Genomic DNA, 60948 nt, shown 5'->3' with positions numbered 1-60948 from the left:
TGGAAAATGCTCTGTTGACTAAGACATTTCCACAGAACTCCTCGTGGCCTCGTTCCAAACATTTCTTTTGAACAGAAATTGATCATAAAAAAACACCATACATATTTGTGGTTCATTATGAGGGCACACAATGAAAACATATCCAGAGAAAACCCAAAGGTGTGACAGGTATTTCCACTTTACAGTCCAACATTATGTGATGTTTGTCAAACCTTTACAACAATGCCTTTGTTTCTCCCTGTTGAGCTAAGACCTCTAACAAAATTATGCCATCTAGAAGTTGGTCAAATGTGAAAAGTAGGAGTGGAGCTGAACCCGAATACGGTATTCGGAAAGGCACAAATAGCGTGTTTTTTTTACAAATACTTATTTAAAAAAAAATACGTTAAAAAATATTTGTATTTACAAGCGCGAGCCACTTCACAAGCACATGGCACAACATAGAAGAGCCACCTCCACGGGACAAGACTCAGCAGTCCATCTGCATCTAAAGGTCAAAGGTCACTCTTTGAGGATGCCAATGTTCACATTTTAGACAGAGAGGACAGATGGTTTGAAAGAGGAGTGAAAGAAGCATCTATGTCCACTGTGAGCGACCATCTTTGAACAGAGGCGCTGGTTTACGACACCAACTCTCTGCCATCTATAATCCAGTTTTGAGTTCCCTCCCCAGACACCTCAACGCCGACTCACATCCTGGGCCATCTGACCTCAGGAAATCACATGATAGGTTGGGTGCAGGTTTCACAATGAGCTCACCCGAAACCCTGGCTGATTGTGACCCACACCCGTTTTCACACCTTGGCTCATATGATTAGGTAGAGGATCATCAGGGGGTCCTTTGTCCCTCTTTGGGGGGAAACTCCCACTGGGTTTAAATCTGCTCCCTTCTCTTGTTTGCCAAAATTCCCACATCTGGGGTCCGTTCTTCGTACCTCGCTAAGTAGGTTAGCCGGATTAGATTGTTGACGATTTCGCGTGATCCTGGATCATTCGGTTCCCCGAAGCTCATCCGGGACTTGCTGCCATAGCAACAGAGCCGTAAGCGTAAACCTGCTCGGGAGCAGGCTTACTTTATGTAAACAGGATTAGATCGCGGCCACGCAGGTATGTCCGCTTCATTCATACGAAAGCAACAGCGATATTTTACCACTGTTTCACCATAAATAAATATTATCAATGTAACTGAAGATAATGCAGCACTTGATCCTTTTATTGATTTCACACAGATACATACAGGTCATTTCCTAAAAAAGGGAAATGTACTATTAACATTCTATTACATGTATGTGATTATTTCAGATGTCATTCATATTTTAGAGTAGTAATAGTAAATTACTTCATGTAATGAAGATGGGAGACCACGGCTATAAAAGCGAAGGTGGATTTGGGAAGTCTGTCGCAGCCATGTCCTGTCCGTATACGCGAGCAGCCCATTGAGGAAGGTGCAAGATTGATAAGGAGAGTCCTCAGAATTCAGCGTATATTGCGGGACAGACAGGATCCTTTAGCTCAGCGCGACAGTGTGCTCATAGAGAGATATCGATATTCCCGTGAGGGTATTATTTACTTAACCAACTTGTTGACGAGGGGGTGCAGGACCACCACCTGTCTTTTTGTGCTCTGCCCTTTTCTTGGTTGCTGTTATGAACAAACAAACAGATTATTTCAGGGTCTCTTTCCAAGAGACGAAAAGCAATATAAGTGATAAATATTACCATTCTGTAGAATATTCTTATATTTCCCTTCTACTTGTTCCCATGTTCTAGTGGGTCCTGTTGTGGCTCTAATGTGAAAGAGGATATAATGTAATATAATATAATAAATTTACCCTACCGCCTACTGGTGTTGGCCAGAGGGGCCGATGGCGCGATATGGCAGCCTGGCTTCTGTCAGTCTGCCCCAGGGCAGCTGTGGCTACAACCGTAGCTGCCTCCACCAGTGTGTGAATGTGAGAGTGACTGAATAGTGGCATTGTAAAGCGCTTTGGGTGCCTTGAAAAGCGCTATATAAATCCAATCCATTATTATTGTTATTATTAAATTACTTACGAGTTTAATTTGTCAGCAACTTTCTGCCAGCCCTCTCTCCTTGCTTTTGCAGCCTTTGCAGTGTTCCCTTGCGTTCTGATTAAACTCTGAAACTCCTGAAATCCCTCACTCAAGAGTTCTTGCTCTGCTACCGAAAAATACCGAGCGCGCTCCTTCGACATTTTTGCCGACCAATCAGAGGGTTGCCGATCAATGTTTCTACTATCGATGCGTAGCCCCTTTTACGACACCCAGTGATCTCACATTACTTCATCCAGCTGTACTAATCGTCAACAGCAGGTGTGTTCGGGGAACCGGATTAGCGAGCTCACGGTTAGCGCGATGGTTTGGTCTTGGATGTTTCATTTGATCTTGGATGTAGTAAGCGACGTACGAAGAACGGGCCCCAGGGCTGAACTAATTTAGCCCAAAGGTCAGCTAATCAAAGTGTTATGGAACGGCTGTGTGCAGGCAGGAGAAGGACTCAAAGTGCAGACTCCGGAGACAGAAAGTAACTCAAAACAGCTTTAATGCTGAACTCAAAAGGGGTAACAAAACTAAGACTACAAAATACACCTACACAGACAGACCACAAAGCTAGATAAGGGTAGATCACAACAATGACAAACTGAAACACAGGGCTTAAATACATAGAGGGAGCAATCAGGGAATGGACAACAGGAGGGAAACACAGCTGGGGCAAATCAGAACTGACGAGACCAGGAAGCGTAAACTGAACACACTGAGATAAGACAGAGACCTTCAAAGTAAAACAGGAAACACATAACACAGACTGAACAAAGACACAGACTCACATGCAGGCACTACAGAGGGAACAGAGACGTGGGACCAGGGCAGACACAGACACTGACTGGACACGGGGATATAGCGGACAGGAGAGACAGCAACTAAGGATTACACAGAGACAAACCATAAGACATGACTCTAACAAAAACCCAAAGACTAGAAATTATAAATAATATAATAAACTCAAAAACCCTTGGTCAACGACCCAGGCATCACACAAAGGGTTACACCCCTTTGTGTCCCTTTGTGTCTCTTTGGATTAGTTGGCGTTGTTGCTGCACTTGGTCACATTACCATGTAAGAATCTGTTCTAAGATGACTTTAAATGTATACATACAGTATAAATATATATATTTATTTTTTATTAAAAAGGATAGGGAGGGCTCAGCCCTGTCAGTCCATTCATACCAGCCGTCCCTGATAGACACACCAGGGATCCTAAATGCTGGCAAATGCACAGAATTTGTAAAAAACAGAAAGGATCACATATATTGAACTCTACCGGGTCCTCATCTTTTTACATTTATTCTTCAAGTTGGTTGATCAGGTATCAGGTGAGTATGGTTAGTTTAAAAGAAAAATAGCAGATCTATGTTTAACCATAGTGAAACATATTGAAGTATCGTACTTTGATCACAAATAGATCTGCTATTTAAAAAAAGAACATATGTAGTAAAGATGCTCATTCTATTTACCACGGTATACAAGGACTGCACTCCCTTTCATTGACTGAGCTTGAATTGTTCTTCTGAGCTTATATCCTTTTGTTTAAGTTAATGATTCAAAATCCTACCTTGTTTTCGCTTTCAGAGTTTAGCAGTCTATGTTGGTCTTCTTTTAAATTACCATTGATTAAAGTGAAAGAAACCCAGATAATTGGCAAATAATTGAGACTGTTTTCTTTTCATTCTGACAAGATGAGACCCATGGTGAAAATAACTTTACCTTACCTTTGAACCTCCTATTTATCGTGGTCCTGAGAGCCAGATTTTGTTTTTATCATAAATTCAAAACCACCAACTAAAACCCTTTAATAATCTAGTTGTGAAAGTCGACCTTATTCTTACCTCCAACATAATGTTCAGTATACTGGAACTAGAGGTGCTAGATGTGAAACAGAAAGCCAAACAGGATGCCAGTACAATGACACAGACACACATAGGATAATGACCAAGAGGTAATGGCTAACTAAGATAAGATAAAATAAGATGACCTTTATTAGTCCCACAGGTGGGAAATTGTTTTGTTTAAAGTTATGTAGCAGAAATTAGAAAACACTGGAATGGAATAAAATAAAATAGTATATACAATAGAATAAAATAGAATAATATATACAATAGAATAAAATAGAATAGAAATGCTATATACAACTAAGTAAGAAAATACAAAACTTTGTCAAAAAAAAGAATTGCACATATAGCAGTCTTATTGCACATGTGTGAGTTTGTGTGTGTTTGATCAGACACACACCTTGATCCTCTACCCACAAACCAAGAGAAGGCTATGACAAAAGTTCTGATGACACTGAGGGAGATTTGGCAAATTATAGTTAACTCATCCTCTCCCTGCTCTCGGTGTTCCTCCAGATACTTACTTAAAATGGTATCATCTGCTGAAATCAAACACTCTGTGTGGAATTTCCCAGCAGTTTCCTAAATGCAACAGCAGCTTGAGCAGCAAGGGCAGTGTTGCCCTTTAACCCTTGTATGGTGTTCGGGTCTGTGAGACCCGTGTTCAGTTTTTTTCAAAAGAAAAATTAAACAATTAATTATTTTTTCACGTGTAAATGTGTTGTGTCTTTCCACTCACTCCACTTGATTATAACTGATTTATTTATAACATTTCATATAAAAGAAAAACGAGAAGCACATTAATTCATAAATGTGATCTAACAAAGGTAAAGGGAAAAAATTAACCATGTTTGCTGTTCATATGTCTTGTAATTGGGATGAAGTAAACGTCTGTTGAGTAATTTAACATAAAATTGTTTGATAGTGTTAATTTGGAAAGCCAAAACTCTAGCGGGTCCACCAGACCCATGAACACTGGCTGAGTAACAAAAATACGAACACCACACAAGGGTTAAAGTCACAATTGGCTACATCTCATGGCCTACCTGTCACGGCCCAGCGGTACGAGGTAACTGAGATGGACACAAGTGCAGAAACCAAACTGGAAGCGAGACAGTAAGTGAACAAAAGGTTTATTTCCCCCCACAATTAAACACAAGCAAAAACAAAACGTTGCCACCACACTAGAGGCGCGCAGTAAAAACTAAGTTAACTAAGAGTGACCTAGACCAGCGGTCCCCAACCCCCGGGCCTCGGACCGGTACTGGTCCGTGAGTCGTTTAGTACCGGGCCGTGAGTCGTTTGGTACCGGGCCGCGAGAGTTGAGGCTCAGGTGTGAAATGTATAGTTTTCAGGGTTTTTATCGGTTTTCAGCGATATTTTGTTTGTTTTTATCGTTTACTCGGTTTTCCTGGGTCTTTTCACGTGTGTTATGAATAACTTTTCTTTTTTTCGGTACCGGTACTAGTTTTATTTTGTTGTATTTATCCGCGACACCTTAAAGGCCGGTCCGTGAAAATATTGTCAGGCATAAACCAGTCCGTGGCGCAAAAAAGGTTGGGGACCGCTGACCTAGACAACTCTAGGATGCAGCTGAACAGCAGAGGCAGTGGGGAGGTTAAAACAGGTAGGACAGAAGGCCTGGATGTGGTTAAGACGTGGGGAGGCAGGCAAGTGAGTGGTGGGTCAGTTGGCAACGTCGTACCAGCAGCAGGTGGCCCAGGTCCAGGAAAGCGGGGACGAGGGAGGCGAGACCTCCACTCCAGGAGCTACCTCTGAGGACAAGAAAAACAGGTAAGTCGTCACACGGGTTCTGGACAGAGCAATCACACTCCACTTGACTAACATGGGATATCAGATACTCAGGCGATGAACGGTTGAGTGCGCAGATCTTATATGCTGCCAGAATAATTGCCCACAGGTGGACAGCCAGGGAGGAGCAACCGATCTCCGCCTAAAGGAGGAGGAGCCGCTTTTGGAGACCTGCAGGCACCCACCCAGACCATGACACCACCAGAACAGAAAGCTTTAGTATCAACTCTATCTACCCGTCTATCAATAGAACGCATGCATACAGTATCTCATAAAGGTGCACTTTGTCTATTTTTGTAAATATTTTATTGTATCTTTTCATGGAACAACACTGAAAATATGACACTTTGATGTAAAGCAGTGTACAGGTTGTATAACACTGTAAATTTGCTGTCACCTCTAAATAACTCAACATACTGTCATGGGCTGGGTCTGTGACGCAGTGTTTGAGTTCTTATATGTATCTTTTGTATTCATTTGTGCGCTAGTTTAGCTCACCTAGTTAATTTCTAGATTGCTGTTTAGCCTTAGTTGTTTATGTCATCTCCCCCTGTACTAAGTCTCCCTGGTTCATGCGTCATGTCTGCGTGGTTATGTTTAGTTCATGTCATGTCTAATCTCCATGTTTCCTGTTTTACTTTGAAAGTCTGTATTCAATGTCAGTGTATTTAGTTTCACCTCTCCTGTCGTTAGGTTCATGTGTGTCAGCTGTGCTCCCATGTGTGGCCACTTCCCTTGATCATCCCTCATGTGTATTTAGTCTCTGTGTTTCATGTAGTCTGTGTCACGTTGTTTGTGTTCCCACCCTCCATGTTGTCACAGCCAGTCTTAGTAGTCATAGTTATGGTTTCCTGTGTCTTCATAGTTTTTCTTTCCCAGTTTAGTTTAGTCATAGTTTAGTTTGTCACTGCGTTTCTGCCTTGTCTGCACTCCTTGTCACCAGCCACAATAAAGGCTCGCTTTCAGTTAAGTTTACTCCAGTCTACTCTCGTGTGTTCGCACCTGGGTCCACCACACGCACCACCGCACGGTCTGCCTCCACAAACCGTGACACATACAGCCATTAATGTCTAATTTCTTTTGGCAACAAAAGTCACTGATTACGCGTTTATCAATACCAAGGGCTTAATCACAGCATATTTTCTTCATTTTACAAAGTATTTCAATCTGCAACTTACAGCTGTTTTTTTAAAAAAAATTTATTTATCCATGATACTCAGGAAATTAGACTGAAACTGAATTTGTGATGTAACTGTCCAAAGAAGTGTTATTTTATTGCTCTGTTCATTATTTAGTATATATCTGCATCTTAATGTATTGTTGTTTTAAGTGAACGGTAATTTTAAGGTTTGGTTATCCCAGACTGGTCTGCATGAGGTTAGTGGATCAGCCCATCTTAAATCAGTACATTTTTAGAACATTGTTTGCTCAACTATTTCTGAATTGCTTGAGAATGTTATGATCCAGTGTTTGAACATACATAAATAGATGCTGTGAAATTTTAATTCCGTTGATCAAATGCTTCTCATTACATTTTTTTTTTTTTGTAAATGGTTTGTCAATCGCCTTTCAGGCCATTTGTTTGCAGATTGAAATATGAGTGAATGTTGGAACATGGATATCTCAAATCTATTACAGATAAAAGCCTGAAATTTTCACTGGTCTTTCTTATCCCCAAAAGTTGATTCTGTTCACCTGGCTGTAGTGTTTTCAGTGGGAGAAATGTTTCGTCACTCATCCAAGTGACTTCTTCAGTCTAGGCTGACTGCAGGTTTCCTCAATCTTATAAACAGTACATTTGCATAATCACTGAAACCAGCCCACTGAGGGATCAATGGGCTGGGACCTCCCAGCCCATTGATCCTGGATGAAGAGAATTAACTTTTGTGGGATTTACTTACCTGGATGATTGAGCATGCATCAAGAGGTCTTTCTTATCATCAGAATGAAATGGGATATGTGATTTGTGACAGATTAGTTAAGCTCCACTCACTCACTACTTATTTAATAATAAGGAATTTAAACAGTTTTATCCTTGTTAATAATGCTTAAATGTTTACTGACTACATTTTCAAACTTTATAAATGATGGATTCACCGTCTGTAAATAAAGTGCTGTCTTAATTACAAACCATGTTTGTGTTTAGAAGATGTTAATGGTTCAAACTATAATTTAGGAAATGTTAGTATATTAATAACAAAGTATTTAGATGCACATGTATTCAATTCAGTTTTTATACAGTGCCAAATTGCAACAGCTGTATCAAGGTGCACTACATGATTTATATGACATGTTGCAAGATAGTGGCACACACTGTTGCAGTGGCTTACGGCTCCCATTAGCACGATGTCAGACGTGTGTTCCTAGCAGTGAACCCCAGGAAAGCCAGTACCTGGCAAGGTGCTAAGAGCATGTCCCCACCAGCTCACCCTCATCTTCACCAGAATCTTCAACCTATCACTGGATCAGGCAGTCATACCATCCTGTCTAAAACCAGCCACAATCATCCCAGTGCCAAAGTGTGTGAATGTGTGTGTGAATGGGTGGATGACTGGATGTGTAAAGCGCTTTGGGGTCCTTAGGGACTAGTAAAGCGCTATACAAATACAGGCCATTTACCATTTACCATTATCAGCCTGAATGATTACCACCCTGTACTGCAAGATGACGGCGCACGCTGTTGCAGTGGCTTACGGCTCCCATTCAGCTGCACTAAGGCGGATAGAGCGAGGCTTCAGAGTGTAGTCAAGACAGCACAAAAGATCATCGCTGGCCTCTACCGCCCTGTTGCCCTCACGCCGGTAATCATAAAATGCTTTGAGAGACTAGTTCTTCAGCACCTCAAGGATTACCGCCGCCCAGAATTTGATCCCCACCAGTTTGCATACCGTACAAACAGATCCACAGAAGATGTCATCACCATAGCCCTCCACTCTGTGTTGAGTCACCTAGAGCAGTGACAGAGCTACGTCCAAATGCTCTTCATGGACTACAGCTCAGCCTTTAATACAATCATCTTGGACATCCTCATCACCAAACTGGTGAGTCTTGGCCTCTGCCCTCTCACACGTTCCTGGATAAAGGACTTTCTCACAAACCGGCCCCATACTGTACGACTCGACCCTCATCTCTCCTCCACTCTCACACTGAGCCATGCTCCCCAAAGGGCTGTGTGGTGAGCCCCCTCCTGTATTCTCTCTACACCCACGACTGCAGTTCGACCTACAACAACAATCTCATCATCAAGTTTGCTGATGACACCACGGTAGTTGGACTCATCTCAAAGAGAGACAGGGCAGACTACAGAGGAAGACCTGAAGTTGGCAGCCTGGTGCCAAAATACCAAAGAGGTCATTGTCGACTTCAGGAGACACAGCACTGACCTAGCCCACCTTTACATCAACAGGGAGTGTGTGGAGAGGGTCCACACCTTCCGGTTCCTTGGTGTCCTCATCTCTGCTGACATCTCCTCGACAGACAACATCTGAGTGGTTGTCAAGAAGGCCCAACAGCGACTGCACTTCCTGAGGGTCCTCAGGAAGTACAAGCTGAACTCCAACCTGCTGCTGACCTTCTACCACTCATCCATTGAGAGCCTGCTAACCTACTGCATCACAGTATGGTACGGCAGCTGCACAAAGGTGGATAGAGCGAGGCTTCAGAGTGTAGTCATGACAGCACAAAAGATCATTGGCTGCCCTCTCACCTTGCTTGATGGACATGTATTTCTTCCACTGCCTCAGCAGAGCAGCAAACATCATCAAGGACACCTCGCAGCCTGGTTTCAACATGTTACCATATTCCCTATTTAGTTACTTCCAAAAGCAGTAACTATGCTGTGTGCCCTGCCCCAAAACAACTAAACAAAAAAACAACAAACCAAACAAACTGATGAAGAAATTCACTGATCCAACAGGACAGAATCAGCGTGGCAAGGTCCAAACACCAAAGAGAAATAAGGCACACTGAACTTTGTTTTATTGTAAATCTTTCACACCAATTAAAATTCAGTACAGTAAAAATTTTGCATCAATTACACACACATTACAAATTCGAAGTTAATACTAATAACTAACGAATCTCACACACAGACACACTTTTATAAAGATCCATACTATTTTACTCAAAAAATATCCAAGCCTCTTATTTATTGTATCTTTGCTGTGTTCTTTAACACCACGCTCACTGTGTTCATTAGCTTTTCCACCTGGTCTGAACTTGAGCTGCGGTTCTCAAAAAGAACACACCTGTTGTTGCACTTTTCAATGATTTCCTTCAGACCAGGTTGGCAGGAATGAAGAAAATCCTCCAGGGTCATGTCTGCCTCCTCCAGGTCGTCTCCTCGGGTGAACAGGATGACAGTTTGTTCTTTCACTTTGGTCCCAAAAGTGTTTTCTAGCTTTTTCAGTATGTCTCTCTCACCATCTGTAAATCTGCTCACATGCATCACAAGTACAAACACACAGAGTTCTGACCCACAGAGCTCTTTGCACCTTTTTACATGTTTGTCCCGAACTGATGGTTCAGTGTCATCATCAAACATGTCTGGAGTATCAATCACACGCACATGTACACTATTCATGTCAGTTTCTTCCACCTGACACTCTGTGGTGACTGGATTTGAACTGGGTTTAGAAACAAAGTGCTTCCTTCCAAGGATGGTGTTTCCACTGGCACTCTTTCCAGTCCCAGCCAATCCCAGAAGAACGACGTTCACTGTGGTGCTGGTGAGCTTTGCTGAAGTAAAGAACAAGCTGAAGTTGAGTTAAATATAAAATAAGTCATTTCTTTAAATCAAATCAGCTACTTTTTCAGAGTGTCTGTGGGTCCCAAAAAGTTTTAAAATGCCTTAGATAAATATTTCATGATAATAGGGCTCTAAAACAGGATGAAATTATGTCCAAAGTTTGGGTGTGTTTGTATTTTTACTCATGCAACAATGCCATCACCATGTTTGAGTGATAAATATTTAAATCAAACAATGCAAATGCATCCTTAAGACAATACCTTTATTGAACTAACCCTTCATTTTCATATGTTTCACAACAGTTAACTGTCACAAAAGGCTGAGAAGTTTGTTCACTGACATTTCATTTCCTGTTAAAGTCAACTTTTCTTGCTAGGTGTAGGTAGCTTTCTACCTAGCATCTTCACCTTTCCCACAGCCTTCTCCTTCTCTGTAATCAAAAAGCTGTACAACAGTTGAAATACACTGATGGACCATCTAAAGATGATAATAAAGAGAAGTCCTTGCCAGACAGCCTTCTAGATGGTCTATAAAAACAGGAAGATGCAAGATTAATCTCACATCTTTATGAAAACCTAAAACTGGCAGTCAAGCTAGGATAAAGTTTTGGTATATCAGTGGTTAGAAATTGCTGTGAGTCACAGTGCGCAGCATAAAGGTCCTTTCACAGCAGACCCAGCATGTGCTGCTAATACTAACTAAGAGCAAGGATCCAGAATTTGTTGCGCTGGCTGCTGAGCTCTGTGGGTTTTTGCAGTAGCTCTATGTGAACTAGCTCCTAGCTACTTGTCGTTTGTATCGCTGACTCTATATCCTCTACAAGAGTTTGCGTTGTTTTATCTTCAAATGTTCAATAAAAACATGTATCGCGTAACGAAGAAAGCTTTGTAACTATCCCCAGTAGTGAAGTGTGTGTCATTTCCACAACACTGCTTTTCCCAGAAGGTCCACAGAGCCGTTGAAAAGGCTCTGGAGGTCCCAGTATAAGCACGTAAACCCGGACACGCACAGACTGTTTTCCTTCGTGGTGATGAAGGAAAACGCTGGGCTGGCACATGAAAGGGAATTTATTCTTCCAGGATCTGAAGCTCCGTAAAGCACCCCTCCAATAGCCAAACCCATCTGTTCTCTAGTTGAATCCCAGACTACGCGCTCAAGCTGGAGGGCTTCCATCTGCTGCGCGCGGACCGGCAGGCCGCTCTCTCCGGTAAGTCCAAAGGTGGAGGTCTCTGCTTCTACATCAATAGTGGCTGGTGCACAGATGTGACAGTGATTGCTCAGCACTGCTCTTCCTCTCTGGAATATCTTTTTATCCACTGCAAACTGTTTTACTCTCCGCGGGAGTTTGCTTCATTCATCCTGGCCGCTGTTTACATCCCGCCAGACGCAGATGCGCAGGCAGCTCAGTGCGCACTCGCGGAGCAGATTCTCCACACGGAGCGGACATTCCCGGACTCTCTCATCATTGCTCTTGGGGACTTTAACAAAGCCAATCTGAGCCATGAGCTTCCGAAATATAAGCAGTATATTAAATGCCCGACCAGAGAGGAGAGGACATTAGACCACTGTTACAGCACGATCAGCGGGGCCTATCGCGCGGTGCCCCGCGCTTTACTCGGACTTTCTGACCACGTCATGATCCACCTGATCCCCGCGTACAGACAGAGGCTGAAGCTCTCCAAACCTGTCGTGAGGACTAAAAAACTGTGGAGCAACGAGGCTGTGGAGGAGCTTCGCACGTGTTTGGAGTCTACAGACTGGGACACAATGAAGGCTGCTTCTAACAGCTTGGACGAGTTTACGGACACTGTCACCTCCTATATCCACTTCTGTGAGGACAGCATTGTGCCATCACGCACCAGGGTGAGTTATAACAATGACAAACCCTGGTTTACTCCTAAACTCAAAAAGCTGTGGCTGGAAAAGAGTAAGGCGTTCAGAAGCGGAGACAGGGACTGCTACAGAGAGGCCAAGTACAGGTTCACTAAAGAAGTGGACATTGCCAAACATCAGCACTCTGAGAAGATGCAGCAGCAGATCTCAGAGAATGACTTGGCCTCTGTGTGGAAAGGTTTTAGGAATATTACAAACTACAAGCCTAAAACCCCCCACTCCACTGATGACTTGCTCTTGGCCAACACCCTCAACGACTTCTACTGCCGTTTTGACGAGCCATCAGGCAGCCTTCACACCTCCAACGGCCCCAACAATAGAGGCACTTTGGACACTCATTCCCCCACCTCTCCCCCCTCCATAGAGCCATCACCACCTTCAAACCGTTCACCTACAACACCCCCCTCCTCACCCCACACAAAAGAGGATTTCACACCACCTCCTCCCACCACAACTCTTCATATTCATGAAGCAGATGTGAGGAAGCAGTTTAAGAACCTGAATGCTCGGAAAGCTCCCGGCCCAGACGGCGTGTCTCCTGCCACCCTCAGACACTGTGCAAACGAGCTGGCCCCAGTGTTTTCTGGCATTTTCAACTCCTCACTGCAGGCATGTCATGTGCCTGCCTGCTTCAAGTCCTCCACCATAATCCCTGTCCCCAAGAAACCTAGGATCACTGGACTAAATGACTACAGACCCGTGGCTCTGACATCTGTGGTCATGAAGTCTTTTGAGCGCCTAGTTCTCTCCCATCTCAGGACCCTCACGGCCCCCCTCCTGGACCCCCTGCAGTTTGCATATAGAGCCAACAGGTCTGTAGACGATGCCATCAACATGGCCCTACACTTCATCCTGCAGCATCTGGACTCCCCAGGAACCTACGCCAGGATCCTGTTTGTGGACTTCAGCTCTGCCTTCAACACCATCCTTCCAGACCATCTCCGAGACAAGCTTTCCCAGATGAATGTGCCTGATCCCATCTGCTGGTGGATCACTGACTTCCTGACGGACAGGAAGCAGCACGTGAGGCTGGGAAAGAATGTCTTGGACTCCCGGACCATCAGCACCGGCTCCCCTCAGGGCTGTGTTCTTTCTCCTCTGCTCTTCTCCCTGTACACCAACTGCTGCACCTCCACCCACCAGTCTGTCAAGCTAATCAAGTTTGCAGATGACACCACCGTTATTGGACTCATCTCGGACGGGGATGAGTCTGCCTACAGGAGGGAGGTTGAACGTCTGGTGTCCTGGTGCAGCCACAACAACCTGGTGCTGAATGCCCAGAAGACAGTGGAGATTATTGTGGACTTCAGGAAGCACATAGCCCCACTCCCCCCCATCATCCTGACTGACACCCCCATCACCTCTGTGGACTCATTCCGCTTCCTGGGTACCACCATCACCCAGGACCTGAAGTGGGAGCCCACCATCACCTCCGTCATTAAGAAAGCCCAGCAGAGGATGTACTTCCTGAGGCAGCTGAAGAAATTCAACCTGCCAACACGGACGATGATGCAATTCTACACTGCAATCATCGAGTCCATCCTCACCTCCTCCATCACCGTGTGGTACGCTGGAGCCACTATCAGGGACAAACAGAGACTGCAGCGTGTTGTGCGCTCTGCTGAGAAGGTGATTGGCTGCAGACTCCCATCTTTGCAGGACCTGTACACCTCCAGGACACTGCGGCGTGCAGCTCGGATCTCAGCTGACCCTTCTCACCCTGGACACAGTCTGTTTGACCTGCTCCCCTCAGGCAGGAGGCTCCGGTCCATTCGCACCAGAACCTCTCGCCACAAGAACAGTTTCTTCCCCTCTGCTGTTGGACACATGAACAATAACCATATGACTGTTCCCACTACTAACACATGACCCTACGCTGTGTTCACTGCATCATTCCATGTTTGGCACTGATCACCACCTGCACTCATGTATATATCTTTCAACGTAGCACTCTTAATTCTTATTCTCATGTATATATCTCATGTATAGCTCATGCACATATCTTTCTACGTAGCACTTTTAATTCTTATCCCTACTTTTATTTTTTCATGTCTATTTAAGTGCTATTTATGACACTATGTTTGCACTGAAGCACCGCAGCAATTTCCTAATGTTGTAAACCTGCTCAACATTTGGCAATAAACCCCTTTCTGATTCTGATTCTGATTCTGAATTGTTAAAATTTGTGATTGACATGATATTGATCAATCAGCTAAAAGGAAGAACAATTAGGTCAAAAATTGTATGTGTAAGTTGAAAGCCACATGCAGCCAGGGAACAGGTTCTACACATAGTTTCTTGCTTTGTATCTGTAACCAGACCTTAACAAAAAATGTGTAACTCGTGTAAATATTTTTTACAAACACAAATATGTTTTACACACATGCAAATTCTCATCTGTAGATGCACAAACATAAAACTTTCACACATTTTGGTTTAAAAGGTTACAAAATACACATTTGATTTACAAGTACAGAATATTAATGACCACAATTTGAGCCCATACTACAGCTTCCTCTTAAAGACATGCATGTTAGGTTAGGTGATTCCAAGCTGTTTCGTTATGTAATTTGCAGTCTGAAGTATTTGCTGCCTGAACAAAAAGGTCAAATAGAAGCTTCCTTGATAAATAACATTACATAAGTAACATTAATTGTTTCTTTAAAAACCTTTGGAACACACACACACACACAAAGAGCAAGCGAGTGTGGTTTACCTTTCTTCTTACTTCCATCTTGTGGTTCAGCAGTGTCAGCAGGCCTAAAATGTAGAAGTTAAACCACATTAACTGGTTTAACCGACCAGGAAGCAAAGAGAGCTTCCTGGTCGGTTGAACACCATGTTGAACAATTGTAATTGAAAAAGTACTGTCAAAAAATTATAAATAAATATTTGACACCCATTCATTTGTCTCTACCTTTTCCTTTTCTTTTTGTTGGTTGGGTTCAGTTGTTTATCTTTAAGTAGTTTGCTCAGTTTGCTGAAAACCTGTTCGAGGGTGTAGAATTTGAAAGGATATTCTGTAAATTTGTGTCTCAGCGGAAGCACAACTGTGAACTCTTCTCTTGGTTTTCCAGTCTTCTTGTTGAGGTCTTTTATCTGCTTTTGCACATTTCCTCTTGAAAATCCATCCTCTACCACCAACAAACACAGGTCAAAGTTTGAATTCGTAGAAAATAGCTCTCTAATATCGTCACATGTTGTGTTCAGATCTGGTGTACATGTGAACTCAAATGTATCATCGTCATATATCTCAGTGTTTTTCAGAATCTTTCTTTTGGTTAAAACAGATAAATCTTTCCCCAGGATGTTGGTTATCAGAGCTTTCTTCAAAGACTTCATATTGCCCAGAATCATGACTGAAATCTTATCTGTGAAAATAGTTAAAAACAACATTACTATATCTGATACAGTACATACAATTAAAACATAGTTGTTGTGTGAACTTACTGTGAGACATTATCCTTGGCTCAAAGTCCTCTGTGGTGACTAAAGGTTGTGCTTGTCTCTGCCTGGATTATGTGGACCTGTTGTGCAACATTAGGGGTGTGTCATGTGTGACACCATTATCAGTGTTGTAGAGGTTACTTTTAAAATATTTTCCACTACAGATTACAGAATACATGCCCCAAAATGTATTTTGTAACATATTTTCGTTACAAAATTCTCAAGTTACTCAATGAGAGTAATGTATTCTGAATACTTATATCATGCTTTTTACAACCACATGAATGTACTATTGCTGTGTGATTCATTACTATTACTGAAGGTTATTAGTCATACCAATACCAACTAGATTTTTCAATCTTAATATAAAATGAGTAACAGTAGGGTAGACATTAGGTAAGGCTGCACTTTTTTCAGCGATCTCATATAGAAAACTATTCTGCGCATACAGTGTAGGGCAGGGGTAGGCAACCTTTTTGATGACGAGTGCTATCTAAAATTTCCTCAGAAGTCAATGTGCCATATAATTGCATTAGCAATAAATGTAATAACGCTCTATATTACTGAAGCATTTGAAATGTCAGAACGTGGAAATTTCAACATTGCTTGTAAAAACTGACAGCTTGCAACATCCCTCTCACCAGTAGTCTAAGTGATTTTTAGCCAATTAAAAGTTCAATCTGGTAGTTGGGGTTGTTAGCTAAGATACCGTCATTAAGAAGCGGTGCAACTAATGTTTCTATGTGAGCTAATTTGCTATGGACTGCTGGCCCAGCCATTTTTTTTATTGCACCCTCTCAGATTAATTCACTGCATGTCGTGCCCAGGGCTGGACTGGGACAAAAAATTGGCCCGGGTATTTTGACTAGAGACCGGCCCACCAGGTATTATAGGAAAATCCATAAAGCCTTTGAATGAAAACAAACGCTGTTGTGACAGTGATGTACAGTCTTGTTGGTATATGTATGATTTCTAAACATTTTACGTCAGATAAAAACTTTGGTTGTAAGATTTGGAGAGTATTTGTTAAAAGCAAGACATTTTAAATGAGAATAAGAAAGAAAAGTATTTCTTTGTGCCCCCCTTTCCCTGTTAATGCCCTACCAGGCCCCTGGCAAAAGCTTTGCTAGACCCGCCCCTGCACTCTTACCAGCTGTCAGCTACTTAGAAAAGGATCCTGGTGTTATTTGTCTCTCAGAAACAGTTCATAACTTCAACTCATTCATGTCACCTAAAAGGTAAACCTGTTTCTCCATCACCTGTTCAGCTCTGATGATTCAGTAAGGACATCTCCTGGTTCCATCTTCATGTTTCCCTCTCACCAGATATACAAACCAACATCATGACCAGCAGCTTTACAGCTGTGGCTCCAGCAAACATCAGATGATACTAGAAAGTAATATTAAATAAATTCTAACAACAGCTGATCAAGCTTAAACGTGCTGCTGTTGTTTAGCGCGACATCCGCTGGTTTCCTCTTTCTGGAGCAAAGTAAATGGTAAATGGCCTGTATTTATATAGCGCTTTTCTAGTCCCTAAGGACCCCAAAGCGCTTTACATATCCAGTCATCCACCCATTCACACACACATTCACACACTGGTGATGGCAAGCCACATTGTAGCCACAGCCACCCTGGGGCGCACTGACAGAGGCGAGGCTGCCGGACACTGGCGCCACCGGGCCCTCTGACCACCACCAGTAGGCTACGGGTGAAGTGTCTTGCCCAAGGACACAACGACCGAGACTGTCCAAGCCGGGGCTCGAACCGGCAACCTTCCGATTAAAGTGGGCGCCCCTGTGGGCGATAAACAAACAAGAGAGACGATCAGCTGATCATTGATCAGTTTCATGATTGAATGAGAGAAGAAAAGGCAGCTGACAGTGCAAAGATGCAGAATAACTCCAGCTTTGTGTCTTTTTTCATCCTAGCTGAAGTACGGGACAATCTGTCTTCCTTTTCAGCTCAATACGAAACGCGTGATATTTTCTCTGAATATGGGACTATTTCGTTTTTACGGGACGGTTGACAACTCTACTAACTAACCTTATGAATAAAATAAAGTTCACTATCAGTAACATCATAGCACCACCCAGCTGTATAGAAACTCCGTCATGCTAGCTAGTACGCAGTATGAGTTATAGTAACTGATGGTAAAAAGTCAGCACAGCAAAAATAAACTCCACCTAAACTTGGTTTATATCTGACCCAGATAGACTGCAGGTCATAACTTCTGACCTGAAGCTCAGTTCACCTGACACTCGGACCGGCGGCCGCCTCGGGTCTCTCCTCCTCCTGCCTCACCTTTCCCTCATCCACCTGGCCTCTTGTGGCAGCTCCGCCAAAGCCACCACCAAACAACTGAGTTATTTTTACACATCTGCCGGCATCTGGCCAATCCACCATCTTTCATTGTTTATACCGTTGCTAAAAAAAAAAAAAATCATGGGCCCATAAAAATGAAAAATCACCGAGCCTTTGTGTATGCACGATGGCCAGTCCAGCTATGGTCGTGCCATCAGTTAACCCTGCCGAACCCTTGTGTAGGGACTAAAGCAATATAAAGTAACGCATTACAGTAACCAGATTATTATTGTGGTAACGTGCACGGTAACTAGTTATTATGCCAAAATCAGGAGCGCGTTAATTGTTACTGGGATTTAGGTAGGGTCGTTATTCGTTACTTCTTGTGGTGGCTATCGTGGAGCTTCCACAGATTCAGTAACATTAGCAAGTGGTGAGGAAATTAAACAGCTTGTCTGCTCCAACTCGAGCTAGGCCTGTAATTTTAGAAAGATTTTTACCTGTGTCCTTACCTGAGCTGGTCAAGTTGGTTAATTCAATGAAAGCATCCTCCTGCTCTCTTGATATTTTACCTGGATCTTTGTTTAAAAATGTCTTTCAGTCTATTGGTCCCTGTGTGCTCACAATTATCAATACCTCACTGGTTTCTGGTCAGGTCCCTGTTTATTGTAAGAATGCTGTCATTCACCCACTGTTAAAAAAAGACTAAGCTTGATGCTTCTCTTCTCAGTAGCTACAGACCGATTTTAAAATTACCGTTCATTGCTAAGATTTTAGAAAAGGTTGTGGCTAAGCAGCTTATAGCTGTTCTAGATGAATACAGCATTCTGGATAAATTCCAATCTGGCTTTCGTAGAGCTCACTCTACTGAAACTACACTTTTTAGAGTCTCCAACGACATTTTGATGAGATGTGATGCAGGAGAATGCTCCGTTCTGTTGATGTTGGACCTGACCTCTGCCTTTGATACTGTGGATCATCATATTCTGCTAGATAGGCTGAGAGACTGGGTGGGTATATCAGGGGCTGCTTTGGACTGGTTTGAATCCTATTTGCATGAACGATCCTTTTCTGTGGCTACCTCTAAGTACAGTTCCTCTTCTACTTTTCTTGCCTATGGTGTGCCACAAGGTTCAGTTTTGGGGCCTTTATTGTTCTTACTGTATTTACTTCCTATTCAACACTTATTGAGCACTTTTAAGGACATTTCGTATCACTGCTATGCAGATGATATTCAGTTATACAGGGAGTGCAGAATTATTAGGCAAGTTGTATTTTTGAGGAATAATTTTATTATTGAACAACAACCATGTTCTCAATAAACCCAAAAAACTCATTAATATCAAAGCTGAATGTTTGTGGAAGTAGTTTTTAGTTTGTTTTTAGTTTTAGCTATTTTAAATCAAATCAAATCAAATCACTTTTATTGTCACATCACATGTGCAGGTACTTTGGTACAGCACATGTGAGTGAAATTCTTGTGTGCGAGCTTCACAAGCAACAGAGTTGTGCAAAATACAATAATGTAAACAAGCAAAATACAAGAATGGCTACATCTGAAACTAATAAATATATGTACAATATATAATAGTATATGCATTTCTGGATGTGTATACTAAATATTTTTCTACGTGTGTGTGTGTGTGTGTGTGTACACATATTTTACAAATTAAATAGAGTAAACAATAAATAAAATATATAAAAATATACAGAGTTGAGACATGTGCAAAACAGTGGCATTACTGTACAGTATGGAGTGCATAATGTTAAAGTTCCAGTAGTGAAGCTGAGGTGTCTATGACGTGTTCAGCAGTCTGATGGCCTGGTGGAAGAAGCTGTCTCTCAGTCTGCTGGTAAGGGACCGGATAGTGGGACCGGATAGTGAGAGTGAATGAATATTGGCATTGTAAAGCGCTTTGAGGGCCCCGAAAAGCGCTATATAAATGCAATCCATTATTATTATTATTATTATATGAAACAGGAAATGATGATTGCTATGTATTCTATTTATTTCAACAAAGTAACTGTATTCTGATTACCACCTATTTAAACTGTAACTGTAACGGAATACAGTTACTCATATTTTGTATTTTAAATATCTAATGCTGGTACATGTTTTCCATTACTCCCCAACACTGGCCATAAATAAACGATGGTTTCACCATTTCTCTTTGAATTTATGTAATGTATAAAAGAAGAAATGATAGTTATAGTTATATTATAGTCAGGTATAGTTCTATTGTTATGATGTCTAGGCTGTGTGCAGGCAGGAATGGTGAAATGGGGGACCCAAAGTGCAGACTCTGGAGACAAAACGTGAACTCCAAAAAACAGCTTTATTGCTGAAATAAAAGTAAAAAACTTCCAAATACAAAGAATAAATTCAGGAAGGCAGGCAGACAGACGACAGCGTGAATGAGGGCACATCGCGACACGGACACAGAGAAACACAAGGCTTAAATACACAGAGGGAGCAATCAGGGAATCAGCGACAGGAGGAAAACACAGCTGGTGCAAATCAGGGCTAACGAGGGAAGCAAAACTTGATACATTAACACGAGACACGGACTTTCAAAGTAAAAGAGGAAACATGAAATGCAGGGTGCTCAGCTGCAGACAGGAAAGTACTGCAGAGGGTCATCAACACAGCCCAGAAGATCACTGGCTGCTCTCTGCCCAGCCTGGAGGTCACTGCAAACTCTCGGTACCTCAGCAGAGCTGGCAATATCATCAAGGACCACTCTCACCCCAGCAACCAACTGTTTGAACTATTACCGTCAGGCCGACGGTACAGGTCACATAAAACCAGGACAAACAGATTCAGGGATAGCTTCTTTCCCAGAGCTATCACCGTAGTAAATAAGCACAAAAACAATTGAACCTATTCCATACCGTCACTGTCATTATATTATGCTGCTATTCATGCTGTCATTATATTAATGCTGCTATCCTGTATATATTGTACATAATATTGATTGAGTACTTACGATTGTTTTTTTGTACTTTTTATATTTTACATTTATATTTATTATTGAAACTTGCACCAAGGGAGTGGCACTCCAATTTCGTTGTACTCTGTACAATGACAATAAAGGCTATTCTATTCTATTCTATTCTATTCTAAAACAGAGACGTAGACTTGACAAGGGGACTCAGCAGACAGAGGAGGCAGAGCAACTAAGAAACACAGACAGAAACCAGAACATCAACAAAGAAACCAAAAAACTAGAAATGATAATATCAAAATCAGAGTTCAATAATAAAGTAAACCCAAAACTCTGGGTCGACAACCCAGGTCTCCGAACAATTATAACTGATCGTCAAGGACCCCTAAAAGTGTTTGAAGTATTAAATAATGTGTTAAAAATGAATTCAGTTATAATAACCGCCAACTTTAAGTCGGAATGTAGGAATTAAGTAGGAAAGTACTTGAAGGTACTTGAACATCAAGTGTTCAGTAGATGGTGGTACATGACTAGTTACAGCACAGCATAACTTCATCTGAGCCTGCATTTACAGACTCAGAGCATTTGGAAATCACATGCAATAAACCACATTACACATTGTTAAAAGAAAATTGTACATAGTGTGATCAGCTACATGAAATGTGCCCTTTTTATGATCACTAGGCAAACCACATGTCTGCGTGACTTTTCATATAACAACTTTTGTGTGATAAACTTATTTTAGCAACTAACAGCTTCCTCTGTTCTGAGAACATACAGATGTAGAAAAGGGGAACCTCAGCTCTGAGTTCTTGGAATAACTTTGTTATCTTTGTACACACGTGTAACCAGCTTGTATAAATAAAGAACGCAGACAGTGACAGAGCACGAATCCGTGAGCGTCTCTCTGCGAGTACGAGCGCTCTGTGGCTGCCCTTGCAAGTAAATCAACTGCAGTGTTTGTGTTTTCTAACTCAGTTGTCTCAGCAGAAGAGCTGTTTGGGAGATTCCTAGAAATCCCCTGTCACACATGCATTATGATTATCATTCACTTTTAATATTTGACATGTTTACTAATGATTGAAGTACATACACCAATTTCTGAGCAAATTTTAAATTGTTTAATGTTTTTTTTTAAGAAGGAACAAAATTGCTAAATAAGAGTGTTTGAGAGAAAATGTGGTTGATGTAAAAAGGACCAAAGAATCACTTGGTTTGGTGTGTGTACAATTTTGTTTTCATTCCTTCTATGCTGTTTATTTTAACATCATGCACAGTCTGTTGATTAGCTTTTGGTTTTAACTTTGACACACACATATACATATATAAGATAAGATATGATAAGATAAGAAAAAATGACCTTTATTAGTCCCACAGGTGGGAAATTTGTTACTTTTCATTATTGCCATCCCGACCCAAAAAGGTTTAATATATATTTATTCACTTAAAAATCACAACTAAGACCTTTTTATTGTATCTCTGATGTTTTCTTTAACACCACGCTCACTGTGTTCATTAGCTTTTCCACCTGGTCTGAACTTGAGCTGCGGTTCTCAAAAAGAACACACCTGTTGTTGCACTTTTCAATGATTTCCTTCAGACCAGGTTGGCAGGAATGAAGAAAATCCTCCAGGCTCATTTCTGCCTCCTCCAGGTCGTCTCCTCGGGTGAACAGGATGACAGTTTGTTCTTTCACTTTGGTCCCAAAAGTGTTTTCTAGCTTTTTCAGTATGTCTCTCTCACCATCTGTAAATCTGCTCACATGCATCACAAGTACAAACACACAGAGTTCTGACTCATAGAGCTCTTTGCACCTTTTTACATGTTTGTCCCGAACTGATGGTTCAGTGTCATCATCAAACATGTCTGGAGTATCAATCACACGCACATGTACACTATTTATGTCAGTTTCTGCCACCTGACACTCTGTGGTGACTGGATTTGAACTGGGTTTAGAAACAAAGTGCTTCTTTCCAAGGATGGTGTTTCCACTGGCACTCTTTCCAGTCCCAGCCAATCCCAGAAGAACGAGGTTCACTTTGGTGTAAGTATGATTTCCTGAAATGATGAAGACCAAACACTAATTGAGCAAAATTTCACTCAACCTTTTAATGTTTTTTAAGGTCTACCATTAGCATTATAACTGTACAGTATATAATGATATCATACATTCGCTAACTCAGTAGGTTTAACTCAGCTTAAAAACATTTATACAAGTGCACAAATCCTCAACGTTTAGGTCCAGCAAAGGGTAATTGTTGCTCAGGCATGCAGCACATTGTTAGTCTTTAGGTAGTATGTTGAACGTTTCAGACCCAGTATTCACACACACACACACACACACACACACACACACACACACACACACACACACACACACACACACACACACACACACACACACACACACACACACACCTAATAATTCAATTATATGGTTATAAACTGTTGTAGAAGGTTGTAGCTTACCTTTTGGCTCTGTTAGATTTTGTAAATCAGGATTTTCAGCAGATCTAAAATGTAAGATTTGAGCTTTATTAACTGATCCAAAACCTGTGTGTTCTCAGTTGATCCACAAATCTCCATTTTCACCATTACCTCTTGTTCTCTTGTCCCATCTGTCTGTCTTCAGACAGTTTTTTCTCTTTGGTGGATTCTTGATACTTGGTGCAAGAATCAACCTGCTGTTCTGTTTGTTCTTGGTTATCTTTTGAGTCTTCTGAAGGTTTGTCAGTTTTCTCGCTCCAATCTTCTGTCGGCTGCAAAACTTTAGGCACAGATGTGAGCTTTATTACTAATAGACACACACACACACACACACACACACACACACACACACACACACACACACACACACACACACACACACACACACACACACACACACACTTAGACGTATGTTTTGTAAATTTCAGTAGGTTGTAACTTACCTTTTCTCTTTGTTTGATGTTGTAATTCAGGATTTTCTGCAGGTCTACAATGTACGATTTGAGCCTTATTAACCGATATTGAAATTATTTACTTTGTGTAATCAGCCTTATATGGAAAAGATATATATAAATCTTCTAAAGTTTGTATCTGTCTTGTGTGAAACTTGTATGAAAAGCATACAAGAGTGAAAACAGATATAAGATCCCTTGAAAAATTATACAATGAAGCTTGTATGTTTTGGAGACTTACTAAAACAATATATAAAAGTAATGAGAAAGTCGCCACTTTCATGAGTAAATCATATAAGTTTTTACTATTTCTTTTCCATATGGGGCTGATCGTTCATGTGATTAATTCATGTTAATTAAGGAATAGTAATGAAAAATAGCACAAGAAAAGGTTCAAGTTACAAAGTACAGTACATGCAGTGTTGGGGAGTAACATAATACATGTACCGGCATTATGTATTTTAAATACACAATATGAGTAACTGTATTCCGTTGCAGTTACTGTTTATAAATGTGGTATTCTGAATACAATTACTTTGTTGAAAAAAATGGATTACACAGAGGTCTTTTCCTGTTTCATAAGGCTGTCCCCTCTCTATTTGGTAATTCCACACCAGTGTAAAACCAAACAAAACACGTATTAAGAGGCTATAATGTCTGTCTTCAAAAAACTATTTAATATGAAGGCAATAGGCAGTTTTAGAGGACCTAAAAGGACCTGCTTTATATACACATGGAATAGTTTTCTATACAAGATCGCTGTAAAAAGTGCAGCCTTACCTAATGTCCACCTACTGTTACTCATTTATATTAAGATTGAAAAATCTAGTTGGTGTTGGTATGACGAGTAGCCTTCAGTAAAAGTAATAAATCACACAGCAATAGTACATTCATGATAATATATTAAGTAATCCAAAAGTATTCAGGATACGTTACTCTCATTGAGTAATGTAACAGAATACATTACAAAATACATTTTGGGGCATGTATTCTGTAATCTGTAGGGGAATACATTTTAAAAGCAACACTTCCTAACAGTGTGTACATGTATCAATATACAGCATTGATACATGTACAGTAAACAACAAACTTTACCTGTTGTTTGTTTGCAGTGGTTGTTTTTTCTGTGCTGCTTGTCCAGATCCCATCATGGACGACTTTGGCTGCTTTTTTGCTTCTTCGGAAAGATTCTGAGTTTTATGTCCCTCATCTTTTTTCTGTTGCTGCACATCTTTAGGTAAAGACATGATGAACACACACACACGTCAAAATGTTATTTTTAGAATTTCTCTGATTTTTTCAATTTCCCTAAAACACATATTGGCATGTGAAATGTTGTCAGTGAAAACTGTCACGGCCCTGGGTCTGTGACACAGTGTTTTGAATTGAGTACTATTATTGATCTTTGATTTCTTCATAAGTGTTCACTGCTGGTCTCTTGGTTTAAGTTTTCAGTATTTCTAGCTCCCTAGTTCCTTACTATTCTTGATTTCTAGTCTTTAGGTTTTGCTAATGTGCCTCCCCAGTGTCTGTGTTATAGCTCCAGTTTGTGCTTTCCTGTCCCACAGATCTCTATGTTCTGTGTCCTCTTTGTCATCTTTGCCTCTGTGTTTTTGTGTTACCTGTTTTACTTTGAAAGTCCTTATTATACGTCAGTGTATTCTGTTTTGCTTCCTCCCTGTCTCGCCACATCTATTATGTTTCCCCCTGTTTCTCATTCCCTTGTTACTGATTCTTGTATTTAAGCCCTGTGTCTTCCTTGCTTTGTGTCGCGTCATACACCCTCGTAAACATGCAAACTCCACACAGAAATATCCCGGCCAGGTGGTGGAATTGACTCAGGACCTTCTTGCTGTGAAGCAACTGCGCTAATCACTGCACCACCGTGCTTTCTGCTGATGGAAAAGTAATCTAATAAAAAATATCTCACCTTCAAATAAAAGGTAGCAGGGCCAATAATTTCCAATAATTTAAAGATAAAAATAATAATAATAAAAAATATTTGTATGTAATTTTGACTTTAATCAATTTCAGTGTGTGCATTCATCTTGTGTTCTTCATCAAGCTGCAGGCAGCAATAAACCATCCAGCCCTGAGCATAAAATAAAACTACATCAGCTCAACACCATATGAAATGATACTGTTTCCACAGTTTTATTGGGATTTCTGTTTCTGAACCTCTCAGAACTTCTCCACATCAGGGCTGTAAGAAGTCATTTTAATATTCATGCAGGACTGCAGCGTGTCATCAGTCAGGAAAAAGCACTGTTTGGACTTCATGTAGGTCATGTTGAGAAAACCTGCTGGCATAGCTATGTGGATCCAACGATGGACAGGACTCCAAAATATGGAAAGAATGGGTATGATATGATCCACAAGCATAAACTAAGATTTACAAAGTGATTTGTGTGTAACTTTTAAGGACCCACATTCCACACACAAATGTGACCACATGTAAAACTATTTTACAAGTGTGTGCATCCAAACCTGAATAATTACTGATCATTTACAAACAACCGATGAAGTTCATCTTCACGAATCTAATCATTTTGATTTTCAAAATTTTTCTGTGTGTACAAATGTCTAAAACTACACGTAACTCTCTTGCTCTCTCGCAAAATCTTAAATACCTGTGGAGGAATCACCTGATATGCACAGAACATGTCACATGCCTAAGTTCCAGTGTGAAACAAATATGTACAAGTCTTTGCTTCTGGATCATATTGTATGCATTTTTAACCCCTTTGAGACATATTTGTCTCCATATCAAAAACAGACTTTTTATGTTCCTATAAGTGTCTGGAATGGAAGATTTATCCCAGATCCATGGCTCTGGACCGTAGTACAGAGACCTCTGGCTGATAATTGATGTTCTGATTTTGACTCGTAGCTGCAAACTAGCTTTCTGGTCTGGGTCAACTTATAGCAAAGTGCAGAGATAGAGAGGCTGTAGAACTTTAGTATTCTGGAGCAAGGGCGTAGATTTGGTTTTGGCATTGGTGGGGACGGATGATTCAACCACCGAACCCTGCCCTGTTTCTTTTTTTTTCTTCTTTTCCCTTTTTGTCTTTGCTTCTTGATAAAAAAAAGGAGAAATATACTTGCCTACATGTGCTATTCTACATACTTTTAAACCATTTAATTTATATTTATACAATTTATATAACCATTTATATGTGAATTATATAATGTTAAATTACTATTAAACAAATGACTTAAGTATTGTAGATTTTAGTTTACTTCAGCCATAATCCATATAAATCAGGTATCATACAAAAATAAAATAGAGTCATGACAATAAAAGAATATGACTTTAAGGACTTAATATCATTACTTGAGTTATAGCACACCAACATCTGTTATATTTTGGCACTAAGGAAACACTGAATGACCTGGTGGGTTTTGTCCATAAAATTACTCATCTAAGATTACCACAAAGTAACAGATCTCTCAGCAAAATTACGCAACATTTTAGGCACTATTGCAATAGTGCTATTGCCCCATACTATGGTGTTATTTTGTATTTTTTATTCTAAACATGAACTACTGTTACAGCAACAAACATGGACTACTGGTGTCCCACACAACAACTCAATGTCGACTATGTGAAGGGGCCACACACATGCCTTCTCCTCTCATTAACTGAGATAAACTGCTGGCATATTTGTTTTACATCTATACTGTCCAGTCTCTCCTGGTGGACACACAGCAGCATTGTTTAATCTCATTCGAGTCATTGTTGACCTTACCCATCTTTTTAGTCTTCTGAGAGCACTGAAGCTTCTTTCAGCCTCAGTACCTGCGTTTTATCCTCAGATTACAAGTATTATTCTGTGCTTGATGTGCCTCACCTTTGGCCCTGGCTCCTCCCCTCTGACTGCACTAGGACATATTGCCACCTGATAAAATAACATATTGATTCGTGCCATATAAAAAGTGAGACATGTCAATTCAGATTCTTTGTCAAATATGCACTAATGAAACAATTTACAACAGCAGCCTGACAGTTGTCATGATAATAAATACTAGTTAATCTGTAGCACCAAATCATCAGTCAGTCACCTGTGACCTCGGCTCTTCACCTCTGAGCTACAACATGGCAGAGCTGCCTCTGTCACCTGATGAATAACAGTGAGACATTCCACATACATGCAGTCACACATGTGCTTCAAATACAGTCATGAACCAACAGGTCATCCCCCAATTTCACCTGTGATCTTGTGTCACCATTACTCTCTGAGCTTTGTGTTGGTTCTGCTGTCACCTGACAAATAGGACATACATGACAATAAGAATAAAATGTGGAGCTGCTTCAGTGCTTCTGTCACTTTGTGCAGATCTTGACTCATCAGTAATGTTTGTAGGCTGAGTGCATTTTAAAACACTTTGTGCAAACTGCACTACAAGGTGGATATTTGCAAAATCACGACTACCTCATGACATTTTGTCTCAAAAATTAACCCTATGAATATGTCAGTGCTGTTAGGATGAAATTATTGTGTCACCAACATTTTAACGTTAGACATATCATTTTAACAGCCTCTGTAAACTAATATCCTGGCTGCTCGAGGCTGCCGTTTTCTCTGACAGTTTCAATCAAAATTAGAAATGCTGCTCTGAGACTGAGAGAACTAATAGTGCTGCCTGTTGTGCAGTTAGTTTCCAAAACACGTTATTCGTGGTTACATACAGTTTTAGACTGATGTGGGCCAAAGCCTAGCATAGCCTGTAACGTTATTATGACGGACACATTTTATGAGTGAGCTTGACTTTAAGTGACTTACAGGTTTTTTTGAAAAACAATTTCTTATATCCAGGTTCTTCCTTTTTGGTGCCATCCTCCTCTCCTCCTTGCAGCGCAGGTTTGTTTGCCGCTGCTGAAACTAAACAGAGCACCCTGAAAGGCTCAGCCAATCACATTGGCCATATTTGTCACATGAGGTAGGACTCCAGTAGAGAACGTAATTTAACTCTTTCTGCACCGCTAGGTGAATGAGACTAGGGGTGGGTTTTAATAATCGATTCATCGATTAAAATCGATTCTTGGATAACGTGATATCGATTCATTAAAATCCTGAATCGATTTTTTTATATAAATGTATTTTGCCCAAAATTCCAGAATCTCAGGTGAAACGTCACAAAATTTTGACAACCACCAAACATTTAAAACTGTAAATGAGAGCAGGTACACGGCTTCTGCACAAAGACGTAAACACAAAGCGTGGACCCGCAGATTAGAATCAGTGAGATATCGCCTTTCTCACCCGACGGCACGGACACGCTCGGGGCTGGAAGCCGACAGCTCGCTGATTCTGATGTTTCGGCGGGTCCGCGCTTTGTGTTTACGCCCTTTTTGCGATGATTCTAGAGCTGTTAGTTTTATCTCTCAGTGGTGAGAATAAGGCACAGCGGGACCACGGAATATCCTTTCGAGCCATTTTTATTCACACTCACCACCACAACAACCACACACACCTGAGTGCCCGTGTTTTAACCCAGCGGGTGTGATTATGGATGCCGTGCAGGTGCGTCCGCCCTCCCTGCACAGCACCGCAGACCACGCCCCACCACACTCTCTCCAAACAATATTGACCGAACTAGCAGCAAAAGAAGATCCAAACTAAGCTTCACATAAACATAGTCAAGGACTCCCTCTGATTTTTGCTGTTTTGCTTCCACCACGATAAAATCACACTTCATGTAGAGCTCTCTCTCTCTCTCTCTGGGTGTACTTCAAGAACAGTTTCCCGTCTATCCCCGAAATCTGTTTTCTGCATTATTTACTTGTTTGTTACGCGCAAGACTTCCGTTTTTTACAGCGCTGTCGGCCGATGTTTTTTTTCCTTTTACTTACTTCCGAAAAGAAAACCTCATTTCTGCGGTTCAATACTGAACAAATTTAAACTTTTTAAAATTATACAAAATGCAAAACGCTTAGCCGTGTCTCTAATAAAACCGCTGTAACTTCAGAGGTAATGTTCAAATGTTGATTAATGGTTTTCTTTCATTTTTGATGTACTGCAGAATATTTTTTATAAAATCCCAGAACAGGAAAATCACCTTCATGTTTTTCTGTGTTTTATCTTCAGCTACTTTGACATAAAGGCCTCTGCTGTGACGCTCACACCTTTGATAGTCTTGCGAGTGTCAGCTTCCTTTTTATAGATACAAAAATATGTAAATATACTGATCTGAATTATAATAATTCTGACTGTCTGAGGCAAAATTTCCCAGATTCAAATCGAATTGAATGGAATCGTGGATCGAATCGATTCAGGACCTTGTGAATCGGAATCGAATCGATTTTAGAAATCAGTGACGATACCCAGCCCTAAATGAGACGTTGACAGATCGTTTTTTTTTCTTTCTATCGGGTTTGTTTTTCTTTACTCGAAGAGATCAAATTATTGGTGGGGACAATTCAATAATTGCTGGATATTGGTGGGGACATGTCCCTTCCGTCCATGCCAAATCTACGCCCTTGTTTTGGAGGTGTCGAACACAGTGAACAGCTGAATACTAACATTTTGGTCAGAAATGGGCTCATTAGACTCTCTTTGGCTGTAGTAGCTACTACTAAAAACGTACTTTTCTTTTTCTCACTCTCTGTAAACTTTATACTGCAGATATTACTCTCACACCACACTGTAAGAAAAAGTCCTAATATAAAAGTATTTTACAGTTTTGTACTGTTCTTCTAGAATATCATTAAATTTACATAAATAGACTGTGATTTCACATTTCAAATGTAAATTAACGTAAAATAACTGTAATGTAATAAAACATAATTTTCATGATTATTAAATGTATCTGTCTGTGCATATGCATATTTAGATTGTTAAAATACGTTCACAAATGTATCATGATTTCACAAATATTTGTCCGTTATTTGAAAGATTGAACTGTTAAATTCAAATGTGGAAAAATATATGAAATGATTCTCATAAACTTTGTTAACATCAAATAATCATTACTATTATTGCTGTTTAGGGCGATCGTAGCTCAAGATATGGCAGTTCGCCTTGCAATCAGAAGGTTGCCCGTTCGAGCCCCGGCTCGCACACTCGGTCTTTGTGTCCTTGGTCAAGACACTTCGTCTACTGGTGATGGCCAGAGGGGCCAATGGTGCGATATGGCAGCCTTGCCTCTGTCAGTTTGTCCCAGGGCATGCAATCCATTATTATTTGAACCAACTGTTAACTGTAAATTTCTGTACATTTAAGTATTACTATTCATATTGCCACATTCATTGACCTTGTTTATAGGTAATTTCATTGTTTAATCACATTAACATGTTCCTAATTTAATGTTTAAAAGCACTTGAAGAAGGCAAAATCCCATGTAAAATTAGGGCAACAAACTGTACAGGGAGTGCAGAATTATTAGGCAAGTTGTATTTTTGAGGAATAATGTTATTATTGAACAACAACCATGTTCTCAATGAACCCAAAAAAACTCATTAATATCAAAGCTGAATGTTTTTGGAAGTAGTTTTTAGTTTTAGCTATTTTAGGGGGATATCTGTGTGTGCAGGTGACTATTACTGTGCATAATTATTAGGCAACTTAAAAAACAAATATATACCCATTTCAATAATTTATTTTTACCAGTGAAACCAATATAACATCTCCACATTCACAAATATACATGTCTGACATTCAAAAACAAAACAAAAACAAATCAGCGACCAATATAGCCACCTTTCTTTGCAAGGACACTCAAAAGCCTGCCATCCATGGATTCTGTCAGTGTTTTGATCTGTTCACCATCAACATTGTGTGCAGCAGCAACCACAGCCTCCCAGACACTGTTCAGAGAGGTGTACTGTTTTCCCTCCTTGTAAATCTCACATTTGATGATGGACCACAGGTTCTCAATGGGGTTCAGATCAGGTGAACAAGGAGGCCATGTCATTAGTTTTTCTTCTTTTATACCCTTTCTTGCCAGCCACGCTGTGGAGTACTTGGACGCGTGTGATGGAGCATTGTCCTGCATGAAAATCATGTTTTTCTTGAAGGATGCAGACTTCTTCCTGTACCACTGCTTGAAGAAGGTGTCTTCCAGAAACTGGCAGTAGGACTGGGAGTTGAGCTTGACTCCATCCTTGACCAGTCTTGAGATATTTCTTGGCCCAGTCTTGACGTTTCAGCTTGTGTGTCTTGTTCAGTGGTGGTCGTCTTTCAGCCTTTCTTACCTTGGCCATGTCTCTGAGTATTGGACACCTTGTGCTTTTGGGCACTCCAGTGATGTTGCAGCTCTGAAATATGGCCAAACTGGTGGCAAGTGGCATCTTGGCAGCTGCACGCTTGACTTTTCTCAGTTCATGGGCAGTTATTTGGTGCCTTGGTTTTTCCACACGCTTCTTGCGACCCTGTTGACTATTTTGAATGAAACGCTTGATTGTTCGATGATCACGCTTCAGAAGCTTTGCAATTTTGAGACTGCTGCATCCCTCTGCAAGATATCTCACTATTTTTGACTTTTCTGAGCCTGTCAAGTCCTTCTTTTGACCCATTTTGCCAAAGGAAAGGACGTTGCCTAATAATTATGCCCACCTGATATAGGGTGTTGATGTCATTAGACCACACCCCTTCTCATTACAGAGATGCACATCACCTAATATGCTTAATTGGTAGTAGGCTTTCGAGCCTATACAGCTTGGAGTAAGACAACATGCATGAAGAGGATGATGTGGACCAAATACTCATTTGCCTAATAATTCTGCACTCCCTGTATTGTCATTACTGAAAGTAACCGTATTTTTATGAGGAAGTTATTTTCTTTTATTTGATGGTATTATTTTGGCGCCCCAGCTGCTGGAATATTACTGTTTTTCTAGGTTTTTCTTAAACAGTGCACAGAGAGAGGGGCAGTCCCTGTGTGGTGGCGGATTTCTTTTCTCATGTATTAATCACATATTTTAATCATATCACTTTAGTATAGCAAGAGCACTCCTGTCAGTTAGTTGCATGTGCACTACAATTGGGCCTTATGCTCTACACACACACACACACACACACACACACACACACACACACACACACACACACACACACACACACACACACACACACACACACACACACACACACACACAGTGAGGCCATTTTAATGGGAGACATTAAACAGATAGTGACACACCTTCTGCTTATCAGTGATGTAAATCCTTATGTGTCGGCTAAGTAGAAAACAAGATCATAATTCTCTCTGTGAGGGAGGGGGATTAAGGATGGGGCTGAAGGTATAGAGATATATGCAATGATGTGGAATGTTCTTTGTTTGAGAGAGTGTTCTGGGAGGGTATAAAAGAGTTCAAGGCGGTGTCCATCCTCAGAAAACTGTTCGGTGTTTGATCTGAATGCTTTTCTCCAGTGTAGTGCTTTTCTTTTTCTTTTCCTTTTCTTTAATAAACTTCACTTTACACGCTCACCTGGAAGTTGCAGTTTAATTTAAGATTTTCCACAACACCTGTCTCCCCCACAACATTCAACCTGTGGCATGGAATAGATTACCTATCAGGCTGCTTTGGTAAAGGGAAAGTTATGCCTGTAACATTTTTTTAAAAATATATTTTTTCTTTTTCTTTCTTTTTTTAACCAAAATTTAAAGGTGACACAGCTGAGGGGCGAAAGAGCCGTATTCTGCTCACGAGCTGTGAGTTGCCAACCCCTGGTATAAATTATATCAGCAAATGTGATTCAGGATATTCTTTCTTCTGTATATATTATTTTAGTTTTAAAGTATCACTATCATGTCATAAAATATATAAACAGCTTCTGGGTTATTTAAAGTGAGATGTGTCCAGACCATTTACAACATAAGCTTGACTGTTTTATTGGCTTCAATCTATTTTTGTGGTGCAGGGCTTATATACATCAAAATGTCAATAAAATCCACACTACTAAAATATTTGGTTTGAAGTCTGCATTTTTAGAGTGCACCACACCACTACCCTTTACTGCACTCTAACACAGAACCACACACCTGAATATGGTTGGAAGCATCTTTGAAACAGCTTACCTTTTGTCTTTCTTTGATGTTGTTGGTCAGCAGATCTACAATGTAGGATTAGAGCCTTATTAACTGCTTCTGAAACAATTTACTTTGTGTAATCAGCTGATTGTTCATGTGATTAAATAATGATAATTAAGGAATAGTAACGAATAAGAGCACCATAAAAGGTTAAAGTTACAAAGTACAGTACTTGTATGAATGTACAGCATAGTTCTTTTGCATAATGTCCTGTAATAGCCAATTTGAAACTGAAACCTTTACCTGACGTTTGTTGCTTTTTGGATGTCAGCTGGTTTTTCGTTTTTTGTTCCGTTACTACCCATGGTACAGGACCTGAGCTGCTTTTCGGCGTGTTCTAAAGGTTTCTGAGTCTTTTGAGCTTTCTCTTTTTTCTGCTGCTGCTCAACTTTGGATCAAAACGTGCCCTCTACAACCAACACACACACAAAAAAACTGAAGCGAGGAAGCACTACCAGTGAAGAAAAAACACCGAGCAGCACATTTTTAGTACGGCTTATGTACCCTACCAGTCAAACATTTTGGACACACCTTCTCATTTATTGTTTTTTCTTTATTTTCAATACTATTTACATTATAGAATTAAGGCATCAATCTATGAATGAACACAAATGGAATATTGTAGTAAACAAAAGCTATTTCACACTTTTGTTTCTCTCAGTGAAGCTAATTGACAGAAAGCCAAAGGCTTGCAGCAATGTCAACAAATGAAAGGGTGGCTACTTTGAAAAATCCACAATCTAAAACATATTTAGAGTTATTTATCAATCCTTTCTTTGCTAGATAATTCCATACATCTTGCTTTATATATTTGGTGTTTTCAGTATGTATCTATGATGTAGAAAGTAGTAAAGTAAAGTAAAGAAAAAACATTAAATTAGAAGGTGTGTCCAAACTGACTGATAGTGTATACAGCACAAATGTTATCTATTTCACATCGTATGTAAGAAAAAACAGAGAAAGACACAACAAAGAAAATCAGTGCACATACAAAAGTTAACAAAATAATTTACTATTCATATGTGTTAAGTGTTCAGTGGGCAAACAAAAGAAACAAAAAACAATACTAATTCTAGTCCACTGCATGCTAGACTTCTTCTTACTTCCACTTTTTCCTTTCCTCTATATTCTTCCTGCTTCATCATCTTGCCTAACACAAATATAAATTTTAACAGTCATACTGAATGCAAACTTGGTGGCAAAACTTACTGTCAGATAAAGTCTTTCAATCCTGTTCAGTAAAAGGTTGTGTGGTGTCTGCAAGGTGTGCTCGTCTTTGTCTCTATCATATAAACCTGTTATGCAAATGCTGGAGGTGTGTCAGCTGTGAAGCTACAAATAATGCGTTGAACAGAAGCTTGAACACTCATCTCTCTCACCTGTGTGGTTACAACACTGAATACAAATTATGGCTTCATCTGCATCAGGTAAAAATATTTAATCTGCTGTGTTTATAATTATTGTTGGTAAAATGTCAAGATGTCAACATTTCAGAAGAGTTAAACTGAAGCTTTGAACCCTGTTTCAGATTCGGGTGTGATGAGTGAAAAAATTGATGAGAAGAAGAGTGCTGAGGCTTCATCTAAATCAGGTAAAATGTATTTAATCTGCTCTGTTTATATGTGTTATATGTGCTCATATGCACGGAAATACATGAAACGTATTGACATAACCTTTCAGATGTGTTAAACTGAAGTCATGAATTGTGTTTCAGGTTGTGATTTGAGGATTGTGATGATTGGAAAAACTGGTGTGGGAAAGAGTGCTGTTGGAAACACCATCCTGGGAAAAAAATATTTCAAGTCTCTTCCCAGTTCAGAGTCGGTGACTGAAACCTGTAAAGCAGGTGAAACAGATGGGGCCGTGAGAAAAATTTCTATTACAGACACACCAGGGATCATTGATACTAAGCTATCTGAAGAGATGATCAAAAAGGAAATTGTGAGATGTGTTGAAGTCTCCAGTCCAGGTCCTCATGTTTTTCTACTGGTGCTCCAAGTCGGCCGATTCACCACAGAGGAGAAAAACTCTGTGGAAGCCCTGCAGGAGCTGTTTGGTCCAAAAGCTCAGCATTACATGATTGTGCTGTTCACCCATGGAGATGATCTTGAAGACCAGGAAATCACCATACAGCAGTATGTACATGAAGCCAAATCAGGCCTCAGACAAGTCATCCAAAACTGTGGAAACAGGTTCCACGTCTTCAACAACAGAGGCAAAGACAGAAAGCAGGTGGAGGAGCTGATCAAGAAGATTGATGACATGGTGGCAGTAAACGGTGGCACATTCTACACAAATGCCATGTACAGAGAGGTGGAAGAAAGGAAACAGAAACAGAAACAGAAACAGGCTGACAGGGAGGATGAAGAATACAAGTTCCTGGGTCAACTGTTAGAGCAGATTCTGCGTTTTCATTTACGTCTTAAAAGAGAATAAATTTTTTTTAGATGATGTAAACCTGTAGACAAATATCTGTGGTGTTAATTTGCCCTGGTTAGATTTGACCTTTGTGTTGACAGTAAAGAAATCTTAGTTAAGAAGAATGCATTTTAAAAAAGTAGTGATAAATCAAGCTGTGATATGCTACAAATATTTTTATAAAAAATATTTCTTATATATATATGTGTGTGTATCAGAATCAGAAGACTTTATTGATCCCAAGGGGAAATTATGTTGCTTACAGTGCTCCAGTACAATCAGTAACAAAAACAGACAACACTAGAAGTAAGAAATAGAACAATATATGTAATATATACATGCATATAAGTCGCTTACTGATGAATATCTGAATGAGAAGGAAAGAAAGAAAGAAAGAAGAGCATGTGTAAAAAAGGTTGTAGCTATTGCAGTATACAGTGTGTTAGGTACAGGGAGATGGCCACATCTTTTCATATATATATATATATATGAAAATAAATATTTTCTATTGTACAAAAAAATCTATTTTCTATAGTTACAAACTTACCTATTTGTAACAAACCCTGTTGGATATGTTTGAATTAATTTTATGATATTTAATGTAATTTACTGATAATCTAAGCTTTTATGAATCATTCTGATTTGTCAAAAAATAGGTTCGAAGAACAATGTGTGTTTGAGATTCTGTGTGTGGCTTCGTATTAAAACCTAATTCTTAAAATCTTTTTGTTTATATTGTATCTTTATTTTAACATGTTAAAACAGTATAACAACAACAGAGAAAGAGAGACACAAACAAACAAAGCAAAACAAAAGGAAAAAAAACAATAATAATTATAAATAACTTATATGACCAGAAAGGAGTATGATAAAGCACAAGTTTATTTAATCCCATCCCTTTTCCACTATTCACTAACTAATAGTAAACACTTTTTCTTTCTGTTTATGCCCTGTCCATAATTAATTCTTCCTTATCATTTGTTACATGTATTTATTTTTAAGCCCAGTAACGTGTCACATATACAAAATATACAGGCTTACAGATATATATTCTTATATAAACATAGTTGTGCACCCCCACACACATACAGTGGGGCAAAAAAGTATTTAGTCAGCCACCGATTGTGCAAGTTCCCCCACCTAAAATGATGACAGAGGTCAGTAATTTGCACCAGAGGTACACTTCAACTGTGAGAGACAGAATGTGAAAAAAAAATCCATGAATCCACATGGTAGGATTTGTAAAGAATTTATTCGTAAATTAGGGTGGAAAATAAGTATTTGGTCAATAACAAAAATACAACTCAATACTTTGTAACATAACCTTTGTTGGCAATAACAGAGGTCAAACGTTTACTATAGGTCTTTACCAGGTTTGCACACACAGTAGCTGGTATTTTGGCCCATTCCTCCATGCAGATCTTCTCGAGAGCAGCGATGTTTTGGGGCTGTCGCCGAGCAACACGGACTTTCAACTCCCGCCACAGATTTTCTATGGGGTTGAGGTCTGGAGACTGGCTAGGCCACTCCAGGACTTTCAAATGCTTCTTACGGAGCCACTCCTTTGTTGCCCGGGCGGTGTGTTTTGGATCATTGTCATGTTGGAAGACCCAGCCTCGTTTCATCTTCAAAGTTCTCACTGATGGAAGGAGGTTTTGGCTCAAAATCTCACGATACATGGCCCCATTCATTCTGTCCTTAACACGGATCAGTCGTCCTGTCCCCTTGGCAGAAAAACAGCCCCATAGCATGATGTTTCCACCCCCATGCTTCACAGTAGGTATGGTGTTCTTGGGATGCAACTCAGTATTCTTCTTCCTCCAAACACGACGAGTTGAGTTTATACCAAAAAGTTCTACTTTGGTTTCATCTGACCACATGACATTCTCCCAATCCTCTGCTGTATCATCCATGTGCTCTCTGGCAAACTTCAGACGGGCCTGGACATGCACTGGCTTCAGCAGCGGAACACGTCTGGCACTGCGGGATTTGATTCCCTGCCGTTGTAGTGTGTTACTGATGGTGACCTTTGTTACTTTGGTCCCAGCTCTCTGCAGGTCATTCACCAGGTCCCCCCGTGTGGTTCTGGGATCTTTGCTCACCGTTCTCATGATCATTTTGACCCCACGGGATGAGATCTTGCGTGGAGCCCCAGATCGAGGGAGATTATCAGTGGTCTTGTATGTCTTCCATTTTCTGATGATTGCTCCCACAGTTGATTTTTTCACACCAAGCTGCTTGCCTATTGTAGATTCACTCTTCCCAGTCTGGTGCAGGTCTACAATACTTTTCCTGGTGTCCTTCGAAAGCTCTTTGGTCTTGGCCATGGCGGAGTTTGGAGTCTGACTGTTTGAGGCTGTGGACAGGTGTCTTTTATACAGATGATGAGTTCAAACAGGTGCCATTCATACAGGTAACGAGTGGGGGACAGAAAAGCTTCTTACAGAAGACGTTACAGGTCTGTGAGAGCCAGAGATTTTCCTTGTTTGAGGTGACCAAATACTTATTTTCCACCCTGATTTACGAATAAATTCTTTACAAATCCTACCATGTGAATTCATGGATTTTTTTTTTCACATTCTGTCTCTCACAGTTGAAGTGTACCTCTGGTGCAAATTACTGACCTCTGTCATCATTTTAGGTGGGGGAACTTGCACAATCGGTGGCTGACTAAATACTTTTTTGCCCCACTGTATATACACATTCCTAGTGTGAAAATAGTGGGTGAGAACACCCAATCAGAGCCCTACCTCCTCCCTGTACTTTGCAAAAACCATATTTTTGAACCACTTTTTAAACTGACTCATGCTAGGACATTGCTTCAGTTCTTTACTTAGTCTGTTCCACAGCTTCATTCCACACTTCACACAGAGATGCAAAAACTTTGAGTTGGGAGTGCGCACTGGGTTTTCCAAATCATGAACAACCAGTATCCCTCATTCTTTAGTTTAGTTTTTAGCTCGCAAACACTTCTTATTACTTATTACTCCTGAAGTTTTGGAGGTTTTCTCTTTATTCAGTACAGTTACTGATGGATACGAATAATTATAAGGCAAAACATCCTCTGTTTGTTGAAATAAGTCTCTCAGATACCACGTGAGAACAACTAATGCATCATTTTCTGTTGATACATTACATCAGTTCCACAAACTAAATGGTAATGTGCTGACACTCATATTTAACTTTTTCACAAAAGTAAAACATCACTTCTTCCATGTGTAGTTGGTTGGAGTGGAGGCGGAGTCAACTGGATCTGCATCCCCTGCCCAGTGCGTGCTCCTGACCCATGGGGGAAACTGACTCTGTCGGGTATGACTCAGGTATGGGTTGCTGATAGTTGGCCTTTATTTAAGCTTTCTCCCAGCTGGATGCTGGCACCATCACAGTTGTCTATTTGACAATACACACTCAACACCAATTAATCAGTTTTTTCACACTTCTCTTTCAGCTGTTCTCTCCCCCTCTGGCCTCGGCAGCGATTGCAAAATAGCAATAGTGTCAAGTAAATAACAGATCTCAACTGTGTTTGCCAGCCTCCCCTGACACTAAATGCTGAATCCACAGCTCCATCCCTCCCCTGCAGCCCCACCACAATAAGGTTATTAGAGGCCACAGTTTGTCAGAAAGAAACAAGGGTGTTGCTGTTGTTTAACAAACATGACAGATAATTGGATAGTGATGTGGAAAAACCAGTAACACCTTTTGGTTTCCACTGAAAAGGTTTCAATGATACTTGTGTTGAAGAGCAATAACAAAACACAAACTTTACAGATTCTCCATTAAGAAGAGAATTTTGTGAATGTTGTAGAACAAGAAAGCAAGGCGTTCTGTGAAACCATCTTAGTCATGTTGGTGCAGGCTATGCCATTTTGTGGCGGATCAGGTCGCAGTCACTTAATAGTGACAGTGAATTGAATTACATTGAAAAACAAGGTACAAAAACTGTTTTCACATGTGGGATTTGTACAGTGGTGATTGTCTCAGCTCCAGGTGTGGTGATCCTTCCAAAACATACTCTCCACAATTTCTCTAAAGATATTTATGAAGTTCTTAGTGCTCTTTACAAAACTCTCCATGGGTTTCCTGGACAAAAATAAAACCACAGTTAAGTTTCCTTCATGAAGTAACAAGACAATCACTTAAGTTTCATTGTTGTCGTCATTCAACAATCCAGCATCGACTGAAGCTCTCTAAGCTCACTTTTCTAAATACTGACTCTTGACACAATCATCAGCAGCAAGTTTGTGATTGTCAGCAGGTGGATGCAGCCCGAGAGCGGGAAAGTCTCGATGCTGCACAAAGTCAAGTTCACTAGCTGGGCCCACATCCTCATTTTAGATTTGACAGCGTTTTTTAATGAGATACAGGCAAATGAGTTAAACATGAAATGAGCTGTGGTTTGGGGAAGGCCTCGAAGGGGACTGGCTGCGGGTCCTGGCAGATCCCCAAAGAAGGCATTCCCTAGAAGCAGTAATATCTGTGCGTCACAAAGTTCAAAGACCTCTGCGGTAATATAATGGTATCCAGGCTAGCAAGAATAAGTAGCCGATGGCTTCAATAAGGTGAGCAAGGATTTCATAGAATGGAGTGGATAAGCTGGGAGAATTAGGAAGGAGTGGCAATAGAAGAGATCAAAGGAAATTTCGGACAAAGAAAGACCTTATTAGGTGAATGAGGGGAACCCTCGATCAGGTAGGGACGTGGCTCGATTCTGAACTGATGCTCTGACAGTGACGCATGCCGGGTTTTTGAGACTTTGAGGTAATGGCATGGCAGCTCATAAACACTAATCTGAGCTTGTCTTGGAGTAGAAGATGGAGAGAGTATGCAGAGGCCTGAAATTTATAGATGCATCATACAGACCACAGACAATCAGTATTTTGGAAAATATTATCACCCCAAAGGAAATCACAAGAGTCAACAAGACAGTGCAGACACAATAGTGCAATAGAAATGTGCAAAAGAAGACTTGTTTTGTACAAAGTAACTTGGTGTATGAAGGTGTGCGCATGTGTACTGTATGTATGAGAGTCTGCAGATAAGTGCTTGGTAGTGATATGTATGAAAGTATGTGTGTGTTTTCTCTAGCAATGTAAGCAAGTTGTTTTTATATCTAACCAAACAACATTTCTCTTTAAAACAACTTAAATTATAGTAGTCAAAAATTTTATTCAGATACAGGTTTGGCTGTGAAAGTCTTAAATCAGGGAGGCAAAGCTCATGGACCCCTGAAGAAATGTACAGTTGGACCAAGATATCGTATCTGAGGTACCACTTGGGAGGTGGGAAAGTGCACCTTCAGACAGAGAAGACAGCAGTCATAGCATCCTGTCTGTGTCCAAAGACCAAAAAAGAGCTGAGGTGGTTTTTGAGACTTGCTTGCTATTTTTTCCTGAATTTTGTGGAGCTGACCAGTCCCTAAACTCACCTCACCTAAAAGGTTGCTCCAGATGTGGTCCAGTGAATGGAGCAGTGCCAAGTGGCATTTGATTGTGTGAAAAACACTCTGTGGAGAACTTTCCCTGTTGTTTTCAAGAGGTGAAAATTTTTTGAAATGTCAGATTTGAAACAGAATGAAAAAAGTTATTGAAAAAGAGTGCTTGGAAATTCAATTAGCATTCGTCTTCCTTGTTATTACCTCCTGGGATGCCCATTTACCTTGACTTTAAAGTCAAGGTGAGAAGTCATGTTTTCTTAAAAATTTGTAAATGTGATAACTCAATAAGTAAATCATACTGTATGTGCATCAATTATCTTTTGGGCTTTTTTTTTTACTTTATAAAATAGTACAGTGGAGATTAGATAGGAAAATAAGCAGTCAGAGAGCGCAGCAAAGGGCCTCAGGATGGTGTATGTATGTCTTCTCGAATACTGTTGGGTGGTGCCTGGTCTAAACATATTTAAACTACATAAAAAGAATATTTAAATGTTAATATCTATTGACGTTCAATGGAAAGACATTTTTTTGATTCTACAAAACTAAATCATACTTTAGTCATACTTTTTTTTTTAACATTATCACATAAGTCATCTTTAATACATCTGATTCATTGTGATCTCATCAACAATAATGTTAGTAAAAATATTTTCATTGGAAAGTCACAGACATTACAGGCCATACATTGCCATCCAACGTTTTGCCATATTTGACAACAACCTTATTTCTTTCTGAGAAGCTATTAAGTTGTGTGACACATCATTTTGGAATCTGGTTTTGGGTTGGGTAAACTATTGAAAGATCGGAGCAGATCTTAGGAAATCTGGCTGCTTAGTCACAGGCTCATTGTAGCTAAAAAAAAAATGCATCAAAAATGCAGTTAAATATATACAGTGCTGTACGGAAGTATTTACTAGTATTTTTTTCTTATCTCATCTCCCCAGGACAGACATATAATAAAGTTTGCAGACAACTGAGTTAATGTCTCTCTGGTCCATGATACAGATCGTAATGATGGGCCAGTTGTGGATGACTTTGTAGCATGGTGTTGGAGTGTTTTTGGACATTAATGTGTTTAAAACAAAGGGAATGTCTATTGATTTTCATAAACAAAAAACTTCTCCCCTTCCCCTATGTTTAAATTCATGGTCAGGAAATTAAGGTTGCAGAGAAATATAAATATCTGGGCACCATACTTGATAAAAAGTTGACATTTTTTTGTCAGTAGAGATGCCATATGTGTAAATACTCACCAGCATATGTAACTGTATCGGAAACTACTGGTTTTTAATGTGGATGGTATTTTTTTGAAAATGTTTTGTTCTTGTTTTATTGACTCGGTTTTAACTTTTTCTTTAATCTGCTGGTTTGGGTGTTTTACCTTGAAAAAAAAGAAGAAGTAGTGTGGCACAGAATAAACTCGCCCTTCTCTCTCTGTCTTCTCTGCTTGGTGAATGAAGCACAATATATACAGTTATTTAGAAAATCTGTAAAAGTTTTCATATATCATTTTAGTCTGCTGCTGATTGTATCTTGCACTGCTGGAAATGAAGAAACTAGAACACAAAGCACACACTAATAATATCACCAATTATATATATATACAAACACCCAGCACGCCCCTGCGGGCGGTTTATCCTTCAAGCTCGGGTCCTCTACCAGAGGCCTGGGAGCTTGAGGGTCCTGCGCAGTATCTTAGCTGTTCCCAGGACTGCGCTCTTCTGGACAGAGATCTCCGATGTTGTTCCCGGGATCTGCTGGAGCCACTCGCCTAGCTTGGGAGTCACCGCACCTAGTGCTCCGATTACCACGGGGATATATATATATATATATATATATATATATATTAGGGATGCAACGATACACAAAATTCACGGTTCGGTTCGGTTTGATACTTTGGTGTCACGGTTCGATATTTTTTCGATACAAAAAAATGTTCATGCCTTTTTAATTTGTCATTTATTAAAATTATAAATATATATTTTAACTCAAAAGTACAGTTTTTAAATTTAACCCTAACCCTTGTGCGTGTTTTTTATTTTGACAGCGAATGCGCACCTGCGGACCACTTATGTGCAGCCCTGGTTATTTAGCTCGTCATATTGCAGCCACAGAAATTATTTTGTCCATGAAACCATAAAGCTCCACTTTCTTTTTGCCTTATAGTCTGATTTGTCATAACTTTTCCGTTTTGTGGTAAGCTTTTCTTTGGCTGTCACTTCTTCACCCTGACCTGTCTTATTTGGCTCAGCAGAACTAAAATATATATCCTGCTGCTTTTACACACGCACTCACATAACGCTCAGCGATTCTCTGCGATCAACCTCTCACATGCTTAAGCTGCGGGAGATTTCACTTGTCATGTTTGCATAGTAAGCTAACGATTAATAAGACGATGTCAGAGGAATTGGTGCACAAATTATCATCACTCACCAATCAGTGCTGTCGCTCTCTATACACAGTTCACGCGATTGCAGAGTGAAAGCAAAAAACAAGCGCAAATTCAAACGCGATTTCAATATGTCACATATTGACAGTGGCTCATCGATGCCAATGACATAATTACCCAGCTACATTTCTGAAAGAATGCAAAAGCATTGACATATATTTTTCCTACAATAGCCCGACGGGCAGGGAAGAGATAGATTTTGGTAGCCCGACTGGAAAAATCGCTAGCCCCAGGCGATTTTGCGAGCCCTTTTTTTTTTTTTTTTTTTTGTTGGCCTGTCCCGTTTGGCTCTTTTGCCATCAGAATTATTGTCTAAAGGCAAAGAAAGATGCCCAACGGATTTACTTTACCAAATTGCCCATCCCAGCCTTGCCGTAATGGTCCATTTGATTCACCTTTTATTGTTTATTTTATTTTCATTTGCTGAATACGGGACAGACTTGACTGGGGGAAAGAAAGAAGAAAAAAACCCCCAACAGAATAAGCAGAGAGAAAGAAGAAGAAAAAAATGCATATATCAATCACCTGGATCACCTGCTGAGAAAGAAAAAAAGAAAACAAGCAGAAGAAAACGAGAGCAATAGAATAAACAACATCACAATGATTTATGGGAATACGACAGTAAATACTAAATATTAAACATTATTGTGCAGCACGCAAGATCGACAGCACACAGTGCGCTTCGAAGTAGGAGCCAAAAAGGGTGTAGTTTGTGTGTGTGATCACCCGTGTGTACACCTGTGAGCATGGATGCGCTTGTTTTTAAAAGGTTCCTTCATGTAATGATCTGCTAGAGGGTGTGGGGGAGCCACTGCTCTGTCCTCCAGGGCATGAAGCAGGTATGGAGGAGATCAAACAGGGCTGTTTCGAGGTGACCGACTGGGAAACACTCTGTGAGCCTCACGCCGAGGACATCAATGGGCTTACTGAGTGTATCACAGACTACATAACTTTCTGCACCGACTCCATTGTTCCAGCTCAGACTGTTCATTGTTACCCAAATAACAAGCCGTGGGTGACTAAGGACATCAAAGCCCTCCTCAACAACAAGAAGAGGGCTTTCAGAGGGGGCAACAAAGAGGAGGTGAGGAAGATCCAGGTGTTACTAAAGGACAAGATCAGAGAGGCTAAGGACAATTACAGGAGGAAGCTGGAGTGGAAACTCCAGCAGAACAGCATGAGAGAGGTGTGGAGGGGCATGAAGACCATCACTGGATTCAGGCCAACCAACAGCAGGGGAGCTGAGGGAGGTGAGAATAGAGCCGACGAGTTGAATCTGTTTTTCAATAGATTCGACACCACAGTGTCTGCTCCCACCCCCACAACCTCACCTGCAGTCAGCCTGGAATCCAGAGCCACACCACTGTGCCAGCCTCTCTCTTCACATGTTGCCTCCTGTGAGATTCCTGACACCCCTCCCCCACCCATCACCTTCACTCAATACCAGGTTGAGATGCAAATGAGGAGACTTCACTCAGGCAAGTCTGCTGGACCAGACGGAGTGAGTCCCCTTGTCCTCAAGACCTGTGCCCCCCAGCTGTGTGGAGTCTTTCATAAACTGTTTATGCTGAGTCTGAGTCTGCAGAGGGTCCCGGTGATGTGGAAGACATCATGCCTCGTCCCTGTACCAAAGACGCCTCGTCCCAGTGGCCCCCAGGATTACAGGCCCGTGGCACTGACCTCCCACATCATGAAGACCCTGGAAAGGCTCATCCTGGACCAGCTGCGACCCATAGTAAGACCACATCTGGATCCCCTTCAGTTCGCTTATCAGCCTCGTCTCGGAACAGAGGACGCCATCATCTACCTGCTCAATCGTGTCTACACCCATCTGGACCAGCCGGCGAGCACTGTGAGGGTCATGTTTTTTGACTTTTCCAGTGCTTTCAACACCATCAGGCCGACCCTCCTGGGTGATAAGTTAGCAGCGATGCAGGTGGATGCTTCTCTGGTGTCCTGGATTGTTGATTACCTGACAGGAAGACCACAATATGTACGTCTCCCACAGTGTGTGTCTGACAAGGTGATTAGCAACACAGGGGCACCACAGGGGACTGTCCTCTCCCCCTTCCTCTTCACCCTCTACACCACAGACTTCAGCCACTGCACGGAGACCTGCCATCTTCAGAAGTTTTCTGATGACTCTGCGGTGGTTGGATGCATCAGCAGGGATGATGAGACAGAGTACCGGGCTGTGGTCGACTCCTTTGTCACGTGGTGTGAGCAGAATCATCTGCAGCTCAACGTGGCAAAGACCAAGGAACTGATCGTGGACTTCAGGAAGACCAGGAAACACTTGACCCCTGTTTCAATCCAGGGGGTCAGTGTTGACATTGTGGAGGACTATAAATACCTTGGAGTACACATTGACAATAAAGTGGACTGGGCTAAAAACACCACAGCACTTTACAGGAAGGGCCAGAGTCGTCTCTATTTTTTGAGGCGACTGAGGTCCTTCAACATCTGCCAGAAAATACTGAGGATTTTCTATGAGTCTGTGGTGGCCAGTGCGATCCTCTATGCTGTTGCATGCTGGGGGAGCAGGCTGAGGGTCGCAGATGCCAACAGACTTAATAAACTGATCCGTAAGGCCAGCAATGTTGTGGGGATGGAGCTGGACTCCCTCAAGGTGGTGTCGGAGAGGCGGATGCTGTCCAAGATAAAGACAATGTTGGATAACACCTCCCACCCACTCCATGACATGTTGGTCAGTCACAGGAGCTCGTTCAGTGAGAGACTGAGATTACCGAAAAGCACCACTGAACGACACAGGAAATCATTCCTGCCTGTGGCCATCTCCCTGTACAACGCATCCACTTAACACACTGTTTGCTGCTACAACTACACATGTTTCTTTTCCAAATATTTATTTATAAGTGACTTATGTATGTATGTAGGTATATATATATGTATATATTGTACTATTCTTAGTTAGCGTATTGTCTGTCTTGTCTTAATGTTGGTTTAAAATGGAGCACTGTAACAAAAAATAATTTCCCCCAGGGATCAATAAAGTATTCTGATTCTGATTCTGATGATTCTGATCAAAACTCCAGACATCCAGAGGCCCCCAGAACACAAGAGACCAAGGAAGACCAACAGAGGGGCAGCCGTGCCACTGTCCCAGTAAGAGCTGAGGAGAGTCCCAGATGAGGGCTCACTCAGCAGCCGTGGAGCAGAAACCAGGGGGGATTGCAGTGACGCGCCCGTGAGCTCCGCCGGCAGCCAGCCGTTCCTGAGTGACCGAGCCCCAGGCCGAGAGACCGGGGGCACTCCACCCCTGAAGCGGCCCGAGCGAGCCCCAGGTTCCAGGCCCCGATAAGGAGTGAGCCGGTGTGTACCCGGACGCCCATCCCCGGACACAAAGAACCACCAACGCACCGATGTCTGAGGGAGTCCGCCACCGGCAGGGGAAATGGTGGTAGGGGGAGATAGGCCTCCAAACCTTGGAGGGCCTGAGATGTCCCCAGAGAGGTGGCACCTGACACCCAACCTGACATATAGACACAGACATACAGGCACACACATATACAAACATCCATTCCCACCCTCATGCTCTCATATGCACTTACTCCACACTCAACCAACGTGGAGACAGACATAAAGAGACGCTGTACACACGATCACACTCCCCAAGCGTACTCTACAAACCGGGTCTAGGTACCCTTGCCCCTGGAGGGGGGAACTGCACCCAGACCCAGGTGGTGTTAAGCAGACTGCCCCAACTCCGCAGCAGCAGGGAGGCCCCACATTCCAGACCCCAGTCGGACGGCCAACTCCTCCTCCTAGCCCCCCCGCTCCAGTAGGCCGCAGAGAACGGGGGTGAGAGAAGACTCCAAACCTCCCTCCACCCGCTCATTGTAGTGTTCATGCATGTGTGTTCTAAGGTGCATTTAAAACCCAGGAGGGCATGGAGCTACCTGCCAGAGAGCAGCAGGTAAGCGCATGGTCCCTCCTGCTAGCCCTCGATGTCTACGTGTATTTAAAATTGAGAGGTGGGCAACGACGCCAGGGGTGGGGTGTACACCCTGATGGTACTTTGGATTCCGTGTAGCGTGCCCACCCCCAAGATCCTATATGTATGTGTAATGAGAGTGTGAGTAATGTGAATGTCTAAGTTGTGGGATCAAATTGAGGCAGAGGCAGCCAGAAGGGGACGGGGGGGGGGGGGGGGGGGGTAGCCTCCTCTGCACCCTGGTGACACACCCCTACTCCAAGGCTCTGCATGTGTGGGTGGTTGTGGTGGAGCGGGAAGAGGGAGGCAGCTGGAGATGGGGAGGGAAGGAAGGGAGGGGCAAGTGACCCCTCCCTGGGACCAGCTCCCCCGCTGACCCCAGTAGGCACCCCCATACTCCGCGACCCGCCAGGGAAAGAGGGCCCAGGCCCATCCAGACCGGGGCCCAGTGCAGCAGCGCCCCCGGCCCCACAGAGCCCGGGACAGTCCACCCAACCCCACCACAGAGAAAACTCCACCTACCCCATCATCCACTCATCTTCCAGACTACACAAGACAATAGACGCCCAGGCTGAGATCTTCCTCCACCTCTCCTGTACCCCCCCCTCCTGCAGAGAGTTCCTGAGGAGAGGAAAGCTCCTGCAAGATGTGACAACCCCCCCCCCCCCACACCAGTTGAAGAGCCCCCCGGGTGGCTCGACGCACCGGCGGCACCCTGCTCCAGGGCCCCCACACACCCACCCGCCCACAACCCCGGCAACACACCAACCAGGACCCAAGCCCCCGAGGCCCAGCCAGGCCCCCCCCCCAGAGCCGGAGCGCCCCCAAAACCTCACGCCCATCCCGGGACAACCCAGGGGCAGCCAGGCTACCAGGTCAGTAACCCACGTCCGTCAGCACAGACCCTCCCCTAGCCTCGCTACACGCAGCTACGAGGAAACTGTCACATAAGAGCCCCTAATTGGCCATGACCGCTACCCCGAGTTGAGCCCCCCAAGGAAGATGCCTCCGGGGAACCCCCCGACGCCCCCCGATGTCCTAAGCCCGTCCCTACCCCCACACCAATCACAACATATCGTACTGTGTATGACTGTGTACGTGACAAATAAAATTTGAATTTGAATTTGAACAGCAAAGGTGGGACCAAACTATGACCCCCCACCCCCACTAGGTGATGGAGCTGATCAAAGGAGCCCAGAGCAATTGATCTGATGTGGTGGCAGAGGCTGTATCAAGGCTAATGTAATCTAATAGATAATTTCTATATTGGTTAGAATTAAGATAATTTTTATTTTTCCAGTTCATGAGGACTGTTTTCTTGGCTATGCATAGGGCAGTGAAAACCATATGGGCTATATTCTTTTCTGAAGTGACATTATCTAAGCTGCCCAACAAACACACTAAGGGGGAAGTTGGAATGTTACATTTCAGACACTTCGATAAGTCTTCACATATCTCGCGCCAAAACTTCTGAACTGGTGGACAGAACCAAAGAGCGTGGATATAATTGTCCCGTGAATTGGTTTGGCAGTGTGAGCAGTTGTTGGTAGATGTAAAGCCCATCTTGAACATCCGATGACCTGTATAGTGCACTCTATGTAATATTTTGTATTGAATTAATTGAAGACTGGGATTTCTAATTAGATGAAAGGTTTTTAAGCAAATCTGAGACCAGAAGTTTAGGTCTAAGTTAACTGATAAATCCGCTTCCCATTTTGCAATAGGAAGTGATATTGATTCATCTGTTTTAGAAAGCATTCTGTATATTTTGGATAGTAATTTGGGGGTTTTAAGAGTAAGAAATTGAACCACACTTGGTGGTGTTTGTAGTTCAACTTGACCCGGTTTAAATTTCTTTTTACTATGGATTTAATTTGTTGATATTCTAAAAATCTTTTCTTGTTGATCCCATATTGTGTAACTAGTCTGTCAAATGAAATAAATTCTGTTCCTTCTAGTATATGTTCTAAATATTTGATTCCTTTACCACTCCAAGCTGAAAAGTTTATCATATTATTGTTTTGTAATATGTCAGGGTTGTTCCAGATAGGTGTACGTTTGCATGGGATTAATGAAGACTCCGTGAATTTTAGAAACTCCCACCATGCTGTCAGAGAAGAGCTGATGTTGATGCTTTTAAAGCATTCATGTCGTTGGATGTTTGAGCTGATAAATGGTAGGTCTGAGATCTCTAGATTATTGCAGAGTGCTTGTTCTACATCTAGCCAAAGTTCATCTAAGAGGGTGTGTTTTAGCCATCCTGAGATAAATTGAAGCTTGTTGGCTAAGAAGTAGTGCTGAAAGTTAGGCAGTTCTAGTCCTCCTTTATCCTTGGTCTTTTGTAGTGTTTTTAAGCTTATACGTGGGGGTTTATTTTTCCAAAGGAATTTGGACATACATGAATCTAGAGATCTGAACCAATCTTGTGGCGGTTTAGTTGGGATCATTGAGAATAAATAATTTATTTTTGGTAAGACCATCATTTTTATAGCGGCAACCCTTCCCATGAGTGATATGGGTAGACATTTCCATAGCCAGATCATCTTCTACCTTCTTTAAAAGTGGGATATGGTTTAATTTAGTTAGATCTGCAAGCTTGGGAGAAACATTAATACCTAAATATTTTATATTTCCCAATTGCAGTGGTATAGAAGAGGAATTATGGAGGGAGCAATTAATCGGTAGGACTGTAGATTTTGACCAGTTAATTGAGTAATCTGATATTCTTGCAAAAGAGTTTATCAATTCAATCACCCCAGAGATATTGGTTTGTGAATTTTGGAGAAAGAGTAACACATCATCCGCATAAAGGCTGATTTTATGTTCCACGTTCTTGCATTTTATGCCCTTAATTACTGAATTCTGTCTAATTGCTGCTGCTAGTGGTTCAATAAAAATTGCAAATAGTGAAGGGGAGAGTGGGCATCCCTGCCTGGTGCCCCTCAAGAGACAGAAGCTGGAGGATGTCTGGTCATTTGTTCTAACACAAGCTGTTGGGGAATTATATAATATTTTTAACCAGTTTATGAAAGAGGATCCAAAACCAAATTTGTGTAAAGTTGCAAATAGAAATTTCCAGTTAACTCTGTCGAATGCTTTTTCTGCGTCTAAAGAAAATATTGTAGTTTCTAGGTTTTTACTGTATGAGTAGTCTATCAAATTAAGTAATCTACATGTATTTGTTGATGAGTGCCTACCTTTTATGAAACCAGTTTGGTCAGGATGAATTAAGAGGGGGGTTATTTTCTCCAGTCTCTTTGAGAGAGCTTTGCAGATTATTTTAAGGTCTACATTTATAAGGGATATTGGACGATAGCTTGAGGGATATACAGGGTCTTTGCCTGGTTTTAGCAGGAGATTAATGTTTGCAGAATTCATATTTGATGGAAGTCTGCCCTTTTCTTTGATTTCTAACAACGTTCTGTAGAAAGCTGGTGCTAGAATCGACCAGAATTCTTTGTAGAATTCTGCAGGAAAGCCGTCTGGACCTGGAGCCTTATTATTGGGCATACTTATCAGAGCTTCCTGGAGTTCACCTGCACAGTAAAAAACCAAGTGTCAATTTTACACTTACAGAGTTGATTTTAACTCTGCTTCAGATAACATTTGGTCCCACTCAAAATTAGAGTTAAATTTACTCTATGGCCAGTGTTAACTTTTCAGTGTTAATTGTACTCAATTTAGTGTAAAAATTAACAACAAAATGTGTAAAAATATTTAACACTGAGGGTTATTCACACTGTTCAGAGTAATTTGATTACACTTTATAGAGCTATTTTTACTCCAAATTTAGTTTAATAATAACACTCTGATGTGTAATAATATATCATTTTTATTTCTCTGTAGTGTGCTTTTTTTCATATTCATCTTATGATGCTATATTACTAAATAACTGTGATCTATCCTGCATTATGGAAATAACAACAAATATACAGGTTAAAGTAACAGCATTTATTATGTTTCTCAATTCAGTGTCATTTAATTAACGTAACAAACCTTTACAATTCACAGTTCTATGATGCTCACTAGAGAAAGCAATATGACATTTCCCCAATGTCGTAGTTGCAGAAAAGTAACAAAGTTGGTCAGGGATGAACTGTATGATGTACCAAAGACATAATGGGCCCTAAAGAGTTCATCAAGGGCTCCTACAGAACCTGTCGCATTACATGGAAGTGCATGCTTCTCAATCACAATGAAGGTGTGAATGCTGCTTCTTGTGGATCCCTGAGTAAGATGGTAGGGCTGACTGCTTCGGGTGATGTTGTCTAGATGCTGCTGTACACTGGTTCCAGCCTACAACAACACATTAAACAACAGTATTAAGTGACTATCCTCTGACAGTAGATTAGCTCAACTCACTGTCCATGAAAATAGAGGTGATGGAAAGTATATTTTAAACAACATACCTTTGGGAATTTGATGAGGTTATTGACAGCTTGAGATGCAGACATCTTTCCTGGTCTCTTTCGCCCTTGTGCAGATGGTGGTAGCAGATGTAGCAGCAGCAAGATAGTAGACAAGTCACTGTCCCAGCCTACAGACGAATAAACAAAGAATTATTCCAAAAATACATTGAATTGACAGAATTACCTATATAACCAACAATGGCAAATAAAAACAGTCACAATCATACCATTCTCAACTTCAGTACCTGACTCAGCATTGCACATTAACTCCAAGAGCTCTGAGGTGGGCACAAGTCCATGACTTTCCTTTACAACCTTTGCTTTGAGATTGGTGAGCCACCTCTCCAAGAATTTGCTCCCAGTGACCTCACAAAACAGGAGTCGGAAATCTTGTTCTATCTGTAATGCAAAAATACAGAACATAGAGAGGTGTTTGATTGAATCCTGCCTACAAATTACATCAGTATCATTTAAATGATAAGTGAACTTACTTTTGGGAGATTTGCAAACTGAGACGCTTCTTTCCTCCACAGCTTTTCTTTGAATGGTCTTCAACCGCCATGCAATGTATCCTGAACTGCTCTCTGGATCGTAGTAATGTTTCTATGTAATTAAATAAACGAAGAAGGACTATGTTATCAACATTTCTGAGGGCAATTATGTATTTAATGTTGAAAAGTTCCCTTTACTTACATATCCATGTTGTGAATATGGGTCTTCCAGATATGGAGACAGAGCAACAATGCCCTGCGCATACATCACTCTTACGCTTTTAGGGGGAGATGTCCTAATGTATAAATTCAATAATTGGCATTAAACATCACAATTAAAAATAATACAATGTTTAAAATGTTTCTTTATATCTTACATTTTTGATTCTTACCCATGTCATTCTGTCATCTCAGCCTCTAGTGTGTTTCTCATCCATCTTCTGGTTGCATCTCTCAGAGATTTGGTTTTTGCGTACTCTTAAACCTTTCTATAAAATAGGAACATTACTTAATATTACTTAACATGTCATTAACATTGCTATCAGTTAATTTACACAAAATACATATTTCTTACTAAATAATGAGCAAAACTCTAAAGTAGTGTATGCCTTTGGCATTTGCTTAAAATAATATAAACCAGTAAAGTTAACTTTATGGTAATGTTACCCACTTTTTCTAAAAGTATGTTCGCTTATGTAAGCTAATTAGCGATTATTAGTTTACTGATAAACGGTAATTTAGTTGTTCAAACTGTGCGATTTGACATGTGACAATGATATTATTTAGACAGCATTTAGAAGAAATACATAGTTAAAATGTTTTAGGTTCATATTAACGCAGTGATAAGATAACGAACATCTTAACTTTTAGCAACTGCTAGCATGTAGCTACTGGAATGCCATTAAACCTATGGGTAAATGCTGCTAACATGTCCTCACTCGACATCAGTGAAATTATAAAGAGCTAATTAGTTTAAAAATACCTTTTAAACAATGTTACCAGTATGGGAATGTTAACTTCACTTACCTGACTGTGGCAGCTCTTCGGAGAAAATTCCATGCGCATTAGAGCTCTGAGGCCGCACACGCCTGCGGACTGGTAATAATCAACACTGTGTGGAGTGAAGTCTTCACTGCGTGACTAACAAACTTTACACTGACTTTTAACTCTGATGTTAGAGCTGGTTTACTCCTCATAGAGTTGTAAATACTCTATCTAGGTTAAAATAGGTTTACTCTGAAATATTGACACTCCATTTTTTACTGTGTGGTGTCAGTGGTGAATCCAGTGCCATTGCTTGAGTGTCCAATAATTTTGGAAGAGTTATGTTGTCCAAAAACTGATCAATTTCTTTTTTAGATGGGTTTATTTGTGGTGAATACAACGTTTTATAGAAATCCCTGAAAATGTTGTTTATTTGTATCGGATCATATATTGTGTTCCCAGATGAATCTTGAACAGCACCTATAGTTGTTTTTTCTTTATTTATTTTTAGCTGGTTTGCTAGAAATTGACCGGATTTATTACCATGTTCATAATTTAGTAAGCGTAGTCTTTGTACTAAGAATTTTTTTTTTTTTTTAATCAATTATCTCATTTAATTCTAGTTTTGTTTTGCGTATTTTGTTCAATGTTTCCTGATCTTGGTGGGACGTGTAGGCTTCTTCTAGTGATTTGATGTTTTTTTCTAATTCCTGAATATTTTTGTTTTCTTTTTTCTTTTTATGTGATGAGAAAGAAATTATTTTACCTCTCATCACAGCTTTCCCTGCTTCCCATAGAACAGAAGCTGATGTTTCGGGAGTGTCATTATAGTCTAAATATGAAGTCCACTCTTTTTAAAAATATTTAATAAAGTCTTCATCTTTAAGTAGTGATATATTAAATCTCCAGTTTTTACTTGGCGTAGTGTTATTCTTGTGCATTAGTGTTAAAGATGATACAAGAGATACAATCAGTGCTTTGTCAGTGTTTACTCAGCATTCAAGGACAGCAATATTTGCATAGTATTTTTACTGACATATAGTGCACATATGTTTTGAGCAAAAACATTTTTGAATATTAAAATACAAACATTTGTAACAAACAATTGACAAATTAGCCAGTTCCAATGTAAAACTTTATCTGCCTAATAAAAAAAGAAGATAATCTTCTCACAAACTGCTGTTTGATTTTTGAAACAGGAAAAAAGTGTGGAAACAACTGAAAAGACTAACATTTGAATAAAACCTGAAAGCAAGTAAATACTTTCTATGCTGCCTTATGGTAAACTTTGGTAATATTGATCAAGAACAACACTGGCTGATGATGAAATACAGTCAGCTGGCATGGTGACACTGCCAGTATTAACCTGCAGGGCTGGACTGGGACAGAAAATCGGGCATTTTGACTACAGACCGGCCCACCAGGTATTAAAGCCATAAAGACTTTGAATGAAAACAAACGCTGTTGTGACAGTGATGTACAGTCTTGTTGCTATATGTATGATTTCTATACATTTTACGTCAGATAAAAACTTTGGTTGTAAAATTTAGATAATTATTTAATAAAAGCTAAATATTTGAATTGAGAATAAGAAAGAAAAGTATTTCCTTGTGCCCCACCTTTCCTGTTAATGCCCTACCTGGCCCCAAGGCAACACTTTCCTAGGCCCGCCCCTGCACAGTTACCAGCTGTCAGCTACCTAAAAAAGGATCCTGGGGTTATTTGTCTCTCAGAAACAGTTCATAACTTCAACTCATTCATGTCACTTAAAAGGTAAACCTGTTTCTCCATCACCTGTTCAGCTCTGATGATTCAGTAAGGACATCTCCTGGTTTCATCTTCATGTTTCCCTCTCACCACATATCCAAACCGATATCATGACCAGCAGCTTTACAGCTGTGGCTCCAGCAAACATCAGCTGATACTAGAAATTAATATTAAATAAATTCTAACAACAGCCGATCAAGCTTAAACGTGCTGCTGTTGTTTAGCGCGACATCTGCTGGTTTCGTCTTTCTGGCGCAAAGTGGGCGATAAATAAACAAGAGAGAAAAGCCGATCAGCTGATCATTGATCAGTTTCATGATTGAAGTAGCAACAGGAGAGGGAGGGGGAGAGAATGAGAGAAGAAGAGGCAGCTGTGCAGTGTAACGACAGAATAACTCCAGCTTTGTGTCTTTTTCATTGTAGCGAAAGTCCGGGACAAACTGCGTCTCTTCTCAGCTCAATACGAAACGTGTAATATTTTCTCTGAATGAGGGACCATTCCATTTTTTTAAGGAGCCGTTGGCAACTCTACTAACTAACCTTATGAATAAAATAAAGTTCACTATCAGTAACATCATAGCACCCACCCAGCTGTATAAAAACTCAAACTGGCTAGAACGCAGTATGAGTTATTGCAACTGACAGTAAAAAGTCAGCACAACGAAAATAAACTGCACCTAAACTTAGTTTATATCTGACCCAGATAGACTGCAGGTCATAACTTCTTACCTGAAGTTCAGTTCACCTGACACTCGGACCGGCGGCTGCCTCGGGTCTCTCCTCCTGCCTCCCCTTCCCTCATCCACCTGCTGGCCTCTGTGGAAGCCCCGCCATAGCCACCACCAAACAACTGAGTTATTTTTACACATCGACCTGCATCTGGCCAATCCACCACCTCTCATTGTTCATGCCATTACAAAAAAAAAAAAAATAAATAAGTCACCGGGCATATGCCCGGTATGCCCGATGGCCAGTCCAGCTATGTTAACCTGCAACCAAATCTGCAGCTCCATACAGCAATGTTACGACTTAGATTATATCTTATAACTCATAACTCTTATGTTAGCTGCCCTCAGTAGCATACTGTCTGAAATATTCGACGGCTGCAATAATTCTTTAAGTGTTATTTTTTCTTTGATATTCTAATTTCACTGAAGTTTACTAAACTCAACAAACTTAATATTACTTACCTGGACATTTATTCTGTCCTCATTTTCTTTCACTGAAAAATTGTTTCCTGCAGTGCCGTCTTTCGTGCTTGGCTCTCCTACCTTTGCTAACATGATGCACAGAAGCCGATGCTGCATTCACTTACACTCGGATATCTGAGCTTCACCGTGAAAACATAATCGGACATTTGATATTTGATTGAATTTTATTGTTTTGCCTTTGGGGTGGCACCTGGGGTGGCCAGTCTGGTTGGGGGGGGACACGCCACTGAAAACCAAGTCAACACGTTGATTTACTGCATGGGAGACGAGGCGGACGATGTGCTTCGCGGTCTGAGTTTAACAGCGGAGCAAAGGACAACGTACGAGGGGGTACGTGATGGTTTCCAGGCTTTTTTCATTGTGAAGAAAAATGTGATCTATGAGCGCACCAAATTCAATATGTGCCGACAGGGAGAAAATGAGACAGTGGATGCTTTTGTGACAGCACTGTATGCGCTAGCAGAACATTGCAACTATGGAGTGCTACATGATGAGCTGATACGTGATAGGCTCGTTTTCGGTCTCACGGACAAACGGCTGTCAGAACGCATGCAGCTTGACCCAGATTTGACTTTGCAGAGGGCTATCAACATGGCGAGGCAAAGTGAAGAGGTAAAGCGACAACAATCCTCCTTGCGAGGTGACTCTAGAGCTGAGGCTAGCGATGCTAAGTCAGTAGATAGAGTGCATAAAATCAGTCGTAAGCCTGTTAGAACCAAACTGCTCCAGACTGATAGTCGTCAAGCTAAAACACGTGGATTCCGAGAAGACGGCAGAAAAGGGCCGACCTGTCAGAAATGTGGTGGCGCTCCATCCCATTCAAAGCAGGATTGTCCAGCGAATGAAGTGAAATGCCATGCATGTGGGAAAAAAGGACATTACAGGCGTGTATGCAGGGCACCAAAAATAGTGCATGAGGTTGAAGAGGATGAACATGGTTTGTTCCTGGGCAGTGTTAAGTGCGAGGGTGAGCCGTGGACTGTCGACTTAAGCATAAACAACAAAAACGTGTCATTTAAAATTGATACAGGTGCCGATGTGACAGTCCTACCCCTTAAGGTGTTTAAGGAGCTCTACAGACACAACCACCCCCCCAGTCTCCACAAATCAACCAAGGCTCTGCTGGGTCCCGGGAGGAGTCGTTTGGATGTCGTTGGTGTCAGTGAGCTTGCACTGAGGAAGGGAGACAAAGAAATACTTGAGGATGTCTTCGTCATCAGACACCTGCACACTGCTTTGCTGGGGAGACCTGCCATTAGCAAGCTGGAGCTTGTGGCTCGTCTGGAGAGCATAACTATAGAGACGCTTAAAAAGTGCTACCCAAAGCTGTGCAGTGGTCTCGGTGAAGTACGTCAGCCGTACGACATCAAACTGAAACCTGGAGCTCAACCTTTTTCCTTGAAGACGCCACGGAGAATCCCCTTGCCTCTGATGGACAAAGTTAAGCAGGAGCTGGCCCGTATGGAAGAACTAGGGGTGATCAGCAGGATTGAGGAGCCAACTGATTGGTGCTCAGGCATGGTGGTGGTACCGAAGAAGACAGAAGATGTACGCATATGTATCGACCTTACACACCTCAATGAGTCTGTGTGTCGAGAGAAGTACATACTGCCATCGGTGGAGGAAACATTGGGCAGATTGGCTGGTGCCAGCATATTCAGCAAGCTGGATGTTAACATGGGGTTTTGGCAGATACCTCTGACGGAAAACTCAGCCAAATACACCACTTTCATCACACCGTTTGGGCGTTATTACTTCAAGAGACTGCCCTTTGGGATTGCTTCAGCACCGGAGCATTTCCAGAACAGGATGGTCACAGATGGTGTGGAAGGGGTGGTTTGCCACATGGACGACGTGCTGGTCTGGGGCAGAACGCAGGAGGAGCATGACTCTCGCCTACACGCTGTGCTGGGCAGGATCCAAAAAGCTGGCATCACCCTAAACATTAACAAGTGCGACATTGCGAAACAGCAGGTGACGTTTTTAGGGCATGTTCTCTCAGCCAGCGGTATCAGCCCTGACCCAAGCAAGACCCAGGCTGTGAGGGAGATGAAGGAGCCACAAAGTGTGAGTGAGTTAAGGAGCTTTCTGGGAATGGTTAACCAGCTTGGAAAGTTTATCCCACAGCTCGCAGAGAAGGACAAACCTCTAAGAGACTTACTGTCTAAGAAAAACTGCTGGAGATGGGACATTGACCAGGCTAGAGCATTTCAGAACCTGAAAGATGCGCTCACATCACCGCCAGTGTTGGCCATGTATGACCCAAGCCGTGACTGCAAGGTGTCAGCGGACGCATCATCGTATGGCTTAGGGGGTGTGTTGCTTCAAAGATGGGACGAGGAACAGAACAGAGATACGCTCAGGTTGAAAAGGAGGCTTTAGGTCTGACCTGGGCTTGTGAGCGGTTCTGCAACTTTCTTATTGGCAAACACTTTCAAATGGAGACAGACCATAAGCCGCTGCTAAGTCTGCTGGGGGCACAAACTCTGGATGCGCTCCCTCCCAGAATTCAACGCTTTAGGATGTGCCTCATGAGATATTCCTACTCGATTACGCATGTACCAGGCAAACACCTGTGGACAGCTGACACGCTCTCACGATCTCCAGTGAAAGCAAAAGAAACACTTCATGACAAGGAGTTGTTGGAGAGCACAAATATTTACATGGACATGTTGATGGACAATCTGCCAGCTAGCAACAATTTCTTGGAGCAGCTGAGAGAAGAGCTGAAGAGGGACAGCGTATGTGCTCGCGTGATGCAGCTGTGTGAGGAAGGATGGCCCACACATTTCAACAGCGAACCAGCGCTAAGACTGTACTGGGCAGAACGGGCGTTCCTCACCGTACTATGAGCTTGTCCTTAACTGTCGGACATGTTGCCAAGTGAGAGAAAACCACACAGAACCGCTGATGCCATCACAGTATCCGGACGGCCGTGGCAAAAGCTAGGAGCTGATCTGTTTATGCTGAGAGGGAAAACCTACCTTCTTGTTGTGGATTATGCTTCAAGATTTGTTGAGATTGCCCCTCTCACACCTTCAAGGTCAGAGGACGCGATCCATCATCTCAAAGGGATTTTTGCACGTCATGGGATCCCCGAGCAGCTGGTAACAGATAATGGGCCACAGTTTTCAGGGGCGGCTTTTGAGACACTTGCAAAAGTGTATGGATTCTGTCACATTACTATGGGCTCAAAATGTGGTCATAAATATTTTGTACTTGTAAAAAAGATTTGTATGTGTAAAAAAAATTTGTGTGTGCGTAAAAAAGATTTGTATGTGTAAAAAAACGTTGTGTGTGCGTAAAAAAGATTTGTATGTGTGAAAAAGATTTGTGCGTGCGTAAAAAAGATTTGTATGTGTGAAAAAGATTTGTGCGTGTACTTAGCCAAAAAAAACTCTGCAAGTTACAAGTACGAATTTTGACCCTATTTTTCTTCCTTTAAGCTGATTGGTCAATGTCATGTCAATCACAAATTAAACAATCCAATCAGAGAACAGATGGGTTTGGCTGTCGGGGGGATGCTTTACGGACCTTCAGGTCCTGGAAGGGTTACACAGTTTGAAGATGGAGGACAGCGGTGGCGCTTCTGCGACGCATGTAAGCTTTAGTTTATGGTTTACTGGAACAAGCTAATTGTCCAGACATATATTTTTGAATATCATATTCGGTTACTACACTGTAATTTTTCACGGTGCCAAAAGCTAGCTTAAAAAGGGCTCTCAACATTAGCCCTAGTGTTGCATGTGTTCAAACAGTCTCCTGTGTGGCACGGTCTGTCTGCTTAAACATCAGCATCGTG

General features: G+C 41.3%; 3 protein-coding genes and 1 long non-coding RNA gene across 6 annotated transcripts; 1 reads left to right on the top strand and 3 right to left on the bottom strand.

Annotated features, from left to right (window-relative positions):
• Nucleotides 1–5023: 5023 nt before the first annotated feature.
• On the bottom strand, nt 5024–15884 carry LOC113028853 (uncharacterized). 3 transcript variants are annotated; one of them, XM_080306242.1, is made up of 4 exons: nt 15810–15876; nt 15277–15730; nt 15076–15119; nt 5024–5682 (listed from the first exon to the last, which is right to left on the bottom strand). In XM_080306242.1, exons 1-4 carry the CDS (start codon nt 15817–15819, stop codon nt 5594–5596), a joined length of 597 nt encoding a protein of 198 aa, XP_080162368.1. In that variant the 5' UTR covers nt 15820–15876; the 3' UTR covers nt 5024–5593. The 3 variants fall into 3 exon arrangements, with proteins under 3 accessions (XP_080162368.1, XP_080162367.1, XP_080162369.1); XM_080306241.1 differs by lacking the exon at nt 5024–5682 and adding an exon at nt 9676–10456 and having other exon boundaries at nt 15810–15884; XM_080306243.1 differs by lacking the exons at nt 5024–5682; nt 15076–15119; nt 15277–15730; nt 15810–15876 and adding exons at nt 9676–10456; nt 10807–11634.
• Nucleotides 15885–20426: 4542 nt separating this feature from the next.
• LOC113028854 (uncharacterized) lies at nt 20427–35291 on the bottom strand. The gene is made up of 8 exons (XM_026179290.2): nt 35235–35291; nt 34269–34434; nt 34014–34048; nt 25089–25224; nt 23985–24028; nt 23653–23821; nt 23524–23567; nt 20427–23112 (listed from the first exon to the last, which is right to left on the bottom strand). Exons 2-8 carry the CDS (start codon nt 34328–34330, stop codon nt 22523–22525), a joined length of 1080 nt encoding a protein of 359 aa, XP_026035075.2. The 5' UTR covers nt 34331–34434; nt 35235–35291; the 3' UTR covers nt 20427–22522.
• An 80-nt stretch (nt 35292–35371) lies between these two features.
• On the top strand, nt 35372–37166 carry LOC113015580 (GTPase IMAP family member 9-like). Its single transcript, XM_080306240.1, has 3 exons — nt 35372–35452; nt 35554–35616; nt 35740–37166. Exons 1-3 carry the CDS (start codon nt 35434–35436, stop codon nt 36459–36461), a joined length of 804 nt encoding a protein of 267 aa, XP_080162366.1. The 5' UTR covers nt 35372–35433; the 3' UTR covers nt 36462–37166.
• Nucleotides 37167–52220: 15054 nt separating this feature from the next.
• LOC113026098 (uncharacterized) lies at nt 52221–53578 on the bottom strand. The gene is made up of 5 exons (XR_013911174.1): nt 53387–53578; nt 53185–53296; nt 52939–53092; nt 52694–52821; nt 52221–52580 (listed from the first exon to the last, which is right to left on the bottom strand). It is a non-coding gene; the product is annotated as an uncharacterized LOC113026098 (long non-coding RNA).
• Nucleotides 53579–60948: the final 7370 nt, after the last annotated feature.

Source organism: Astatotilapia calliptera, chromosome 9, assembly GCF_964374335.1.
Source record: "Astatotilapia calliptera chromosome 9, fAstCal68.1, whole genome shotgun sequence".
Taxonomy (NCBI): domain Eukaryota; kingdom Metazoa; phylum Chordata; class Actinopteri; order Cichliformes; family Cichlidae; genus Astatotilapia; species Astatotilapia calliptera.
Note: the sequence above shows the minus strand (reverse complement) of the source record. Positions and strands in the feature narration are given on the sequence as shown.

Bases quoted from the DNA above. Each gene is read 5' to 3' on its own strand.
- LOC113028853 (XM_080306241.1), bottom strand. The intron at 15,120-15,276 runs GTAGAGACAAAT...TCTACATTTTAG, and splicing joins AACAAAAAGAAAAGGAAAAG to GCCTGCTGACACTGCTGAAC. The intron at 10,457-15,075 runs GTAAACCACACT...TCTTTACTTCAG, and splicing joins AGATGGAAGTAAGAAGAAAG to CAAAGCTCACCAGCACCACA.
- LOC113028854 (XM_026179290.2), bottom strand. From the start codon at position 34,330: ATGGGTAGTAACGGAACAAAAAACGAAAAACCAGCTGACATCCAAAAA. The intron at 25,225-34,013 runs GTAAGCTGTTTC...CTTTACCTAAAG, and splicing joins ACATCAAAGAAAGACAAAAG to ATGTGCAGCAACAGAAAAAA. The intron at 24,029-25,088 runs GTAAAGTTTGTT...CGTACATTGTAG, and splicing joins CCACTGCAAACAAACAACAG to ACCTGCAGAAAATCCTGAAT.
- LOC113015580 (XM_080306240.1), top strand. The intron at 35,617-35,739 runs GTAAAATGTATT...ATTGTGTTTCAG, and splicing joins TGAGGCTTCATCTAAATCAG to GTTGTGATTTGAGGATTGTG.